A 72,089-nucleotide genomic window follows, 5' to 3' on the forward strand; every position below is an offset into this window, starting at 1 on the left:
TAAATCTAGTTTCTTTATTTTAAATAAATCTTTATTGTTGAAAGTATTACAAGGATTTCTCTTCTTGAACTCTATAGAAATAAATTCACAGATATTTAAAAAACATTTGGATTAATTCTAGTTTAGACCTATTGTGAATTAAGTTGATACGAGCATTCTGGTATCTGTAAATTGGTAAGTATATGTACTCATTTGTGTCTTATATAAACCCCTGAGTGCCCTACCAGGTCATAGGATACAAATGTTCAGGTTTAGTAGGCACAATCAATTTTCCAAAGTGTCTGTACTATGTTATATTATCAGCAGCAGCACCTGAACTTCCTTCTTGTTCCACATTTTTATCAAAACTTGCTATTATCTTTCTGTTAAGTTTTGTTCCACCTTTTGTACATGGAATGGTATCATAACAATTTTTATTTTTATTTTCTCGATGGTACTAAATAGCTAGTATATATTTACATATTGATTATCCATTTGGATATCCTCTTTTTTGAAGTTTCTTTTGTATCGTGCACATTTGAAAAAAATGAATTGTTTGTCTTTTATTACTGATTTGTAGGAATACCTTATGTACTCTGGATATGGTCCCCTTCCATTATTTGCTGATACCTTAAACTTTTTATTTTAAAACATTTTTCTCCCTTAGCTTAGGTAGTCTAAAATTTGAAATGGGTCTATAACAATAATGGTGGCATCTGGAATACATTTTTAGCAATAGGCAAAGCCAAAAGTCAAAGGAATGCAACATGTGGATAAAATATTATAACTTTAGCTATGTGGTTAGGTATTTAAATGCCCTTTAGCAGTTGATGTCTTTCCTTTGATACGCAACTTTAGAATTCTGATGTGCATACTGCACTGATATTTCCAAAATATGAACATGTTTTGATATCTATCATCCAATATGATTATTTTCTAAGACCTCAGTTAGCTTGTGTTATATGTGATGAGAGGAGATCCTTCATTGACTTTAAATTGTATATTATCTTTGTGAATTAAATCTCTTCAATATCTACAAATTACATGGTGTTAAAGAACTATGGGTAAATAATTCAGGGAATAAATATATTTTCTGTTATTAGGGTGAAATGTCAGGTATCAGAGTAAATCCAAACCACTAGATTATGAGGAAATAAAATTCAGATACCCTGCCTAAATCTTCCTTTTGAATATGTAATTGATTCTCAGACTGTCCAAGAAAGAGAGTGGGAAGAAAAAGGGATGGCATTTTATATTAGGAATAACATTTGTTCTATAACTTTGAAAATCTAGTTTTTATTATTTCCTTTTCTTTTGAGATTTTAAAGCTCCGTGTTATAGTACTCATATCTCTTTTTAGCTTTTCAGTTTTTCTACTCACTCTTTCTCTATTTGTGTGTATGAGTATGAATGTATATGTGTGTGCGCACGCATGTGTGCTTATTTACCTACCTGCCTATCTACCTAGGGCCTAGAGGCCATGCACACAAAATAAAGTAAAATATAAAATTAACAAGAATTCAAATAATTACAAGGGTAGTTCTATAATTATAAGGGGTAAGTACCTATCTCAAGAATGATATTTCTCTTCTCTTCTCTTGCATCCCTTTCATTTTTCTGCTTTCACTTTGGTAGATTAGTCATGAGGGCAATCTTACAACTCTTCTTTTTTCAGTCTTAGTATTTTATCTACAGAGGCTGAGCTGTTACATACAGGGCTTTCTCGGTAGCTTCACATCTTACGGATATTATGGGCTCTTTCTTTTCATCATTCTTCATTTCAAAATTCTAAGCAATATTCTTAACCCCATTGTTGATCATCCTAGCTATCCTCTTTGGACAACTCTGCAGCACACCCAACATATAATTCAGTTCTTAGTTTGTGGACTGATTATCTTCTGGTTGTTATTTCCCCCTGAAGAGGAAAGGTATTGTCTCAAGATCATGAATATATTCTTATAACAGAATTTCTCTCACTTAACTGCCATGCTTTTGCAAATATGGAAAGATTGATCTCTTGACTGGTCTGGTAAAATATGAAACTAATTTATTTTTTTCCTTTTTTCAATGTTGTAATATGACTTCCAACAAAATTCCTTTTTTTTTCTTTTCTAGGGTAATGAAAATTGACTTGATAAGATTCGTTAATTTAAAAATGTATAGTCACTCACTAAAGACAATAGTGCTGTACAGAGTATGTCAAAAATAATTTTCAAAAAATTAACTAAGTATAGGGCTTGTTGTATTTTAACTATGGTTTCATGCCTTAATTACTTATTAAAGATGCTAATTATCCATTGTCCCAATTTTCCTGCAAATTGCAACATCCCATCAGCAAAGCTGGCATCTAGAAGTAATAAAAATAATTAAATTATCAATTTATGAAGAACATACAAGTATTATTTTTCCAAATTATGTAAAAATATGACCCATCATATTTTGACTAGCTTTGTACAGTAGGCCCTTGAAAAACATGGAGGTTAGGGGCTCACAGTCAAAACTCCACATATAACTACTAATAGTCTACTGTTGGACCAAAACCTGACTAATACATAAACAGTTGATTAACACATAATTTTGTATTATATGTGCTATATACTGTATTCTTACAATAAAGTGAGGTAGAGAAAAGAAAATGTTTTTAAGAAAATAATAAAAAAATATATTTACAGTACTGTACATATTTATTGGAGGGGGGCACATGTAAGTGGACCTATGCAGTTCAAACCCATTCAAGGGCCATATGCATGTCTCTTTATGTATATACAAATTAAAGTTTATCCCCTAAATTAAGAGATTTAAGAAAATAAAGTCGTAAAGATTTTTTCTTCTTTTTTCATCTTTTTTTTCTTTACATTCTCATCCTCTTCCTCTTTCTCTTGTCAAGGAACCCAAATATGAGAAATTAGTTATTATAATATTTCAATACAATTATCTTACAGGTAATATATTAATTACTTTAGCAATATTCTAGAAATGTTAAGCTATGTTAACTGAATTAATGACTTAAAACAATATATTAACATATTGCCTACATATCTTCCATATTCTGGATTTCAAATATCTGTGTGCTTTGTGATTGGGAAAATATTTCTAAAGAACTTAAAAGTGATTGTTGCCCATGATAAATTTGAGCTTCCAAGTAAAAATTAAAATTTGGAGAAACTTGTTTTGCCAGTGTGCACTTAATAGTTTCTCAATACTTAATGGCTTATCGGATGAGATTGGTGGTGATGTATAAGGAAATTTGTCAACATTCTTCTTTGCAAGAGCTGCATAACTCACTGAACTAATATTTTCCAACTGGCCAATACATCATGTTCCCTCCCCTCCTTTTTTTTATGTACACTCATTCTCTCCTCAAAGAAGAAAAGACAAAAGCCCCATTCAATCGTAGAATTAAGATCAAAGTCCAGGATTGTTGGGTAATTTACAGCAGACTCCACCTGAGGGGATAATGTCCGGTAGTCTCAAAATGAGGCTCACAGATGGCTCTTCTTGAACCAGACAACTTTGAACTGTAACCACAAGTCGTGCTGACTTTAGCCCAAGAGATATATAATAGTGGTACAGGGACAGGAAAATTTCATCAGGTGCTCCCACTGAGAACGGGGGCAATCACAAAAAAAGCCAAAACTGGTTACTGAAAATTCTGAAACTGTTTGGCCAGGTATTTTAAGGGCTTGCTGTGAAATGTCCCTTGTTAAGTTTCTAATTATGTACGCTCAGAGCAGCTTTCTTGTTCATCATTCTGTTTCAGAGATTTTCATCTTGAAGCCACGCATGAAGTGACCATGAAGTGGCATATGCTCCTTGGAGGCTGATCAGCTTACTTCGTCTTCTTTCTGTTCTTAGAAGGCTTGCCTCGTGGTTATTTTAGGATATAATTTCTTATGATCTCAGCTGGTGTCTTTGTTGTCATTATAGTTCTCTAGAAATTTAGTAGATTTATCTATTTAATTTTAAATTCTATAGGCAGTAACTGTAGCCATTACACTTTTCATAGAATAATTCTCTAATCTGTTCTATTTCTTTGTCCACACCTTCAGATTCTCTACTTTTCCATGAAAGATTGTGCCTATCAGGCTTTGAGATGAGCACACTTTTACATTTCACAAACTCCCCTCTCCCCTCAGCCTTTTTGTCCAATTCAAAGCTCCTACTAAGTGCCAACTTAATCCATTCAGATCTTTAATTAGTGTGGTTCTCTTGACAGTTGAGGAAATTGAGAGGTTGAGTAATTTTCCCAAGAGCACACAGTTGTTGATTGATAGATTTGGACATTGAACCCTGGCAGTGGCTGCAGGTGCTGCTGGGGAAACCTGCTCTGCCGCTTTCTTGATGATGGTGATCATTTACTTTTCATAAAGCAGGACAGATGGAAGCTAAGTGGATGTGTTTACACTGAGTATAGCTAAGTATCATAATCCGTCAAGGAAGTTATTCAAAGCCGTTTACTTGAGATTGTTATATTGTGAATTGTTTTAGATAATTTAATAATGCTACTCCTGGAATGTAATGTGTCTTTTTAAGTTTTTTGAGCTCCAAGGGACCTAAACCTGTTTTAAAAATGTTAACCCCGTGTACTCCAGGGTTCTAAAAATTTACTCCAGACAGGAAAATGATTTCCTTTCACCAGATTGCCAGGAAGATCAGAGAATATGTGCTTGGTTAAGGAAAAGCAGAGGTTGTATGGGTATTTACAAGGTGTTATGAAGATGTGTTGAAATATTAACTATTCTTAAGGAGATTCCAGCGCCCTTACACGTGAACTTTTCTATGTAAGGAGTCAAGACTATGTTTCTGTTTTCCACCTGTGTATAACTGAATCCAGTATCACAGAAGAATTCATTTGAAGAACCTATTAACAAAACTTAAAATCCAGGTATAATATAAAGCAAGTGTTTCATTTCTAACATTAAGTACTGTCCTCTCTGGGGATGAATCATCCATACCAGTTTTCATACTATTCCTGGTGCTTCTTGTGTAATCTTCCAGCAAAGAAGCTGAATACACTCACATTTTTCTTTTCAAAAAAATGCACTGATCTTATTTTCTCATTTTCTAGCTTTGTTCTCTTCTAGGGTATAAATAGGACATTTATGATTAGTCTATACTAGTGGGTGAATGAATAATAATGGCTAAATACGTGTTCTCTTCCAAGTGATCTAATTGAATTTTAATAGGGTTTGTTAATTTTCGATGGTTTCTAATGTCACAACTCAAGATATTGAGATAATAGTAGTAATTTCAGACAATCTACAGGCTAATAGCACAAATAACTTAAGAAAATTAGACTGAGGGCTATCCAAATCATCTGATGCAGGGAGACTTCGATTCCACATTTATTGTCATTATTCATTTTAATTAGTAGCTCTCCTAGAAAGTCATTAGCTTCAATATATTTAATAATACACACTATTTTTTAAACAAACAAATGAGACCATTTATTATGAAAGGTTAAAATAAATTTAAAGTCATTAACTTGTGATTTACTTTGTATTTTCTTTAACCATAAGCAAGGATATACAGAAATCATTGAACAATTAACATTTGCTTTTTACCCTTCTTAAGAGTACATGTGCAATATTTAAAACATGCAATAAATAGGTATATGGAGTTAAAAAAACAGGTTTTTGGAGTGTATGTGTATATGTGTATGTGAATGTGTATGAAAGAGGGGAAGAAGAGAGAGGCAGAGACAGAGAAACAGAGATGGGTTAAGTGTTTAAAAGGATGATCATAAAGAAATAACTTAGTCTTTTCTATACATTTTACAGTAGAAGATGCCATTTCCTTTATAAGAACAACTGTGTTTGGAGAGCTCATTATTTTTTTTTCCCTCCCTTAAATGTCATCGGAATGGAAATTGTTGCAGTGAGACTGACTAGTGATGACAACCCTGGTCAAAACTGACCTTTACTTACTTGATTCATGACATCTCAGCAAGGCTTTGTCATCATTAACAGCAATGTATTCAGTGAGATTCTCTAAAGTAGGGCCCCAGAGCTTTATTTTATTGAAATATTATAACAACTAATTTCTCAATCTTGATTTCTTGCCAAGAGAAAGAGTGAATGAAAAAGAAAAAAGAAAAGAAAAAAATCTTTATGACTTGCTTTTCTTGACTCTCTTAACGTAGATCAGAAATATTTGTTTTTGAAATAGTTACTTGGAAAATTAATTCATATAACAAATATTAAGCCTCTATTATGTTTTAAGAATAAAAACACAGCAAAAATGTTTTTATGGTTTTATGTTCAGTAGGTATGGGGACCGACTGTCCAGGTTGGCCCCAAACTAACCTGCTTTTAAAACTGAAAGATATGCATCTTGAGAAATTCCTTAGTTCAAGACAAATGGGAACTATGATTATGTGTACATCTAACTCTAATAGTCAGAGCATAATTGTAGAGAAAAAGTGACTTCAAATAATATGCTTTCTACCATTCTATACTTTTCATTTGTCCAGAACTGGCACCTCATTGGTTAATTTAGGTTACAGACATGTTTGGCTTGGTGTACTATTTATTGTTTTGTAACAAATTGTCCCAACACTTACCATCTTAGAACAGCACACAGTCCTTGTCTCTTATTATTTGGGTTACACACCTGGGCATAACTTAGGGCTTTTGGACGGAAGGCCTTAGTTCCTTCCTTGCAGTTGTTTGGATGCCAGCCTTGGTTCTTTGCCAGTGAGCCCCTCCAAGATGGCAAGTTGCTTTAAAACAGTCAACCAAAGAGTGAGTCTGCTAGCAAACCTGAAGTCAGTATTGTATGTAACCTAAGCACGGGAGTAATTTACTATATTTTATTTATTAAAAACAAATAGGTTCAATCCACACTCAATAGAAGGGAATTACAAAAAGATATAAATGCCAGCGGGTAGGGACCAAAGGAGGCAATCTTACAGTCAGTCTGCCATACTTGACTCTCAAAGTATATAAGATAAATTAATTATATATATAACTATATATTATTATATGGGATAACATTCTATATTAATATAGAATGCTAGCATTACTTCCTTCTAGTCATCATCCTCTCTCCCAAAGTTAACAATTTTTCTAAGTTATACTACTATAGATTACTTTCTCATCTTTTTGGCTTTCATATATGAATGGAACCATACAATAAATACTGTTTTATTTCTGGCTTCTTTTATTCAATATTTTATTTTTGAAATTCATATACATTGAATATATATCATCAGCTTTTTTCCCCATTATAGAGTACTTACTATATTAATATACCATAATTTATTATTGTACTTTACTTTGCTTCAGTAGAAGAATTAATGTTATAATGAATCATTGTGCATAATAACCTTTTATATCTCCATTTCCTTTTCTACAAATTTTTCCCACTTCAATATTTCTTTTCTTCTAGTTTTCCATGTCCTCATGGTACTCTAGAATTGACTCAAAGGAAGAGATTCATATAAACTTATGCCCACAAGGTGTTTCTGTTGTTGGATTTGCCCTCTCTAAAATTAAAAAGAAACTTTAAAAATAATCTCTGCATTTTAAAAGAAGACACCTCTGAGGTGAAAGTGTAATTTGGGTAAAGGGGAATCTATACTAATAAAAGGGTAATATGCTAATTAGATCGGGTTCACTGGGCATCTTCTAGATGTCGACTTCCTTCCGGACAAAGCCGTGGTGGCAGGGGCCAAAGGCAGAGGCTGTTCGGGGCAATCAGGCTGGCAGGGGAGCAAGCAGTTAGGGGCACAATCAGGCTGGCATGGGGAAGCAAGCAGTTAGGGGGTGATGAGGCCAGCAGGGGAGAGTAGTTAGGGGGCGGTCAGGCTGGCAGGGGAGGGCAGCTGGGGGTGATCAAGCTGGCAGGGGAGGGCAGTTAGGGGGCAATCAGGCCAGCAGGGGAGGGCAGTTGGGGCAATCAGGTTGGCAGGGGAGGGCAGCTGGGGGCCATCAGGCCTGTTGGGGGGGGGAGTTGGGGAGCCATCAGGCCCGCAGGGGAGGGCAGTTAGGGGCGATCTGGCTGGCAGGCAGAAGTGGTTAGGGCCAATCTGGCAGGCAGGCAGGTGAGCGGTTAGGAGCCAGGAGTCCCAGATTGGAGAAAAACACCCCCCCCCCCATGCACCAGGCCTCTAGTCTATAATAATAAAAGCATAATATGCTAATTAGACCAGATGTCCTTATGGATGACCTTCCAGACAAAGCTGGGGCTGCGAGGGCCAATAGCAAGCTGCCACAGCTGCAACCGACCCGGCAGGCTGCAGCGGGTGGGCGGCGCCTCCCTCTGCAAGGGAAGCCCAGGTCCAGGGTGCCAGAGGGAAGCTGGTACCAGCAGCTGGAGAAAGGAAGCCTACACCTGCATGAATTTCATGCATCGGGCCTCTAGTATTTAATAAAACACACCTGACAGAACACACTCACTTCATCTCTAATATTATGGTAGGTTGACCTTCATGATTCTTACCATGTATTTAGTTACAGTTGAAAAATAATTTCTTTTGCAGAATACCAATATAGCTACAATTTGAGGTGGTAATGTGATATCCACTATTTTACCATATACTATAAAGTAAGGTGTCTGTTCTCTGAGTGTATTGAGATGATATTAAGATCAAAAAGCAGAAATGCACATGTGCAGCCTTGGAAAGGAGATATTGTGCTTGAACCACAGGCAGTGTAGATGGAAAAAAACAAACTACAAATTCAAGGTAGTTATTTGGAACTTGTTCTAAAAAAATTAAACCCTTTACTAAATTCCTCCAAAGCCTATTAGTAGTTAAAAGTATTACAGGAACTTGGAAATTATTCCACCGGGAATACTTAATGTTTTCTAAGTTCTTCCATTTAGGATTTGTAATTCTGAGCAGGCCTATTTGCACCAAATTCAGCATTTCTTATTCATGTTTGGGGAGCTATATCCACTTTAATCTTAAAACTCATATGTACATGTGTGCTAATTTTCAGAAAAACAATCTGAATATTCAGTTGTGGGTGTGGTAACTTTCATGTTTGCACATTTGGAATTTCTCATGTGTTGAAAGCCTTGCTTACTTTTAGTTTTGGATGAAGATCATATCTTCTGAATAATCTCATTAGCATGATGTGTTGGGGAGTAGAGAGGGGCACTCCCCTAAAGTTATGTACCAGGAGGAAATTTCAACACTTTCACAATCTAGCTTATTTCAAATAAACAAAAAATGGAAGTGGTTTATGCATAATAAATCCCTGCTGTGCTCTGCTGTGTTTTCATGACTAATTTATTCGCTAACCACAGCCTCACAGCTTATGACCTTACAACAGCAGGCATCCTTTATAAAAACATGGGCTTACTGTTAGGGTTGTGCTTTTTCTCATCCACAAACTCCCTGGTGACTTGTTAACTATCCAAACATAAATGTTTTCGAATGACTTATGGAAAATGCAGTTGTAAGATTTTTTTGGAACCTTAAAAGGAATCTTTCTATTACAAAGTCAAAACTAAAATAATAGTAAAGAGTAAGTTGTTATCCTAACAGTAGATTTGTTACATTTAATTTTCCTTCACAGAAATGGCAGTTCTGGTAGGGACTTTGAGGTATTCTTTAGTCATTTCCTCATGATGGAGCAGAATGACAAACTCTCTCAACTGAGATTTCTAAGTGACTTACCTGAAGCTAACAGGTGTATTTGAGATAGATACTTGAACCTGATGTTTGTTCTACCTCATATCTGTTTTATGACTACTATACTTTTAAAAAATATATATATTTGTATTGATTTCAGAGAGGAAAGAGGGAGAAAGAGACATAGAAACATCAATGATGAGAGAGAGTCATTGATTGGCTGCCTCCTGCATGCACCCGATTGGGGATCAAGCCTGCAATCTGGGCATATGTCCTTGACCAGAATCAAACCTGGGACCCTTTAGTCTGTAGGCCAATGCTCTATCCACTGAGCCAAACCGGCTAGGGCAGTGGTTGGCAAACTGCGGCTCGCGAGCCACATGTGGCTCTTTGGCCCCTTGAGTGTGGCTCTCCCTAAGCCTTAGGAGCACCCTAATTAAGTTAATAACAATGTACCTCCCTATATAGTTTAAGTTTAAAAAATTTGGCTCTCAAAAGAAATTTCAATCGTTGTACTGTTGCTATTTGGCTCTGTTGACTAATGAGTTTGCTGACCACTGGGCTAGGACATGACCACTATACTTAAAAATCATATACTGTACTTCTTTATGTCAGAAGCACGTCTAACATTTTCTAGTTGTTGCATTTTCTGTTAGTTCCACTAGATATCATTAATGTGCCTTGAATTTGTCTGGTCTTCTGGTCTTCTAGGGCAGTGGTCGGCAAACTGCGGCCCCTTGAGTGTGGCTCTTCCACAAAATACCACGTGCGGGCGTGCATGTACAGTGCGATTGAAACTTCGTGGCCACACTCAAGGGGCCAAAGAGCCGCATGTGGCTCACGAGCCGCAGTTTGCCGACCACGGTTCTAGGGGAAAATAACAATATTTCAGGTGAAATCTACTTACATAAATAACAATGAGGTTCCCTTTATCGCCATGAATCTTTCCTATTTAGCTTCTCTCATGGAATTATTAACCCAATGACAGAAACAAGGTTAATGTCAAGTTTCAAATAAATCTCTTAAAATTTGTCATTTGTTTTTTATCTTTGAACATTCTCCATGACTTAACCATGAGATCTTTCCATTCTCTAGGACTGAAAGTCTCCTTATGAGTTTGCTGATTGTGCAAGTGGGCAGAATTGTACTAGGGTACTGATTGAATATGCAATGAATAAAATTTATTGTGCCCATTAAATGAAATAAAGAAAGCAAGTGGCTTAGATTTTTGCACTTTCTCATCCATTCTCTCCAGCATTTATAGATAATATATAGAAGCATTTTTCCAACTTCAGGGTTCTTGGGATCTCTTTTGCTAAAACCCTTCTCTGGGAGAATTGCATACCATCCACCTTCAGAAACTACCTCTGTAAGCATGCTATTTGTATTAGTCTTCCCTTCCTTATGCCTTGCTACTAATTTGCACAGAGTCAGACAGCAGTTTATCCAAGATAGTATTTATATTTACATATATATTTTTTCAGGTATATAAGATTATAATACATAGTGATCACCACTGTAAGTCTAGTAACCATCCACTGCAATTGAATCAGTTACAATTGATTCCTTTATTGTAGTCACTTTATAACATTTAATCTTTATTATTCACATCCATGTTTAGTGGTAGATAAAATAATCTCTAATAAAGATGGAAAATTGAATCAAGATCAGTTAATGCACCCAAGGCTGTAGAAGTATTAAACTGTGAAACAGTGTGGAAATGGGTGTCAGAGAAATCTTTCAAGTCTACGTTAATACACAAAACCCAAAGTATCCTCTTAACTACTTAGGTCAGCGATTTTGAATCTCTTTCATCTCATGGTGCACATAAACTAATTATTAATATTCTGTAGTACACTAAAAATATACATTTTCTGCCAGTATCACAAAAATAAGCATAATTTTCATTCATTCACACTGACAGCTATAGTTGTGTTGGCTGTTGTCATCTTTTTATTTGACAATTTAAGGGAAAAGAGGTCAGTACCCCTAAGTAGTCAGGTATTGCATGTTTTAAGAATTCTTGTGGCACATTGGTTGAAAATCGCTGACTTAAGCAGGCATAGAGCCTTTCTTCCAGAGTGGAAAACAAAAGAGCACAGTAACTTCAATTGATATATTATTTTAGTTTGTTGGAAGATGAATAGCTACAGGTTTAACATAATTAAATTTTAGACATTGTCCCTATATTACTTTTACCAATTGCTATATAAATCATGTAATCTCGGCAGTCTTCCATTTCTGTTATGACTTACAACTTTATTTAGTGAAAACAGTTCTAGACTTATAATCAGAGAACCTGGGCTCAGTCCCAGTTCTACAATTTGCTGGTTTTGTGATCTTGGACAAATGTTTTATATTATCTGTCTCATTTCCTTATTAGTGAAATGGAAAAATTAAAATTTGCCTGTTTCAAAGTTTATTATGGGAATCAAAAACTGTGAAAGTCCTTAGAAAGTTAGATAGCTCTATTATTAACCTATAAAATATTATAATTTTACATTGGATCTTTTATTGGAACTTTTAAAAAAATCTGTGGGTCTATATTAGCTTCTGATATTTCCATCTTCTAGTACATGTGCAGCATGCAGCTCTGGCCTGATTTCCTTCTCCAAGATTAGCAGTTCTTTGTTACTTACTTTACAAAGGTTAAAGATCTCAGAACAACCTTTTTGATTTAATGAGGTTTGGCTCCCAATTCTGTCTCAGAAAAAAGAATTTTCCATTAGGAAATGACTCCCAAACTCATTTCATTTCCTTCAGGATTCACCTACCTCTTATTCTGTTATCTCTGTCCTCTAAAAGAACTGAGTCCCAGTCCAAGCTATTTGCTGTTGGAGTTAGGTGGCTTTATTTAGTGTGTTGCTTTAGCCCTTCAGACCACATATTCCAAGCTTTTAAATGTAATCACGAATAAAAGCAATTCTCACATTGTGTCAACACATATTTGGGGTATCATGATTAGCTGTAAAGTAGGAGCAAATAATTTATTACTAACCAGAATCTACTAATTTGGGAAATTACTTCTGTGGTTTTTTTTAAAATATATTTTATTGATTTTTTACAGAGAGGAAGGGCGAGAGATAGAGAGTTAGAAACATCGATGAGAGAGAAACATTGATCAGCTGCCTCCTGCACATCTCCTACTGGGGATGTGCCCGCAACCCAGGTACACGCCTTTGACCGGAATCGAACCCGGGACCTTTCAGTCCGCAGGCTGATGCTCTATCCACTGAGCCAAACCGGTTTCGGCATACTTCTGTTTTTTAAATAAATTACAAATTTCTTATTTCTTCCCCTGAGTGAAAGTGGTTCACAAATGTGATGTATAAATTATTTCATCTACATTATATTCATTGTGATTGGAAAATATTGAAAATCACTGATTTAAAACAAGTAACTTCTAAATTCTACTAAAATTTTTATGATTTATACTTTAAATTTTTCAATTACAAATTTTTAAATGTTTATTTCTGATGCACCCCAGAGCAGTAAGGTGTAAGTGAGATCTGAATGTTGGTTGTGATAAAGTGTGGATTAGGAGAAGAGAGAAATAGTACCAACTTGTTCTATGCAGGCTGGGCAAACACCAGTTATTATCAGTCATGAGAGCATGAATGAGAAGAGCTTGGCAAACAGGAATCTACAGGGCACATGGTTTTCTGTTGTATAAAAGACATCAACAACCCTTGTCTTTAGTTTCCCTCCTACTGTGCCTCGTAGATCTATTGTAATTAGGCTTTCACTCTCCTCCAGCTCTTTACCCAAACTGATCATGATGAACAAACTAATGATTTCTATGTTGATAAATCCAGTGGTCACTTATCTGTTCTCATAATATTTGATTTATAAACAGAATTTTATAAAATGCTTGAAAATTTTTATTTACTTGGCTTTGGTACACAGCACTAACCTGGTTTTCTTCCATTTCCCTTTCTTCAGACTTTTCCTTTTCACCTCTTCTTTCCAGTCACCAAACATTTATATCACAGAATTCAGTCCTTGAAACAACTCTTTCCCATCATTAATCACATATAACTCATCACACCTAGTCTCATGTCTTTAAGTCTTATATATAGGCTTATAAATCTCACATATTTCCTGCTTAATCTCCCTTATGCATCCGGGCTCAGCTATCCAACTGCCAACTTTACATCTTCATGTAAATGTCTGATAGATATCTCAAACTTATCACATCCAAAAACAAATATCTAGTCATTCTTCCCAAACTTGCTCCTCCTAAATTTTTTCTTCATCTCAATAAATGATAACTCTATTCTCTTGATTGCTTAAACCAAAAACATTCATATTATTCTTTACTTTCTCTTTCTGACATCAGACTTTGTATTTGAAATCATAGAAGTTTGGAGATAATGAATAGCATCTTCATACTCTTGCAAACTAAGAATTATATATCTGGTAAGGGAATCATATATCAGACAGGTTATTTTTTTCCTGTAAATACGACAGGAATTTTTTTTTAAGTTCATAAACTATGTGTTCCATTTGAAAATCATTTAAAAAATTACTCTAAAAAACTACAGGATTGTACATGGGGAAGAGATTAAGAGAGAAATCTCAACTGTGAAGTTTATATATCTATCTACACTTACAAATTCTCTCTCTCTCTCTCTCTCTCTCTCTCTCTATATATATATATATATATATATATATGTAAATATCTATCTATCTATCTATCTATCTATCTATCTATCTATATGCTCAAGAAATGCCCATTAATCAGGAAATAGCAGGAATTGCCTCAGAAACATTTTTAACTAATATAACAAACAAAAGCTGGACTTTGTTGCACATTCTACATTCTACAACTTTCTCTAACCTCCTAATTCACGTTTTACAGACATGTCTGCAACCAGGGCATGTGCCCTGTTTGGGAATCTAACTGTGACCTCCTGGTTCATAGGTTGAAATTCAATCAGTGAGCCATGCTGATTGATTCTTAACATCATAATTTTCTCGGCAAATATCTTATATATAAACTATATATGAATTTTATGAATGTACTCTCTCTGAAACTATCCATAGCCAAATCATCAGGTCTAAATATTTGACTTGCTTTAAGCTCATTTTATAAAAACTATTTTTGTTTGATTTTTCTCATTCATCAAGACAGCATGTATTTTATAAGCTGTGAGCCTTTTGTGTAACCCAGTGTTATAAATGAAATTTCTACCTTGTACCAGGACAAGTAGATGCTGAATACCAAGATAAACACAAAAAAAAAATGCAGGACTTAGAACTGCATATTCTATATCTGGGAACTTGAATCCTAGACAACTTAGTAAAATCAGTTATGTGAAAGCTGGATGAGGGCATGTAGAAGATAATGAATTTCCTGAAAATGTATTTCTATGAGCTGCAAATCCTCCCCACCCAAAGGGAGTAATTGCCAGCTTTGTCATATGAAGCCTAGTGGGAGGTGGTGGTGCTTTGAGTAGTTCACTTAAGAACATGGTATATAGTCATTATAATCTGGGGAATATCTGACCCAAGAATTCTTGAGGATAAAGAGAGTGAATCACTTCTATGGTTTTTGGCCAGGATAGTTGCTGCAGGGTTGGAATTAGATAGTACTCTGAGTTTGTTGGAGCAAAGGATGTGTGATTCCTGTAAACGAGAAGTGAGCCATGCACTTAGGCCAGTGACAGTGTGGAATCTTCTTGGGTCCTGGCCAACAGAATAGCTCACATACAAGGGTAGGGACCTAAGCAACAAGCAGCCAGAGGATACAAGGGCTTCCTAGGGGCTTCTGAAGGATTTATAAACATCTTTCTGAAATAGAGATTCATCTGTTGGAATTTAGGGAACTGCATACAGGTGAAAGAACACCAGGAGAATTTCAGAAGAACTTTTAAAGTGCCCAACTAGAAAAAGAAATGATTTTAAACATTTGCCAGCCTGACACTAGTTTATAATAGAACTAAGAGTGTTCAGTTGAAGTGAAACTATCTTATTCCCATTATCCTCCTCTCTCCTGTACTTGGAGGGACGCAGAGCAGGAAGACTTAAAGCCTAGCACGACTCCTTCCCACTGTCAGAGAATACCCAACTGCTGGCAAGGTGGAAAAGAATTCTCATAATGAAGATTTATGGATTAAGTGACAGACTAGATGTTTTCAATTTTTGATTTGACCTGCTCTGCATCACTAAAAGTGAATATAGGACCCTTGATTCCAAGAAGAAATTAATGGAAAGGTCACACGACCTGCACATATTTCACCCAATGCTATCAGGAAAAGATTTATCAATTAAATAAATTTTGAAAGCAAAATGGAAGATATTTTGATTATAATATACATCCTATATGTTATGTTTCTATGAGATTTATGCAGAAGTATATACTTCCTGACATGTATGTATATATTTCTTTCTAATTTTGACCTGGATTGGATGAGAATCTGACAATAGGCTCTAGAATAACATAAAGTCAACAGCTAAAACCTGAAAGATGATACTTTAACTCTCGATATTTCCTATTATTTATATGCTTATTTTTACAATCTTACAAAATTCTAGTTAAATGTTGAAGGTCCAGTCCTAGCTCCTAGTATGTTTTGTATTTACCTGTGTGGTTTTTTTTTTTTAGGTTAGAAAAGCATTGTTTTTATGTTTGATTTTTGCAACTAGAGAATAAAGTGCTCTAGGGATGACTGCTACTGTATTTAGTAGGTAGTAGTAAATAATAATTGCATGGAATATTTAAAGACTGTGAATTTGGAGGTTATCATCATTATTTGGTGCATTTTTAAAAACTATTTGTTCATATTTATTTTAACATATTTTAAGACACTAATGATTAGTGACTAATCTATCACCTTTTACGTACTTTTATTGTAATGTATTAAAGTAAGTTTGTATATAGCTAGCAAATATTCATAGATCTACTTTTTTCTTTTTTTATTGATTAAAGTATTACATACGTGTCCTTATCCCCTCATTGCTCCCCCACCCCACTCCCATTCATGCCCTCATCCCCCTGGTGTCTGTGTCCATTAGTTATGCTTATATGCATACATACAAGTCCTTTGGCTGATCTCTCCCCTACCTTCCCTCTGAGGTAAGCCCCACCCTCCCGTACCTTCCCTCTGAGGTTTGAGCTACTGATCAGTGCTTCTCTGCTCTGGATCTGTTGTTGTTCATTATAATCCACAAATGAGTGAGATCATGTGATATTTATCTTTCTCTGACTGACTTATTTTGCTTAGCATAATGCTCTCCAGTTCCATCCATACTGTTGCAAATGGTAAAAGTTCTTTCTTTTTTATAGCAGCGTAGTATTCCATTGTGTAGATGTACCACCATTTTTTAATCCACTCATCTGCTGATGGGCACTTAGGCTGTTTCCAAATCTTTGCTTTTGTAAATTGTGCTGCTATGAACATAGGCGTGCATATATCCTTCCTGATTGGTGTTTCTAGTTTCTTGGGGTATATTCCTAGAAGTGGGATCACTGGGTCAAATGGGAGTTCCCCTTTTAGTTTTTTGAGGAAACTCCATACTGTTCTCCACAGTGGCTGCACCAGTCTGCATTCCCACCAGCAGTGCAGGATGGTTCCTTTTTCTCCACATCCTCGCCAGCACTTTGTCATTTGTTGATTTGTTGTTGATAGCCATTCTGACAGGTGTGAGATGGTACCACATTGTCGTTTTGATTTGCATCTCTCGGATGATTTGTGACTTTGAGCATGTTTTCATATGTCTCTTGGCCTTCCTTATGTCCTCTTTTGAAAAGTATCTATTTAGGTCCGTTGCCCATTTTTTGATTCGTTGTTTATCTTCCTTTTGTTGTTGTATGAGTTCCCTGTAAATGTTGGAGATTAAACCCTATTGGTGATAACATTGGCAAATATGTTCTCCCATGCAGTGGGCTTTCTTGTTGTTTTGTGGATGGTTTCTTTTGCTGTGCAGAAGCTTTTTATTTTGATGTAGTCCCATTTGTTTATTTTCTCTTTAATTTCCATTGCCTAGACTCCAGTGGTCGGCAGACTCATTAGTCAACAGAGCCAAATATCAACAGTACAACGATTGAAATTTCTTTTGAGAGCCAGATTTTTTAAACTTAAAACTATATAGGTAGGTACATTGTTATTAACTTAATTAGGGTACTCCTAAGGCTTAGGAAGAGACACACTCAAGGGGCCAAAGAGCCACATGTGGCTCGCGAGCCGCAGTTTGCCGACCACTGCGGCTTAGGCGCTGTATCAGTGATAATTGCTTTGGCATATGTCTGAGATTTTGCTGCCTGTGGATTCCTCTAATATTTTTATGGTTTCCTGTCTTACATTTTAGTCCTTTAGCCATTTTAAGTTTGTTTTTGTGTATGTTGTAAGTTGGTGATCTAATTTCATTTTTTTGCATGTTATCTGTCCAATTTTCCCAACACCATTTATTGAAGAGACTGTCTTGACTCCATTGTATGCTCTTGCCTCCTTTGTGAAATGTTAATTGAGCATAGTGGTTTGGGTTGATTTCTGAGTTCTGTATTCTGTTCCATTTGTCTATATGTCTGTTCTTGTGCCAGTACCAGGCAGTTTTGAGAACAGTGGCTTTGTAATACAGCTTGATATCTGGTATTGAGATCCCTCCTACTTTGTTCTTCTTTCTCAGGATTGCTGCAGCTATTCAGGGACTTTTTTTTTATTCCAGATGTATTTTTGGAGAGTTCTTTCTAGGTCTGTGAAATATGCCATTGGTATTTTAATGGGGAGTGCATAGATTGCTTTGGGTGGTATGGACATTTTAATAATGTTGATTCTACCAATCCATAAACACAGTATATTCTTCCATCTGTTTATGTCTTCCTCTGCCTCTTTTTTCAACGTCCTGTAGTTTTCTGAGGAAAGGTCTTTTACCTCCTGAGTAAGTTTATTCCTAGGTATCTTAATTTTTTTGGTGCAATGAGATTGTTTTTTAAATCTCTCTTTCTGTAAGTTCCATAGCTCTACTTTTTATGGAGTCGTCCTTAAATGCTCTTATGGCAAAGTAGAAGAGCATTGTAAAAATTAAACAAATATGGATATGAGCTTAGATTTTTGCCACTAAATGGCTGTTTGACTTAAAACTTCAGTTTATTCATCAGTAAAATAATTAGAAAAAGATATCAATCCTTTAGGGTTGCATACAAAGATTTAAAAACACTTTCTTATACTTAAAATTTATCTCTAATACCTCTTCATCACGTAAGAAGCAAAGTAACAGAAATTACTATTCTAAAAGAAGTACATTATAAGTTGGGATTCCTTCCTGTGTTACATAGATACTATCATAGGTGTCTTGGCTTTGAAAAGACATGCTGAATATATAAAAAGGCTGTTTTGAAAGGGTTATGTAGTATGACATAATAGCAATAGAAAAGGGTTACCTGGCATGACATAAAAAGAAAAAAGAAAATTTGTTGAGATATAAAATAAAGTAGAATTATATTGGTGAAAATACATCTTAACAGAAGAGCATACCAATCAATGTTTTTAATTATATGAAATTCTTCCATCTGGTACAATTCTAGCAAGAAAATAAATACTAAGGTGGAGTGCTTAATCTCATTTTACAGGGCTAATAATAATAATGAAGTAGAGTGAAAGAAACTATTCTTGTGTACTCACTTCTTTTGCAACAGCATACAGCTGGACTCTATCTTTTATTGTGTATATTATTTAAGAATTGTATTTCTTCACGCTTTGATCATGTAGTTTTCTTACATCTGGTTCTATTTAGCACATGCTACAGAAAATGTATAAAATGTTAGGTGGACATGTATATCAATCTATAATAAAAAGAGTGTGGATTGTCTACAAAATATACATATATATATTTATGTACAATTTAATTGCTATTTCTATTGTCTTAATACACATCTATCAGTATGTTTTAAAATGGTTAAAAGTAAACTAGTTAAACTTGTAAGATATTACTTGAATTCCAATCTCACTTTGGTTATTGCTACTAATTTACTATCATATATATTTAAGCTACTATCTATAATAATAAAATTGTAATATGCTAATTAGACGGGACAGCCATATGACCTTCAGGACATCATTCTGGACTAAGCCCTGATGTCAGGGACCAAGGCAGAGGCGGATAAGGGCAATCAGGCAGGCAGGCAAGTGGTTGGGGCAATCAGGCAGGCAGGCGAGCAGTTAGGGGCATCCAGGTAGGCAGGCAGAGTGGTTAGGGGCAATGAGGCAGGCAGGCAGAGGAAGTTAGGGGTGATCAGGCAGGCAGGCAGAGGCAGTTAGGGGTGATCAGCAGGCATGCAGAGTGGTTAGGGGCAATTAGGCAGAGGGGTTAGGGGTGACCAGGCAGGCAGACAGAGTGGTTAGGGGCAATCAGGCAGGCAGGCAAGTGGTTAGGGGCAGTGAGGCAGGCAGGCAGGTGAGCAGTTAGGAGCCAGTGGTCCTGGATTGCAAGAGGGATATCCGACTGCCAGTTTAGGCCCGATCCCACAGGGCCTAAACCGGCAGTTGGATATCCTCCGAGGGGTCCTGGATTATAAGAGGGTGCAGGCCAGGCTGAGGGACCCCCCACCCCCATGCACGAATTTTGTGCACCAGACCTCTAGTTATATATAACTGAAATATGTATATACCTTTTCTGTAACTTAGTATTGATAGAGAAGCAGTGTAATTATAGGTCAAGACTTCAGTTTCTGCTCTACTCTGTGACCCTCTGCAAGTAACAAAACCTGTCTTTGACCCAGTTAATTTAACTAAAAATGGGTTTAAGTGTAGTATTTACCTCACAGGATGATTGTAAGGATTTAAAGAGATAAAAGGATTTAAAGAGATAAAAAGAATAATTTTTTAAAATTGAGCCAAATCTTGGGGCAATGCTAATCTATTGGATAATCATTGGGCAATTGCCAATGAGAAGAAGTCCTTCTTCAGTGGCTAGAGAACAAGTAACACACTCTGGAGATGAATGGTGCTCACTGGCTGATGAATGCGTAGTGTACAGGTTCTAGGAAAAATTCTCAAGGCTTCCTGTTTGGGGAAAATAAATTTGCTTGGATCAAGATTAGAGAGTCTCTCAATATTGACTTTAGTTCTAAACATAAGATATATTCCGGTCTGGATTTCTAGTACTATATAACCCTACCCCTTCCCTCTCATTATTTATTTATAACCTTGAGTCTGGAAGTTTCTTCTAAGCAAGATACAAAAATCTCAGAAAACATTTTGGAAAATATTGATTAATTGACCTGAAATGCAAATAAACTGAAAGGCCACTGAATAGCAAAAACCAAACCAAACAAACTAACAGTGAAACAAAGCAAAACAGAAACTACATAAAGCTAAAGAATGACAAGAAACTCAGTTAATAGTTCATACACCAAACATTTTATATAAGTTGATATGACAAAAGCAAATACTCCAGTAGCATAAATGGATAATGCAATGATCAGGCACTTTATAGAAAAAGAAATCCCAGAGGCTAATACATATATAAAGAAAAATAATAAAGTCTACGGATAACTTAATACCAATTGCAATAGTTTATAGGAAAAAAATGCCATGAAAACACCTTGTTTTTCTTCTTCATTTTCAAAATTATTTTGGTTGCTTTGATTAGACATTCTGTGCTAATTTTTTGTGCCCCTAGCTCATTTGAACACAGCTTAACTTAAAAAAATGTTAATCTAAAGATAGGATCTCACTTTTAATTAAATTAGTAAAACCACTTTTTTTTTTTCCTATTCCAGTAGGAAATAGCTATTGCCAAAGTGAGGAAGTGGATACTATTTCATCTTGTTGTAAAAAGGTTTGCAGAGAAATTGGTTTCTTAATAAGCTTGTGGTTTCAAATATATCAGTGTTCATCTATGCCATCTTTCCAGTTCCACAGTGGTTCTATTCCATTCAAGAAATTTGAAATGTGTAATTGGAAATCCTTAATAAAATTTGCATTTAATTTTTAAAAAATGCAAGTAGGCTTTATCTACCAGCTTAGCAAATATGCTGAAAGTTTTTATAAGTGATAGCAAAACCAGGGAAAAAATAGTCAGTCAGTCTTGTACTACTGTGGGAATGTGAGTTGGGTGTAATATTTCTGCATGAATCTTGAAAATATGTATTGAATTTTATTGAACATGTATGTTTGGTTACAGCAATATTACATCTGGGAATTTTCCCACTGAGCATATTCCCAACATATATGCAATATTGTTTGTTATAGCAAAATGCTACAAAAGTCAACCAAAATGTTCAACAATATGATATTGGTTAAGTAAATATATTGCATTCTCACGATTAAATATTTGCTGCTATTTAAAAGAGGGAGCAAGATTTGTATTACTGAGATGGAAGTTTTTGAAATCTATATTAAACTTAGAAAAAAATAATGTACAGGCTATTATGAATAGTCATTAAGCAAAGTAATGACTATTCATAATATCCTACACATTATAATACATTCCAAGAGCTTTATCTACATCTTAAACCTTCTGTAGTCTAATCCAATCTGTTATCCCTGGCCTTCAATTATCTGTTCTGTCATTTGTCGTCATGGGTCTGATTTAATATAAGAATTTGGTAATAGGACTCATTTCTGTTCTTTATATTAAATTTCTAATTTTAAGCCTCATAAATATTTTTTATTAAGCCACATGTAAACAAAATAATTTACCATTGCATACATATGTAACACCTTTGTTCTTTTTTTCATTTGTTGCTAAAGTCTCTGGTAAATAACCAAGTAATTAATTCAAATTATTAATAAAAAGGTGTGGTTTCCTATTCTACCCACCAAACATGATCCATCAACATTCATAAATAACAGTTTCATCACTACTAACCTGAAAAGTATAGTTCTTTATTCCCCAACATTTTATAACTTAAAAAAATGTACACTTTTCTCCGTTTCTGTGGGTCAGGAATCTGGGAGTGGCTTAGTTGGATGGTTCTAGTTCAGGGTTTCTCACTGAGGTTGCATCAGCTATTAGCTGAAGCTGCCTTTATCTCAAAACTCAATTAGGGCTTGAGAAACTGCTTTCAAGCTCATTCATGTGGTTGCTGGCCAGTCTCAGGTTCTCCTGGCTGTTGGGTGGAGGTCTCCACTTCTCCCTACATCCTAGTGTCTCTAAATGTTTTCTCCATCTTTGCAGAATTTAACCTATTGTAAAAAAAAAAAAAAGTTTAATGGACTCCCTGTAATTTTACTTTTTCCCCCCAACTTACAAAAGGGCATCTTGATGTTACTATTGTTTTAACTGTACAGACCTCCCCATGTCTATTTTTCTTCCTTAGTAGCTGTTTAGTAAAAAAAAATCCAGAGAGAATATTGGCAAGGGACATATTAGCAATTACCATAGGAAGCTTTGAAAGTAGGATGTCTCAAATACTCAGATATTGGCCAGGACATAAAAGTAGGAAATCTAATGACATAAAATATCAGGAAAACCAGCAGTAAAAGAGGGAGAATAAAGTTTTATTTCAGGAGGATTACAGCACTGAGAAATGGTCTTGAATCAAGGGAAATCTGAGTCTTTAGTTAAATTGAAAGGAAGACTTTTCATACTAAGTTACTCAGGTTGGGAGTTGGATTGGGAGTACCCCAGGACTGGTTACTGAATCTTCAAAAAGGCCTATTCAAAGCAACAAAATAGGAACATGTTCATTGTCTTGATCAGGTGCTTGGACAATCTAGTGCAGTGTCAGCCAAGTGCTGAGTTAGAGTTCATGTAAATATTTATATTATATATGTAAGTATAGAAGGTAAAATGTGTACTATACTGAGAGCATGAAGGACTAGTTTATATGATACATTAAAACCATAAAATTATGTATATTATTTTGGTAGCATTTAGAGACTTTCCTGAATGTTTTTCTGATCCATGTCAAAGGCTGTGGTTGTCATTCCTGTGACAATCAGAGCCTCTTCACAGCTACTTGCAGTGAGCAATGGGTGTCTACAAGGTCCTCTGCATTCTCCCATGGAATGTTAAATTCATTAACAGAAAATATTCACATATCACACTCCCCTTCTGATAGTATATGGAATTGCCTTTTATCTACCCAGCTGTGCTGACAGGCAGCAGCCTCTTGTATATTCTTCATTGCATTCCAACTTCAATATTACCTTTGGCCTGAGTCACATTCTGGTGTGTATGATTTTTCTAACACCAACTGCAGGTGGTATGCTGGATCAAACACATACTGACTTATAGGAGCTGATTGTTAAATTTTCATGAAATTTACCAAATGGTAGTTAAATAATTGGTAGCTTGAAATTGGCCACAGTGAGATATTAATGACCATCCTACCCCAGTCTCCACTTCAGCCTTTGAATCCCAGGAGTATCCTGCCATCTAACCAGATTTCTCAGCTGGTTTCTGCAAAAAAACCTTCATTTAGGGAAACTGAATTACAGGCCTCCTTTCCCACCTTTTTGGGGAAAGTGCTTTTGTTTTACCTGTGCTTTGCTTGAAATTACCACACCATCTGTCTGAACTTTTATACTTTCTCTCTTGTACATCACATGTAGCTGCAATTGGGATAGATTTCTTGTGTCCTCGTTTAGTTCTGGATCCTGATTGTTACCTTTCCTGAGTTATGATTTCTTCCTTTTTCCTTATTTTCATATATGTTCTACCCCTTCCTACTGTATCACCACCATTGAGGTGAGAGGTGAGCATCAGAGGATGCTCCTGGTGACTGGCACTGACAGAGGTAAACCCTTTGTCCGCACAGAGAGATGGGTGGGAATTTGACTCCCTCTTTGATGCTCCACTGGATCTTATTTTCTACCGTGGCTTTTGTGACCTGTGAAAATGAAACAGTTGAGCTCATTGCACATTCAGCAATCCAGTCTTTACTGGATTTGAATTACATGGATCATTAGTTGGGAATGTAAAAAAAGTTTCCTTGGCATTATAACAAAGCATCTATTTGAAAAGTCATTTCGTCAACATGGCTCCATGATGTCACATACTAGGAAATCGACTTAGTTTTGAAAAGAACCTGAATCAGCCATTTGTTCTCAATTTAGATAGATAGAGTGATGATTGCCAACTGAATTTTTAACTGAAAACACTGAATTCCTACACTTATTTGCCTGTAATATATTTCTCTAGCAGAATTTAATGTCACCCATAAGCACATATAGTTTTAAATATATTTTATTACAAATTTAACCAGAAAATTTCTAATTTATGAATATTATAAAATGATTCAAATAATACAGAATTATACAGATATACTAAATACCTACTCAGCTCTTTTTTTATTATAATCTATTCCTAAAAAGCTTTTTGTCAAAAATTTAATATCCATCTTCTTATCTAAATATATTTTTATTTCATAAAATCAAATGCCTTTTAGAAATAAAACTTTCTCATTTATGTTACTTTATTATCATTTCATTTAAAATTTTATATTGTTTAAATTTTTATTTTATTACATATATCTCTATTATTGGATTCTTAGCATATTATTTTAAAAATATGGGTATACCACAACTTATTTAAAAACTTATATTGTGATGGATACTTAGGTCATTTTAATTTTTTGTCATTATAAAAAATTTGCAGTTTAAAATATTAAACGTAAATATTTAGGTATACACTTTTGAAGAATGAATTTTTAGAAGTGGGGTTACTAGATCAAAATGAATATGCATGTTAAATTCTGAAAGATATTTTCAAAATGTCCACTGAAATGTCCTCCTGTGAAACATACAAAAATATATGTTTCAAATACAAAATCCCCTGATGGGCTAAGTACATTTAGTTAAGGTTAATTTCCACTTAAGTTTGAGGCATTTAAGCTTTAATAGAAGGATACCTTATTTCTGGAAGTATATATGCAGTCCTACCAACTATGTAGTCATGGCAGATCATTCACAATTTCTTAGATACACGTTCTCTGACTTAAAGACAGTTTCCGTAATTCTATTTTTGCAGTTATGTTTTGATGGTTAGATAACATATATGCTCAAATTGACTATATCAATTTGTTTTCTTTAGAATGGAAATTTGTGCCTCATTTCAATGTAAGTTCTGTGTGTCCTTGTATTATTTTTTATCAAGTCAATCTACAAAGCGAGCATTCTAAGAATTATCTAGAACTTTAATTGATTCAGTTGTCAATTAACAGCACTGTATTATCTGGTTCTTTTGTGAAATGTCCACAGTCTTGAGTCATTTACTGAAGAGTGGTTTATGTGTTCTGTAAAATGCTCTTATTTTCAAGACTTATTTAGAAAATAAAATATGAAGAAAAGCATAGCCTGTAAGGCCATTTACCCCCAAATGTACTACAACATTACTACTGAACAAACCTCAAATTAGTAGATTTTATGTTTAAGAGTGCCTAAATTTTTAGTGGTTTGTCAAAATCAATAATCAAGAATTACAAAATAGTCCAGCCAGTGTTGCTCAGTGGTAAAGTGTCAACCTATGAACCAGGAAGTCACTGTTCAATTCCTGGTCAGGGCACATGCCTGGGTTTCGGGCTCAATCCCCAGTGTGGGACATGTAGGAGGCAGCCAATCATTGATTCTCTGTCATCATTGATATTTTTATCTCTCTCCCTCTCCCTTCCTCTCTGAAATCAATAAAAATATATTTAAAAAAAAGAATTACAAAATAAAACCCATGTCAAAGGCACAAAAGAAAACATTGTAGAGGAAAGGGAGTCCATATTGTCAAGCCCCTGAGTATTAGAAAGGACTGCTTATGAATGATCCTTTTTTAATTTAGGGTTTATTTTAAACTAGTGGCCCGGTGCATGAAATTCGTGCGGGGGGGGGGGGGTTATCCCTCAGCCCGGCCTGCACTGTCTCCAATCTGGGACCCCTGGAAGGATGTCCTACTGCTGGCTTACAGGGATCGGGCCTAAACCGGCAGTTGGATATCCCTCTCACAATCCGGGACTGCTGGCTCCTAACTGCTCACCTGCCTGCCTGCCTGATTGCCCCTAACCACTCTGCCTGCCGGCCTGCTCGCCTCCAACTGCCCCTTGCCTCCGGCCTGCTCACCTCCAAATACCCCCCCCTGCCAGCCTGATCACCCGCAACTGCCCCCCCTGCCGGCCTGCTCACCCCCAACTGCCCCCCCCTCCCCGCTGGCCTGCTCATCCCCACCTTCCCTCCCCACTGGCCTACTCGGCCCCAACTGCCCCTCCTGCTGGCCTGATCAAACACAAGACCCCTCTCCCCCACCCCGCCACCAGCCTGATCACCCATAACTGCCGTCCCATCCTGGCCTAATCACCCACAACTACCCTCCCCTCTTGGCCTCTAACTGCCTCTACCTTGGCCCCACCACCATGGCTTTGTGGCGTTCCATAAGAACGTCCGGAAGGTCTCCTGGAAGGTCTCCCAGTCTAATTAGCATATTACCCTTTTATTAGTATAGAGGCTTGGTGTATGGGTGGGGGCCAGCTGGTTTTCCCTGAAGGGTGTCCTGGATCAGGGTGGGGGTTCCCTTGGGGCGTGGGGCTGCCTGGGTGAGGGGCCTGTGGTGGTTTGCAGGCTGGCCATGGCCCCTTGGGGTGAGGGTCCCCACTGGGGGGGGAGGGCATGGCCAACCTGGGTGAGGGGCTGAGGGCCATTTTCAGGCTGGCCATGCCCCCCAGAGACCCAAGCCCCCAGCCCCTCCTTGAGCGGAGGCCAGGGCCAGCTGGAAGCCTGGGTTGTGGCCACCCAGGGCCCCAATAACTCCTTGAGCAATGGGCAGGGTGGGCGGGAACCTTGGCTTCCTCCGTTGCCAGGGGCAACCCAAGTCTCCAGCTACGTGGCTGTCACCATCTTTGTTGGGTTAATTTTCATACTCGCCCTGATTGGCTGGTGGGCATAGTGGAGGGATAGTCAATTTGCATGTTTCTCTTTTATTAGTGTAGATTTATCTTTATTGTTGAAAGTATTACAGATGCCCCCTTTTTCTCCACCCATTGACCCCCCTCGACCCCCATACCTTCACTGCACTATAGTTTGTCCATCGATTATGGGCATGTAAATTCTTTGGTTAATCTCTTCCTGTTCCCCTCCCCCCTTTTCTCTGAGATTCATAAGTCTGTTCCATGCTTCCATGTCTCTGGATCTATTTTGTTCAACAGTTTCTTTTGTTCATTAGATTTCACATATAAGTGAGATCATGCCATATTTGTTTTTTTTTTCTGACTGGCTTATTTTACTTAGCGTAATATTCTCCAGGTCCATTAATTTAAATTCATAATTGAGCTTATGTGGATTAGTGATTAATTAATGATAATGTTAACTCTTTAAGGGTATTTCTCTAGAGAGATCTATTCACTATAGCTACTTATAGCCACCAAGAAATTCAATATTTTCAAAGATATAGGTTTGTATAATATAATGATCTTCTAATTCTTGTCAAGGCATCTTTCAGTATCACAGTATACTTTCAGGGGTTAATAATACCATAGCATGAAGACATCCATAAAACATGTTGGGGTTTTTTTGTTGTTGTTTTTTTAAATAATTCTTTTTGTTTGGTATTAGAATCAAGACACATGAGGATGCCATTTAGATCTAGTTACTTTTGTTAAAACTTGTCTAACTTTGAAAATTTTGAAGTTATTAATCATTCTTATAATTAAAATCTGTTTTTTGCTCTGTTTCAATGAATGATTGATACAAATAATTGTCTTCATCTTGTAATAACTAAGTTTTATATCATCACAGCTAAAGAGCATTTGTTTTAGAGTTGTATTTGATAATTAAATACTTTTCCCTTCAGCAAATTAAAATGTTTAGGTGAATATATAATTAGTGACTTTAGAAGTCATATTCATATCACAATAGGATACAACCTATTAAAAATTAGATTCATCAAAATACAAATTAATCAGATAATTAGTTATTACTAAATAATTATTTAAACTTAATGAAATACTAATATGTATTTGATAAGTATGGATGTGAAGAGATATAAAATGTATTAACTGATCACAATGCTTTATAATTAGAATTGGGGAAATCTTAAAACAATTAACAAAAAAATAATGCATATTTCAGGATCTTCATATAGTTCTTGAGAATCCAGAGGAATAGAAAACACCACATATTGTGGTAGAGAAAAGATGCTTCATATAAAAACAGGGAACAAAAATTATTTTTACGTTGAATGTGGATGAGATAATAAACATTTAAAACGGAAATGATAAGAGTAGCAGTAAAAGATGTGAAACCATCATGTTTGCAAGTGACAGCAAATCTGGTTTCCTTCTAAAGTCTGATTTAGTTAGAGAGGTTTTGGAGCCTGGAATGACAGACTAACATTAAACTTAAGTTTATAGACTTTAGAGAGTCAGTAGCTGATTAGGCAAATAATGCAATCAAAATAAACTGTAATAGATTGGATTCCCTTAAGGATTTGGGCTATGTAAAGAATTGGATAGAATGGACTTAGAAGTGGAAAGACCAGTTATATGTGGAGAATTATGCTAAGCATAATACTCTAAATACATATAAAAAGTTCTAAATTAAAAAAAATTATTTCAGCGCAATGTAAAAAGAGAAGCATTGGATTAGAATATGATACTTTTATGACCTATAAATTGTTCATATCATATCTGTACCTAACTTTCATACTATTCTTATATTTTCACAAAATGCTAATTTGAAACCATTCTTTGTTATTTTTTACAAAAAATTTACTGGTATGTGAATGAAATGTAAAACGTGTTCATGGGATGGGTTATGAATAATTTTCATAGCCTGCTAGTCTTTATTTTTCTGGATTTTTTTTTTATTATTTAAAGAATTCAGTTTAACTTACTGTTTGGAATTGCAATACTAAATTGTCTTCAGGCCATTTCACGTGCAACTTTGGGGACTTCTTTTAAAAAAAAAAGTAAGATAAATATTTCAATACCTTTGTAGGCTGATGGGAATGTACTACTGTGTAAAGAAAAATTAACATTTCAGGAGAAAGAAGACACCTATAAGACTAATACCTTTAGGTAGTCAGGAAAGGAGTGGTTGCCCTTAAATGGTTTTTAACAATCATCAAAGTAATGTGAAGGTGGGGAGAAATATTTAGCAATTCTCTCTGATTAGTTCTGAGGCTATTTCTTTGGCTTTGAGCAAGGAGAGGGGAAAAATTAACAGATGTTTGAGAGGGAAGGAGAAATTGTAAAATAAATCACAGAGTCAGAGAGCGAATTGATTAAGGAAATTTAGTTGGGTTGCTTGTAGCAGTAAAAGCAAAATTGATGTTAGGTAGTCATGATTTTAACATCAGTATGATGCTATGAAGAAAAATTTTTGTAACGAAGTTGAGGAGGCACATGAGAAAGTTATTAGGAAAATGGGCTGTGGAACCTAATCCATGTCTGATGGTCTTAAGAACAAGACAGGAGTGAGAACCAGTGAAAAATCTATAGATCCTGTGAGAGTCAGGACAATTTTTAGCAAAATCAATCTATGATTATGAAAGTGAATACCGGAAGAGGATTGGGGATGATGTTATTAACAAGGAGGCACTCAAGAAATGGTGATAGGACAAGATTGGAAGTACCATTTCCACATATATTCAAATCATTAAGAGCATATACAGGACTGATTAAGAAAGATGAAAAACAAAATCTATATATATAAAAAGCCAGTGACCAGAACGCCATAACAACCAGAATGACCAGTTGCTATGACGCCCACTGCGGCCAACGAACCGGCCCAATTGGAGGATGGGGTCAGCTAGGCAACTTCCTGTGGCCTCTCCCCCTGGCTGGCCCTTCCCCTGATCAGCCCTCAGCCCCTCCCCTCATCTGGCCCCGCCCCTGATTGACCCCCTTACCACAATAGGGGGCAGGGCTAGAAGGCCAACTTCCTGCAGCACCTCCCCCAGGCCAGCCCTGCCTCCAGTGGGCCCCCAAAACCCCGATCGGCCCACAGCCCCTCCCCCCAGCCAGCCCCACCCCTGATTGCCCCCACCACAATGGGGGGTGTGTCCGGCCAGCCAAACTCTTGCCTTCTCCCGGCCTGCCCCACCCCCGATGGGCCCCCACCAATCCAATTGACCCATGGCTCCTCCCCCCTGCCAGCTCCACCCCTTATTGGCCCCCCCACTCTGATCAGGGCCACCCAGCCAACCACCCATGGCCCCTCCCCCAGGCCACTGGCCCCTGATTGGCCCCCTCTCCCTATTCGGGGGTGGGGCCAGCCGGTCCATTGCTCACATCCCCTCCCCACGGCTGGCCCCACCCATGATCAGTCCCCACCACACCGATCAGCCCACAGCCCCTCCCCTCAGCCAGCTCTGCCCCTACTGCTCCCACACACACCAATCAGGGGTGGGGCTGGCTGGCCAACCTCCCATAGCCCCTCCCCAAGGCCAGCCCCACCACCAATCTGCCCCTCCACCCCAATAGGGGGCAGTGCCCGCCAGCCAACCTCCCACTGTCTCCTCCTCCCGACAGGCCTGGCCCCGATCTGCCAATTGGCCCCGAGCATGAATTCATGCACTGGGCCTCTAGTTATTGTTATAAAGATGTGAATGTTGGTAGGGGCTTCTCAGGAGAACAAAGGGCTCTGAGAGTCCCTGCTCAGTCACTCTCTGATGGCACCAAGTGAGGTGAAAGGTGGGTGACACTCAGCATCTAGATAGAACAACTCATATTATAATGAGTTAATAATATGATTATAAATATTAGATTATTGATTGATCTATATTCCATTTTTTGCTCTTTAATTTTATTTCCCAAAAAGTTATCAATAAAAATTTCTCATCAAATTTGCTTTATAAATTTTTATATATTTCTAATTAAACAGGGAAAAAGTTTTAAACATTTTCAAACAACCTAAAATAAAATCACTTTTCATTTTCTATTGATTGCACAAATGATGCCAAACTTCAGGCAGTCAGTACCAGTACATGTACAAATGAGCCTCACAATAGCCAGTGTTCTGTTACTATGATGCTGTCTTGGTGCTGTAGTCTTAGTAACATATAAAATGTTAGTATTTTAAAGATCATATGAATCCTGGTTTCATTATGTTCTTGCAGATGAAGAGTTGGAAGGAATACTCTCATATAATGTCATATTTTTAGTTTGCCATGGCTTTCAAGACCAGGAGATATATATATATATATATAATTTGTTTCACACTACCTTGAAGTTATCTCACTTTGCTTTCTTTGTGGCATTTCATTTAAAGTTTCATAAAGTTCCACCATTTTTACTTTCTGTGAAGGTTATAATTACACTAGTTTTTTTTTATCTTATTTATAAAAATCTTGGCAATTTCTAATGTTGCTCAAAATTTGTCATAACTCCCAATTGGTTAAAGAAAATGAAAATTAACTGTTCGGTGGTGCTTCTCCTTTCCTAATAAATAATATTCTAAGGGCAGATATATGGCATTAGTGTAATGTGACATAACTTCTTGCTTGCTTTTGTGCTCTTACTTTGAATAAAAGCATCAACAAATATATTTATCAAGCACGTTTCATTGATCTCTAAGATTATGGACAGTTTTCCAGATAGGGTTCATTTAGAGAATCTTCTTCAGAGTGAGTTTTTTTTCTCCCATCTATTAATGATGTAAATTTGTAGAAAGGTAACCAGGAGTGGAATAGAGCATATAATAGAATAAGATTCTCAAAAGCAATGTTATACAGCAATTCAAAGGCAATAAAAAAAGTAATTATGTTTTTATCTGAAGTAGAAAAGGAAGTTAAATTATGTTTCATTTTAAGTTGCTGTGACAAGGCTGTCATTTGAAAATACAGTGTGGATTAGTATAATTATTGTATCATAAATGAAATAATATTTATTCTGAACATTTGCATTATTTTTAGGTAATTTATGTAGAGTATTAAAATTCTCTATTATATCTCCCACTCCCACACACATTCAAACAAACACATAACACAGATATCACACAGCAACAGCTGCGATATTTTCTTCCAGACTGATGTTTAGAAATAATTGACACAGATGCCAATTTTACATTTATACTCATGTACTTTAATTCCTAGAATAGAAATATGAATGCATTATTTAGATGGCTTCCAAATTTGCATATGTTCTGTGTGATTTGGAATTTATTATTCTGTATTACATTAAAGGAACTATAATTGACATACTTACTTTGCAAAATATCAAGTTCTTTGATAACTTGTCAGTGTTACTCACTTTTAAAATTGGTCTTAGTCATTTAATGGGGGATTAAGTCACAGTTTTTTAGAGTATGTACATATTCTACTTAAGTAAATTAATTTAATGTTAGCAATTTGCAAAAAACCCCCACTGAATTTCATTAAAATGATTATATTCCAGTCTTAAATGCTGTCCAACCTTATTTGGTGGTAAAATAATTCTAGAAAGATATACCTAATGAGCTATCTTTTTTTCCTTTTATGTGCCTGTGTGGTGTGTATGTGTGTGTGTTGGAAAGTGTGTGTGTTTGTATGCATGTGCTCTCTAACAACAAATAATAAAAGAAAACCCTCAATAAAGATATTTGGTCTATTTAGTTAAAGGGTAGATAATTTATAAAATGTTGAGAAATGTATCTGAATGTTTTCAAATTTTCCTTAATTCTTACAGTTATAGTTTGTGGAGGTAGGCCAAAAGCTCGTGTAGAAGGGAGTATTCATTTGGCTATAAAGCATGAAGAGGTACAATTAATCTTAGTCAGCTATAAAGTCTGACTAATACATTCTAAGCTGATCGCAGTCATATTCTAGCACCACAAACTCATATTTCTTTTTCTTCAGAATAATATTTTATAACAAATTGAACCATGAAGGGTGGGATAATTAAGAAGAGACTTTTGACATCACCTTCTGCCTAATAATGCCTTAGAGATACATTTTTAGCAAAACCCCACCTAAATGGGTACATTTTAAACAATATTTGGCTAAATTATTGCAAATGTGGTGAAATGTATTACTGGCATATTACATTTTGCTTTTTCTGAGCTGTGTGCTCCTCTCCCTAATCTCATGCAATTAAGTCACATTCCTGAGGCTTCTGAAGATAGTTTAAAAATTGGGACAAATATTAACCTTTATTTAGTTCTTATGGCCATTCTAATAGTTATGGAGAGGAACAGGTCTGGCTTTATTTACAGATACCTAGGAGGCTCATGAATTTGTAGGGTATAATTAAAGAAAAAAGCCACTCACATTGCTTCATTTCTTTATGCCTAGCACACATGCACACTTCTAGTGGATTGTGATTTGTATATCATGTAGAAACAACCTACATTAGAAATCTTATTATACTTGATTTAGCGTTGAGTATTAAATTTACCAAATAAATCAAGTTTTTCTTATTCAATAACCAATCTTTAATTTTATTTTCCAGAGAAAGGGATATCTATCACTGTACAAATATTTTACCCACACAAGCTAGACAGGCCTATAACTTAATCTTAACTCAGCTACAAACTTTTTAGAGACTAAATTTTTTTATTTCTATTTTTTATAGGCCTGACGGATTGTTGTGATTGTTAAATAAAACAATGTACATGGAAGGCTGATTTGGCAATGGCATAGAATGAAATGCCAATGAATAAACAACAGCTCTTTTCTTGAGAAATAATTTTGCTATCATAACTTATTATTAGAATGACATGTAGATACTATAAGCAATTTGCGAACAGGACCATATCATTGCAAGTTGAAATATTTAAGTAAATATTTACATGATATTTATTAGCATTTATAAGATTCTCCTATTTGAGGGATAGTGAATTTCTTTTATAGGACAAGTAAAATTTCTGCTTGATATGATAATTATTAATTGGATTTACTGTAAAAAGATAATCAAGCTAATTAAGCTACCTTTGTGACGGACATTCCACAGTGAAAAATGGGGAATAAACAAATTATGAGTATGTCGAAAGATAGAAGCTGTTTACAGAATGATATCCCAAAGTCTCAGATTGTTTACATATCCTAGTCTGACTTGAAAATGATCTGTAGATTTTATAGACATACAGAATATTCCTACTGTGATTAAAACTAGACAGGACAACTTGGTCTAATTTAAGTGATCCCTCTATATTTGGATCTTTGTCAGGTTGAATGGATGACACAAAACAATCATATGATTGACACTAGAAGATGCTTCAAAATTTACAGAAATATCTGGTTCACATCAATGGTCATTCAATGCCAGTATGCATAGCCTGTCTACAGGAAGCTGATTAAATAACTGAAGTATAATGAACATGTTTTCTGATATTGATACAGATTAAATTTTTCTTGTGATAAATTTTATATTATCTATATATATAAAAGGCTAAGTGACTGTCCCACTGTCCACCTGTCCGACTGGCTGGTAGGTATGATGTGCACCAGGGGGCAGAGGCTCAACATAGGAGCTGCCGAGCTGGGGTAACTTGGCAGCTGTGGTTCTCGGGTGCCGCACCTTGGAACCAGAGAGGAGGGAGACCAATTCCTCGCTGGGCCACGCGATTCCACCTTCGGCTGTGGGTTATGTTGTTGCTGGGGCACTGTCGGCTCTGAATCTGGTTTACTGCACACTTGCATTTGCATTCCACACCCCGTACTACAGCAACTTTGCAGAGTGCCCTCTCGCACTCTGGAACCCCTCAGGGGATGTCAGAGAGCTGGTTTCAGCCCGATCCCCACAGGCCAGGCTGAGGGACCCCACCTGCTGGAGGGACCCCGATCACTCTGCAGATGCTCTTCTAGCCAAAGTGCTGCTCCAGGCGCGGCCGGCTGCGGTGGGACCGTGGGAGGTTGGCTCCAGGGCTTGTCCAGCCCTTCTTGCCCAGTCCTGCCCTGCCAGCCACCTTCTAATTAATTTCCTTTTAATGTGCACAAATCCATACACCAGGTCACTAGTATTTTTATAAACTCAGGAATATAAATTAGCTTTACTGAAAATAAACCACAACAACAAAAAATCTGGAATACTTTCTATTTTCATGCAGCATAGGAAGCCTAAAAATATTTGTTACATTTTAAAGACTATGTAAGAAACATAATTCTCTACAGTGATATGTTAACCCTTTGCGGTCGTATTAAATTTGGACATGGGTGTCGTACTGGTCGGAATTAATTTCCATTGAAAGAGCAGTGATACATAACATGCAAGATTATGAAGAATAAACAAGATTTATTAATTTTTTTTGGAACTACGTCACTACTAGTAGAATCACTACAAACGTTATCACTTTCTACATCAGAGTCAGTATTCAAGGTGCCAAAATAAAACTCTTCATCGTTACTTACAGATTCGCAGTACGCTTCTTTCGGTAACTTTCTTTTTGCCATTTTGGAGTATTATTTTGAAATATCTTAACAAGCGAGAATGCCTAATTACAGTTAAACGTAATTTGTAAAGCTTTATTTGAAATTCTGCGAAGTATCTCCGAAGCTTGTCGATTTCTTCACTCTCAAAAGGCGACTGACTCGCCACGGTGTTTTGCATGGCGAGTGTGGAACGACCGCGTTTGTTTATATTGAGTTTCGATATCTCCGATTTGTCGGGGCAATGTTTTGGTTCGTGACAAGGTCGCTTAGACACTTAAGAGCTTTCAGAGAAATTATGAACTGATACATGAATGAATAGAATTAAGATTCATACGGTTCCTTGCTGTGGTGGCTGAGAGCAGACATACAACCGGAACGGTAAAAAAGCTTTGGTGGCTGAGAGTAGACAAACGACCGCAAAGGGTTAAGCCTGAAAGTCAATTTGTCTTGCCTCAAAAATAGAATGTAGCACTGATTATGGGAATGTGAAAAGAATATCTGCTAAGAAAACCAGCTACACTCAATAAAATCTTGAAAAGTGACATAACCCCACTTACTTCATCCAAGTCACTAGTTTGGACCAGCCTTCTAGGTGTAATATCTGTATTCTATCCATAGAGTTGACTTGAACCTTTGAGATTGGCTTGTGCTCTTGAGATTTGTAAGTGATATGTGGAAAAACACTTCTCAAATTTCCAATTATTATTTACATTGAGGAATTACATTGAGAACTAATTATATCATTCTATAATATTAAGGTGTAATATTGCTCTTACACTGAGAAGGCTTGAATACTTCTCAGTTTAAATCTCTGCCTAGATTTTTGGAAACTTTGTATGTACTAGCAATATATGGTCTTAAAGAGTAATCCTCTACCTCCCAGGAAGTCAGTGATAGATACCCAAAACAAGCAGAAGTGTATGTCTCCTGGAATCTCGAACAACACCCTAGAACAAGCATGTCAAACTCAAAGGCTAACGGGTCAAATAACGAGGTATGCGGCCCATGGGCTGCTAGTTTGACACGCTTGCCCTAGAGCCTTCAGAATATATGAAGTGAGAGTTGACTGTGAAGAAAGGGCATGCTTCTGTACTCTCCCTCCAACTTCCAGTGGTTAATTATTGGAACTAACACACATAGCTGGTGTCAAAATAATTAAATAGAATCTTGAGTTTGTTTACAAATTACTAATCATTACATTGAGCATAGTTTACAATGATTGAAATATATTTATTATTCATCTTCAAATATTTTCTGAAAATTTTTAGAAGACCACTGAGAAAACATTTTTACTAAATTCAGGGTAGCAGGCTATACTCAAAGGGAGTTAACTTCTGAGCCATAATTCATCAGTTTATATCTTAAATCCATAGAAAATAGTTTACTTAAAAATAAATATCCATCCCATGGGTAACAGATTTTTCTGATGAACCAGTTAGTTCATCAGAAATATGAAAATTTAAGAGTGAAGGCAGTAATAGTATACTATATCCTTTATATCTTTCATTAAAATATATTACAAATTTTGATCATTTCCTTTTGCTCAATGTTAAATTTATATAACATATTCTTTATTCAAAGTTTTTATATCAAAACTTATATAATGTGGAAAAAATGACCCATAAGTGGTAAATGAATGTCCCTCAGCCCAGATATATTATAAAGATCACTTTCGAAGTCTGAATTTAATTTTCTTTATGAAAGGCCATTATTTTTATACTGTTAGTGTACTATAAGCTCTCATTTAAGCAGAGGTAATTTTAGTAAATAAAAATAAGCTTTGCATATTAATATAGATATCTATTTAGTCAATTAAATCAGAAATTGTCAAAATTTGAGATTCTTCAACATTGTAGGCTTTCATCATATAACCTCTACCCTTCTGAATTGTTTCACTGCAGTTGCTTACTTTGACTTAGAGAATAATAACTTGTTCACAGTTCTTATTCCTAGTTCAGTCCACTTGATACCCATTTCTTCTCTTGCTAATTGCAATTTGTATTTGGAGCCAACAGACTTAGTAATTTCTTCATTTAGTTTACAAATATATTCAAAACTAATAAACCTAAATAACCAACAGTAAAGTAGGTATTAATTGTTGTGCTGCCAAACTGTTATCTAAACTTGAAAATTTTTAGATTGGAAGGGAGGCAGAATAATGAATACTTCTGAATATCAGGAGTAAAATGGGATTCCCCCCCCCCCCCAGGCAAACTGCCATGAATAGTCACTCTAATTATTTAGATCCAATAAAGTGTAAAAGAATAAAGCATATTTGAAATACTAAATTGGGAAATTAAATAATCACAAAAAGTAAAAGATATTGTATAGAGGTGTGTTTGAGGGCTAAATGAATGTTGCATTCTATATGTGTTCTCACAGGAAATAAATACGAGCATTTGTGTTTTCAGATTTTTAATGTCAAAGAATAAAATGTTAGAAATTTTGGTTGTTTTGGTAGATGGTGAATATGTATAAGTAATGAAAAGAAAAGTGAGGTTTTGTAGGTTAAAAAAAGAAAATATGTTATCAACATTAATTTTTAAGTCACTGACATCAGTATGTGCATGGCAGGCACTTTGCTATATACTGTGGATGCAAAGATTGCATTTCATTCATTGTTCTTGAAAGGCTCACTCTAGTAAAAATACAAATAAAACCAAGCAAATGGTTAAATAAATAATAAGTTCAATAATACACATTAACAAAGCTCTGAAAGAACACACGTGAAGGGAGAAATGTGTCTTTGGAAGCTGGGGAGATGTTTCACAGCTATTTGTATTGAAAGCTGCGGCTAGATAAAGAATGGGGGAGGAAAGAATGTGTGGTTGCTTCATCCCAGAAAATGAACAGACTATTCCAAGGCAAGAAAAAAAGGCCTTTAGTTATGACTGCAGTATAGAGTACATGTTTGAAGATAGCATAAGGGTGGATAAAGCTACAAAGGTCTTATGATAAAAGGTTGTATATCCAGAATTTGATATTTTACTAAATTTGATACTTTACTGACTGGGATATAATATATTTTTATAGAGTCAGAGATGTTACTGAGTGTTGTAGGGGTTTTTTTTGTTTGTTTATTTGTTTTTTAGCAGAGTTATATTTGAACTTCAGAAAAATTTCTCTGGCCCTGATCATGTGAATGGATTGGGGAGGAATTATACCTAGAGTAGGAGGACAGATCAATTTTTCAATAAATCAAGCAAAAAAAAATAAGGATTTGAATTAAGCCAAAATCAAGAAATATGCAGGAAAGGAGCGAGAGATTATGAGATGCTAAGATTGTTAAGTGAGCTGAATTGGTAAAATGACTTCCCAGAGAGGTAGTGAACATGGAGATCTTAGGCTGTGGTTGCGTTTTTCAAAGGAGAAATATGGAAAGAGGATCAAGTTGAGAGGCAGATGGTGAATTCAGTTTTAAAATTCTTAAGGTTGAATTTGAAGAATGTATAAAATATTTAGGTGGAGATATTCAGTAGAAAATTAGAAATCTAGAACTCAGGAAGCTTATTAGGATAAACTATTAATTAAAAAATTATGCTGTTGATGGAACTGGAGAGCATTATGCTAAGTGAAATAAGCCAGTCAGAGAAAGATAAATACCACATGATCTCACTCATTTGCGGATTATAGAGAACAACATAGACTGATGAACAGGGACAGATCCAAAGACAGAGAAACAGTGATCAGACTATCAATCCCCAGAGGGAAAGTAAGGGAGGGTGGGGGTAAGGGGAAGAGATCAACCAAAGGACTTGTATGCATGCATATAAGCCAAACCAATGGACATGGACAACAGGGGGATGAGAGCATGAGTTGGGGGGGGGGGGATGGGGGTTAATGGGGGGGCGGATAAGGACACATTTGTAATACCTTAACTAATAAAGAATTTTAAAAAAAATTATGCTATATATAAATTTACCTCACAGATCTTTTTCAATATTATCCATCACCAGCCAGGACTCTCTCCACTGTGATGATTTTTTCAGTTAAAATTTGTTTTGTTTTATTGACTTGATTCTAATCTCGATCTTTTGATTTTTCAAGACTTCAATATTATAACTAGTTATAAACACTAACTCTAGACTACTCTTATGAATTTCTTTTTGGGAAAAAAGAAACACCCTACTGCAAGAAATAAAAGGGAAATATTTTGCTATCAGTACAACCAGTTTTTCATGATTAAAGATTTAAATTTGGGTCAATAAACATTTATGGGATATTTTTATACATTAGGTACAGTGTTGGAGATAAAGATAATGTATATTGCTGGTCCTCAAAGTGTACACATTTTAATAGAGATTTAAAAGTAGGCTCCAGAATTGAAATTTAGATTTATCAATGTAAAAAATAAGTATGAAAGTATCCAAGTAAAGCACAAAGAATAATTGATCAACTCTATCTGTGGATAGAGTTCAGTTAAAAATGGTATTGACACACTATGATCCTCATTATTTTATGCATTTCTAATTATCATATTTAAACATTTAAAAAACACAACTAGAGAAAAAAAACATATTTTGTAGAAATGTTCCATAAATTTGTATTAAAACCATTGGCAAACCACTAGGAAAAGTAAAACTTAACGGTTATCAACAAATAATATTGATCCTTATAATTTTGTTATAGAACATGAAAAATACATTCATTGAAATACACATCTTAGATTATTTTCGAATATCAGGTTAAATTTTATCAGCATTCTCTTTCTTCACTAAATGGAATACTAACACACATGATAGCCATATGGCTTTTCTCTCTCATCTCAAGAATAATGGTGCATGTGGGCTTTCATTATAAAAATAAAAAGAATTGGCTACAGAGTAAATGATTTTTCAGAACCACACCTAACTGTGATATAATACAATAAGAGTTAAGGAGAAAGCAGCCAAGTATTTATTTTTTATATAAATACTAAAAAAATAAAAAAAAATTATTTCAAAGAATGATTCAATTTTACATATAAACATTCCTTTTGAAATCTAAAATAACAGGATGTGGCATACTTTTTAGTATTTGAAAATTAATTATAAAATAGTTTTTGTGGAAACGTACGTAAAAATATGAACATGTCCAGCTGGCGTGGCTCAGTGATATAGTATCAACCTATGATCATGGTTCTCAGTCAGGGCACATGCCTGGGTTGTGAGCTCGATCCCCAGTAGGGGGTATGCAGGAGGCAGCCAATCAATAATTCTCATCATTGATGTTTCTATCTCTCTCTCCCTCTCCCTTCTTCTCTGAAATCAATATATATATATATATATATATATATATATATATATATATATAATTAATATTATTTTTGGTTCTATAAAATCCAGGAAATTTTTTTGTCTTGGTTCTACTAGAAAACTATCAAATACTGACATTGGATACACTGTGCCTTTAATTTAATTCTCTGTACAACCATCTATTATAGCTATAAGAAGTATCATTTGTATATCATTATATCATTAATTATATATAGGGTGACACCAAAACACAGTGCTATCATAATTCACATTAGAAGTGTCATAGTTCAAATATGATTCTACATATAGTTCTTTTAAGGAAAATACTCAATTATTAAAATTATTAGTTGTAAGTTTAAATGTTATTTAAGGTATTTGATTTTATATTTGTACTGAGAATACTGTTTAATAAAACTTCTATTTTAATGTTTTTTATAAAGTCCTTCTATATTCTCTTAAAACCCCAAAAGAATCTCACGCATTTATTCTACATCTATTACATAAATAAATGTAATGTTACACACTAGAATCATTAAAATTTTTTTTTTCAAGTATGTTTTTTATTGATTTTTTTAGAGAGAGAGAGGAAGTAGGAGGGATAGAGAGATAGAAACATTGATGAGAGAGAAATATCAGTGATCCCCTGCCTCCTGCACATCCCCACAGGGGATCAAGCCCGCAACCAAGACTGCCCTGACTGGGAATCAAACTGGCAGCCTCTTGGTTCCTGGGTCAATGCTCAACTGCTGAGCTACACTAGCCGGGCTAGAATCAAATCTTAAGAGATATAATAATTGCTGCATTTGACTAGTCACCATCCCAGAAAACAAACAAAAAATAATTTTGCCTTCATATTGATGGTATAATTATTACAACTTTCATACCATTAAAACAGCTTCAATAACTCTATATAGTTATTACTGGGTACGGGGTCTCTGGCAATTGATTAAATGATTTTGTAAAGAGATAACATCAACTTCGAAAAAATTATAGTCACAATTTTTTGTTAGTATATCAGAAACTCTGCCCCTAATCCAGTTTATGTGCATCAAATTTAATGTAGGAGAGGACCATTTAATTTTATAAAAGAACACATTCAAGAAGACAGAACTATTGCCAAAGCACATTGTGTCTTGCGTGTTTTTTTCATGCCATGAAGTCTCTAAAATAAGGATATTAATAGCATCTACTTCATAGGGTTGCTGCGAACAGTGCCTGTTTCATAGGTAGATATATGTAATAACTATTATAATCATTGCCCCCTTTCTTCCTGTTTTTCCTCTGATAGTTCCTAGAAGCTCCAAATTTTTTCCCCTTTATTATGCAAAGCAATTAAATCCCTGAAACTCATACATCCAGTTGTGTATCTCTTATATGTTCCTGTAATGTTCTGAATATATTCTGATATAATACTTACACTCTACTGAGATTACTTAATTAATTACTAGGCCCACAAGAACATAAAATATGACTGTCTTATTTATAGTTGTGTGTCAAGCAGTTAGCACTGATCTACTCTTCAGTAAATAGGTAGAGAAAAGAGAGAGGAAAGCTACTCCTCACTAACCTCCCTGCCGGCCTGGTCACCCTTTATGTCCTCACCCACTCCAACCCCTCCCCCGCGCTGCCAGCCTGGTCACCCCACGCAGCCTGCTGTTCAGTTGTTTGGTCATCCCTCACTAACTCCCCTGCCAGCCTGGTCACCTCTTACTGCCCCCCTGCCAACCTGGTTGCCCCCAACTGCCCCCCTCTGCCGACCTGGTCGCCCCTCACCCCTCCCGCCCCCCACTGGCAGAGCGGGCAGTTGGGAGTGATTAGGCTGGCGGGGGGGGGGCAGTGAGGGGTGACTAGGCTGGCAGGGGGGCAGTTGGGGAGACCAGGCTGGCAGGGGAGGCAGTTAGGAGGGACCAGGTCAGCAGAGGGGGGCAGTTGGGGCAACCAGGTCAGCAGGGGGGCCAGTTAGGGGCGATCAGGCCAGCACACAGAGGCAGTGAGGGGGAATCAGGCCAGCGGTGGGGGGGGGGGGAATTTAGGGGCAACCAGGCAGGCAGGCAGGTGAGCAATTAGGAACCAGCAGTCCAGGATTGTGAGAGGGATGTCCGACTGCCAGTTTAGGCCCGATCCCTGTGATTGGGCCTAAACCGGCAGTCAGACATCCCCTGAGGGTTCCAGGATTGGAGAGGGTGCAGGCTGGGCTGAGGGGACCCCCCTTTCCTGTGCACGAATTTCATGCCCTGGGCCTCTAGTAATTTAATAAACTTATGTAGTATAATTGAAACCAAAATGCAATTTCTTAGTAAAATATATGAGAACTGAAAAAAAGTTTGACATTAAGGAAATCAAAATGGTATTTCCCTGTTTAGAATATCTGACAACAGATTTAAATACATATATGTGCATACGTGCCCATGTGTGTGTATGTGTGTGTAAAAGAAATAGGTCATATGTGGGTAGAAAGATAGGACTCAGAGTTTAATTCCAGAATACAATATCCAGGCTGGATAGTTTAAGCAGGAAGATTATTAGAGATAATTAAATAATAAATTATAAAATCATTGGGAGGTTTGAACAAATATACCCTCCCTACCAGAATCAGGAGATTGATACAGTCACTTTCCATAGTCAGAAATTAGCTGTTACTGCTACCATTTACATAGTTTCACCTCACTTATTATAAACCACACTGGTAAATGGATGTCCAGGCCTTGCCTATTGACACTCCCAAAATTTAAGATTGGATACTGAAACCACTATTCATTTGCTTCAGAAAGCTACAAACCTCCTTACGTAGTTGCATCGGAAATGGTAATTGCATCAGAAGTTTGGTCTCTGCCCACATTCACTTTCCAATATCACCCATGGACAATCATACTGCTTGAATTTAAATCCCATTTGGAACCCCAGTTCCAAAGAGATCTGGGAAGTGCAGTCTATCATTTTCTAAAATCTAAATGCAAGAGGTACCAGAAGGAGAGTAGAATACTTATTGAGTACCAATCTACCATATCCATACAGGATGCCATCATATTTTATACAAACCTAAAAGCATATGTTTATATCAAATAACTGCAGCCACCAGAGTACAAAACAATGACTTTAAATAAAGCCATCTTAAGTAATTTAAATTGTAATATTAAATTTGTTAATAGGCTGTGACAAATGCTGAAAATAAACACAAATTGGGAATCTAAAGCTTCAAGAACTGCTTAGGTTTATTCATAGATAAATTATCCTATATAATAAAACCATACTATGCAAATCGACCAAATGGCAGAATGACCGGTCACTATGATGCACACTGACCACCAGGGGGCAGATGCTCAATGCAGGAGCTGCCCCCTGGTGGTCATTGTGCTCCCAAAGGGGGAGTGCCACTCATCCAGAAGCCGTGCTCACGGCTGGCAAGCACATTGGAGGTGACGGGAGCCTTTCCCACCTCCGCAGCAGCACTAAGGACCCCTCTACGCAGACATTCCCCAAGGGGTCTCAAACTGTGAGAGGGTGCAGGCCGGGCTGAGGGATCCCCACAACTGCAGTGCACAAATGTCGTGCACCAGGCCTCTGGTAGGCTTATAAATAGAAACAGAGGATCTGTTTGGTTATATATTCTAGAATAGGTAATGACAATACCTGAGTTAATAATCTTTTGGGATTAATGTCCAGCATGGACTCTCTCAATTTTGGTTGCCAGTATAATCACTTAAAAATATTTAAGGAATATACTAATGTCCACACTACTTCCTTGACTAATTCCATCAGAGTTTCTGGGTTCCCAAAGATCCATGGTTGAATCTAATATGCATTCAGTTTGAGCATCGCTGATTTAGCATGAAAAATCAGTCCTAAAAACACATGTCTACTAAATAAAAACTTGAAGATTGTTGAACTCATGGGACTTATCCAGAATAGTATTTATTACAGTTATTAAATATATATATATTTAATATATATATATATACACACACACACATATAGATAGATATAGATATAGATAATGATTGTTTTAGGTACATTTTCAATAGAAAATACTTTACTTGTGATATTGATCACATTTAAAATTTGTCTTGGACAACTTTATTCATTTAGAAAGGAGAAAAGATAATCTGATTATCTACCAGTAATACATTTCTTAAAGGTAAGAAAAGGACAAATTAGATAATGAATGGGAGATTATGTAGAATTTTATGATCACAGCTGGATCAGTTTGGGGTTAAATGCAGAGATGGAAATTCTTATTTCGCATCTCTTTTGGCAAAAGGCAATATATTTTGGAAAAACCTTTCCTCAAAATAATTTCTGTGATCTAAGTAAGAAAGATTTTTTATGTTATTATTAAAATATGATCTGTTAAAAACAGGATATATATATGTATATATATATATTTATGTAAGTTATATATTCTCTCTGTTATCTTTTGATTATAGTATATCAAATATAAATATATATTCTAGAATAGGCTATGACATAATACCTAAGGAAATTGTTAACATTTTGTGAAAGTTAATATGAATTCTTCTAACATTCAACAGTGCATTGCACACTGTAAACACATAATAGTTTTTTAAGTGCATTCATATTGGAATTATCCAGCAAGAAAAAAGATAATCACTACCAGGAGAGGAAAAGCATATTACTCATCTTCATAAAATTATCTTTACATAAACCAAAAGGTATTTGTGCATAGTAGTTTTTCAGGATGGAGTTGCAATCCTTTATCATTTATCAAATGCCCCACTTGGATTTTGCAGATATTGATCTTTCAGTTATCTTATTTAATAAGGCTTTCAAAATTTATGAGTAAAAATGACAAAAGAGAGAAGATTAAAAACTATAAAATTAAGGGAATGGTACAATGCCAATAGATGAAAGAAAGAAATGTTAATGTAATGGATCTCAATAATCTCTTCAATGGTTTATAATTTCAAAGAAAACAAAAGTATTCATCCTTCTCATGCTTTTCTTTGAGTGACTTATTCATGTTTTCAGCCATTTTTATATGTATTAACCTGAAATTTTCAACAGCCCACTTTAAAAAGTACCTACACTTCTCTGTAGCTTGATCTATTAAACAGAAATCCCCACTCTAAAAACAGATTAAGCTTTCATATTCACAAATAAGTCTATTTGAACTTTGATGGTTTATCAGTTTATGTTGCTGTGTTCTTATTTCCACTGAAAAATGTTTACAATATGGAGGTATTTAGACCATTTGATTACACTTTCCCTTGCTTAGACTGCTCTATGTAAGCAGAGTATCTGAAATGGGACTAAATTTCTCCAGAAGATATTGTGGATTGGATTTCTCAATTCAACTCCATTCTAGCATGCTTCTAAATATGGGCAATGCTTAAAAACAAAATAAGCTTAAATAAATCTTAGAGATTCCTCTGCAGCTGCTTTTTTAAAAGGATCTTCCAGGAAGAAAGTTTAGTAGAAAGTTAGAAGAGATGGAAGAACGTGAGCTACAGGAAGAGACTGGTATTTTGTATAAGCATGAAACAGGAGGCGTTTTGTTCTGTGGCAGCTCAAACACAGATCCTGATATCTGCCTCCTATTGTCTTAGGTGCAAAATGTCATTGCCATTGTCCATACTGTTACCACAAGAGCAGTCTTGCGGCTATTTCCCTTGACGGCCTTTGTTCTGGGTTGTATCTAGCCACCTTCCCATCTCTAACTGCTCTAAGGATTCTATAAGCAACAAAATATCCTCATATATCTTTGCTTAAAATTGTCAGACTTGGTTTTGTCATCCTCACCTTAAGAACCTAAATCAAAGAGTCTGCTAAAGATGTTTGGGTAACCAGTCCTACTTAATTACTTTAGGAAATTGGAAAGATGCCAGGAATATTGCTCTGAAACATTGTCTAGAATGAGTTAGTTGCATCATCCCTGGAGATGTGTCCAGCAGAATCCTCTCCCACTGACTCCAGAGTCTTACAGGATTATCTCTCTTTTAGTGATCTCACCCACTAAAAAGCTTCTTTGGCTTTGTGGCCAGCCTTAGCTAAATATAGGCATGTAGATTTTTGTCAACAGTCTTTTAACGGAGAATAAATGGCAGTTGAAGTCACCTGCTCTCAAGTCTGTTCAGACAAAGGGTGGACTCACCCACAGAATTATTTATTAAATTTAGTGCCAATCACAAACCAAGCTTCTCTTTAATTTTTTTTATTTCTTTTTTAATTTAGAGAGTTTCTTTTAAAAACCTTTTTTCTTTATTTTATACCAGCACAACCTACATGGTTGCTTTTTCAATTTTTTTATTTATTTATTGATTTTAGAGACAGAGGAAGGGAGAGAGAGACAAAAGACTAATTTTTTGTCCCACTTATTTATGCATTCATTGGTTGATTCTTGTATGTGCTCTGACCAGGTCTCAAACCTGCAATCTTGGGATATCGGGATAATGCTCCAACCACCTGAGCTGCCTGGCCAGGGACCAAGCTTCTGATTCCAATTTGTATTAGTTCCATATGTGGGCTTAGGTGCCTAGAGAAATCTCCTTTCTTTGGGACTTGTTTTCTGTAAGCAAGTGCCTTCTCATAGTGATATTATTTTCTCTTTTTGGTCACCCAGGCACTTTTCTACTTTTATACATGCATATTGTATAAACAAGATGATAGAATATAGAAAAAATTTTTGAAACTATACATAATTGTTACTTCAGTTAACACTGTTTAGCTTTTAACTACCAATGTATTCTAAAATGATTGGCAAATTATTTACAATACTAGAGGCCCAATGCACAAAATTTGTGCATGGGCACGGTCCTTAGGTCTGGCCTATGATCAGGGCCATCTTCCCCAGCTACAGAGAGCTGGCCCTGCCCCCGCCGCCACCCACCCCTGGCTCCCCATTCTCTATCAGGCATTTGGAGCCTGCTGGCCAGGGGGAGGGACTCAGAGGTCAGCCGTTCCCACCAGCTCGCCGGCTTTGTCCCCGTTGTGGTCGCCCTCTGTGTGTGGGGCGACTGGCAGGGCAGGGGCCTTGGCCTGGTGCTGCCTGTATCCCCCACCACCCACCCCTGGTTTCCCATTTGCCATCGGGCAATGGGAGCCTGCCGGACAGGGAAAGGGACTGAGAGGTGGTCAGTGCTCCTTATAGTGACTGGTCGAGCGGTCTTTCTGGTCATTCTGCTGTTAGGGTCAATTTGCATATTACCCTTTTATTAGGATAAGCATGATTTTTATGAATGCTTGGCTACTCTTGATAAGAGACATCACATACCCACTTCATCCTATATATTCAGCAATGTTCTCTTCTCTCCCTAAACCAGATTTCCAAATAGCAAACAAGCCTGGTTATTAGTAGACATAATCTATCAAATCAACCTGATCTTATTATAACTATAAGTTTATTTTTGCTAATAGTAGTAAATAAATAAAAGAATTGGCCTTGGACAAGATAATTTATCACTATAAAATTAAAGGGAAGGCTAAAACTATCCTAAAAATAACACAACATACATCTATAGAGAATTTAAAGGATATAGAGACTAGTGGGATGCCACAGTTTTCCTATCCCAGCTTTACCATATCCACTATCCTGGTACATATCATCTTCTCCACACCTTTAGCTAATATATGTTCGTAAGGCAAGTCCTCTTTTGAAAGTTTGAGCTTTATTCTTCTATCTGTATCAAACACATTGAAGAGGACAGAATACTGAATATTACTTGGTGAATCTGTAACTCATTAGAAGGTACTGTCCCAAACTTGATGCCTTATAACCCTGGAGAGATGTGTCTACTAATGATGTTGGGTTGGAAAATCCTCCCTGGATGAATAAGGTTAAAAATAATCAGCATGATTGTGACACTCTAGCCCAGTTTCACTGAGGGTCTTGTATGACAGACTCCAATTCAGTTAAAATTTAAAACCACGGCTTAATGAATTTGTGTCTTAATACTCAGAAAGAATATGACCCACACAATAGTATTTCCTGTATATTCACGAGAAAATCATTTACATTATTTTATGTGAAATTAAGAAAATATTAAGACTTATTATTTTGGAAGAATGTATTCCTAATTGAATTACAAGGCTGTTACTTTTATGATGGCTGGATAAAAGGTAACTTCCACATGGCATTATCTAATCTCATAAGTGCTAGAGAACAGAATGTATCAAAAAAGGCCAGCATATAGTTTTTCCTCACTTCCAAATCTTATTAAAACACATCTAATTGGAGTAATCCACGTCCCTGAAATCCTAGTTAGATAATGGGAGATGACGTTTTCAGTTTGGCAGCATCTTAGAGATGTAACATGGAGATTGATCAAATCAATGCACAATTTTTACCAAAGTATTATTTTATATCTTTTGGCCCAGGCTACCTCCTAAATTACATGTGTACTGCTAGATATAATGGTCATTGAGGTTATCAGTGAAGCTTAGAAGTCGGAAACTAAATAGTTTGCATGCTAGAAACACCTTCCTAGTGCCAAGTTCACACAAAGGAACTCCCTTTCTCCTAAGCAATGATGATATAGTACATTTTTTTATAGAAGAAAAATATAGGAGTCCTGAAATGTTGCATTAGAATTAAGTATACTTGTGAGACTAGGTGAATAGCAATAGTATTAAGGTAGAGGTCTGAAAATGTATGTTTTTATTGTTGACACTATTATGGATGTCCCCCATTTCCACACTCTTAAGCCCTCTCCATCCCACCCTCCTTCACCACATTGTTGTCTGTGTACATGGGCTATGCATATATGTTCTTTGGCTTATCTTTTTAATGTTCTAATTTAACCTTTTTCTTGTTTTTATACCAATAGGTTGTTTGAAGTAACGACATAGGAAAAGCCTAAGAGTGCATACCCTGTTGAGACTATAATCAGGAGCCTATAATTCAAGACTCTCAGTTTAATTTATTTAACAATAGAACAAAAACCTCTTAGCATATGAATGTTAAGATGTAATCAGACCTCAAACTCTTCGATATGCTCCCAAGCATTTATATTAATCAGAGAGCTTGTTTATGTTTCAGAGTAAATATCTTTCAGTAGCTCACTAGAAGTAATTTATAGTGTTATACAGAATTCAATCATATTATTTAACAGGAATAAACTCTCAGTACCAAAGTTCTTATTGACTAGGCACGATAAACTGGTAAGTCATAAGTAGTCCATCAACAAGATTGTGTTTTATTGCTGTAAATACACTCAGGGATGTTCTCACCATGAAAGAAAACAGAAAGCAATAAAGTACTACAAAAATCCATAAGCAATAAAATTCTAACAAGATTTGGGACAAATAGAAACACTAACATTGAACCACAGAGTTCCCTGGAATATAGAACAGATTGTAAACTGATTTTGAAGACAAAAATCTTAAATATTCTTAATTTAAAGAAAAGACCTACATCAGCAATTGAAGCACATAATTTAGAGATGACTAAATAAAGGTACATCTATATGTTAGTAAGACATGCAAAGTGTTAAGACTGTATTTGTAAGCTATTTTGAATGTGCCTATTTTGAATGTTTGGGTATAAATGTGAAATAATAGTAGTATATAAAACCACATACTAGTATAAAGTGCTAAATAAAAATAATATTCTAGTATTCTACTCCTATCATATAGTGAGCCAAGTAAGATAATTTTTTCCTTTACCAATATTTTATCATACATACATGTCATTAAGATATTGAATCACACATCAATCTTCATTGATTTGCTAATATTTAATCACAAGATATATACTATTCATCTCAATATTGTGATTTGATATTATTAAAATAGAAAAATGACTTATTTTTTCATTTCTAAGACACTTTTGAGGTAAAGCCAAAATGAGGAAGGCTTGAAAGAACAGATATAATGATTACCCTTAGGATAAAATGCCTGCTGAGAGCTCAGGAACACCCTGGGTTAGAGGAAACTCCAGTGAACAGATTCTTTTCTAAGAAACTAAAGGGAGATATAATTAGTGGTGTGAAATGCCAAGGTACAGTTTACCAAAGAACCTGACTGAGGACATAGGACTTTTTATAGTTAGGCAAGAAGCTGCTTAATAATTCCTGTGAGCAACATTTATGACATGAGTTATAAAATATATGCCCTGATGGAATTGTATTCTATTTATGTGGCATCACTCTTACCAACTCATGAAAGATCCTCTTCAATTAGAATGGAGAAAAGCATTGAGATCCTCAACTGCCTCAGTTCACAAGGCATTTATTTTGACAAATAATTGTCTTGGGTAATCTAACCTTATTTACAGATTAGGAACACTTAGAAATATTATAGGACTCACCTAAATATATACAGTTAGGATTATGTGTTAGGGGTAGATACCGGTCTTACTCCCTTCTAATTTAGCTCTTTCTATTACATTGTAATTGAGAGCAGGACTGCAGAGCTTAGAAAACATATTTGGGAGAAAAAAATCTCCTCTGTCTCCATTCCATTTCCTAACTAAAACAATTCACTGTCAGTTCACTAATGTAAATTCATTGGTAAATTTTCTGTCTTCTCATTTTTTATTTGTTTTACAAATTATTGAGTAGAATCAAAGGAATCTTTATCAAATATGTGAAAAGTATCTCATTATTACACAATGAAAATATATGTGCTCGCCATCCATTTTAAGAAAACCCTTCAAATCAAAGCATTACATGGGGATTTTTGCTCTACTTCTTTTTTCTGTACTTTCTGGACATCATTTAGGAATTATTTTAAAATGTTGAAATTGGTTCATTTAAAATTGAAATTGTTTCAAAAGATTGCAAAAGTCTTATTTAGAGAGGCATTTTAATATTTCCACATAATTGGTCTATGAAATTGAGTTTGGTGCCATGTGAAATGAGGCTGAGAGGAACAACAACAAAACCTCAGGGGGTGCCTGGAGGGAAACCTGCAGAAATTCGACTCTTGCATAAAGGGAAGCACATGAGCTAAGCCACATCATTCCCCTGGCCTTTTGCATGGAATCACTTTTGAGAGGACAGCATAGGAAGAGAGGGGAGAGGGGAGCCAAACAGTACTTGGTGGTCTTGCTGAGCTGGGGAGTCAGAGAGACCAAGAAATCACTGCTACTGAGCTGGCTAAAATTTGCTTGGCAAGGTAACAAAGAGAAGGAAGCTGGGCATGGATGAAGCTCCAAAATTCTGCATAAAAGTCCCCTTGAATATTTTGGTGAATAGCAGATTGTATATGTATGGGGAGAGACTTCACAAGGCCAGACAAAACAAGTACTGGGAAAAAGTTATCAAAAAAACAACTATATGTAACTGTAAGCTGAACAAATACCTGAGGTCACATAAGTTTGGATATGTTGAATACTAACTTTCTAGAGTAGAGAGACCTTATTAAAAATTCAGATCATCAAGCAGTGATCTCTAAAGTTTGCGCCTAAGAACTAGGGCTAATCTGTCCTAAAGTATAAGCTATTAAGACCATAATAACCAAAGTGAAAAATAAACCTCAAAGGGATTAAACTGATTCACAAGTGAATTAACTGCTTTCCAGAGAAAAAACTCAGCTTTCAATTGAGGAAGACAACAAACCCCAAATATTTCATAATGTAGCATGTATAATTCTGTCCAACTGCATAAAATCAAAAATTGCTAGACATGCAAAGAAGTAGTAAATGTATATATAATCAGGAAATAAAAAACAATACATTAAAATAAAACCAGAAATAACAAGCATGGTGGAATAGGAGGTAGAAATTTTATAGTTATAAAAAATATGTGTATAGATAAATACAAACGTTATTATAAACATATTCAATTATTTGAAACAAAGTGAGACTATAACAAGCAAAAACTAGAAAAAGATCAGTAGAAAAATGGAAGCTATATATTTACTAAAATAAGAATTCCAAAACTAAAATATGCTTCATGTCACCCAGCCAGTTTGGCTCAGTGGATAAATCATAGGCTTATAGACTGAAGGGTCCCAGGTTTGATTCTGGTCAAGGGCAAATACCTCGGTTGTAGGCCTGATCCCCAGTCCTGGTTGGGACATGCAGGAGGCAAACAATGGATGTGTCTCTCTCACATTGGTCGGTCTCTCTCTCTCTCTCTCTCTCTCTCTCTCTGTTTCTCTCTCTCTCTCCTTTCTCCCTCTCCTTTCCACTCTAAAAAAAAATCAATGGAAAAATATCTTCATGTGAGGATTAACAACAAAACGAAAAGAATGAAGCACATTTGATGGAAAAGTATGAGTTGAGTTGGTAATGGTAACTGTGGGTTAAGTAGTAGTCAAAGGCAGTTGCTGCAAGGACACTACATGAGAGCTTACTTTTCCTCAGAATGGAAATCCATGTTATAAAGTTTCTCAGTTTCATATTTACACTGAGTCTTAAGCAGATTATTGTATATTTGTATATTTTCCTGTCCCATATACACTCTTCAGCTTTGTCAAATATAAATGAAGACTTCTTGTCTTTCAGGCACTCGACCTGCTGCTGAGCTCAGTTGGGCTACTAGTGTTTCATACCTCACCCCATTTCCCTAACAGTCAGCTTCTGATCTAATTCTGTGATGAAATGCTCTGCAGATAGATATGTGCCAAGGTGACTATACTTCTATGCACTTAATGAGAATCTTTGCTTACCAATATATTTATGAGGTTTCAGGAATATGACTGGTATATTTATGAGGTACAATTTTTAAATTAAAGCAAAAAAGACAAGTACCTGAACATGTATGCTAATCTTTTCCTGTATAAACTACCAGCCTTTATTATAAATGGCCATGGGTCTTAGACCACCCAGAAAAAGCACCGTGATGAAGTTTGGCTCAGATCAACTTTACGTATGTCTTCAGATTTTGCCTTTTCACACCACACTGATTTTGAGTTGGTTTGCTCTTCATTTCTCTTCTTACTTTCTTGTTTGCTTTTTGAGGCTTGAGGCTTTTTTCAAGATATAGTATGAACTTTCTAGGCCATCTATCTTGATAATTTGAAACTTTAATGCAGATTCAAATTCCTTTTTGGACAAGCTCATTTTATAGTAAAACCCAATAATGTGTATTTTATTGTTTATTGAGAATATCCTGGGAACTTAGTAATATAATATAACCACACTTGTACATTATTTGGAACTATTTTATGCTTTTTCTACCATGTTATAAACTGAATTTTAGTGAATGGTTACAGCAACTGTCATCTAGTTAAAACAATAAAGCCCTCTTTTTTTTTGCTTGTTCACTAGCAAATTATGGCAACTGATCTGTTATTTGTCTCCAAATACAGTTATATGCGTATGACTTCAATATATGCATTTGGGAGGGACACAATCCGGGATATCATACCCTCCTTCGTTCTTATAATGTTTGCTGTCTAGGTAGACACTTTATATCCCTGATCCTAACCTCCTCATGTCTTTATGTTTCATTTCTGTTCCCTAAAAGTAAATATTTCCAAGTGTTTCTCTCATCTTTCCTTTCTCCTGTATGTTCTCTTTCACTCTTATGTTCTCACTTTTGTCAATCTTATGCTTGTCACGCTTTCTATGATAATCCCATTAATATTAACACAAATTGTTTCTAGTTACAATCTTTCACAAGGTTCAGATTCACAACTATTAATATGGAATATCTTACCCATGCTTTTCTCTTTTATGACAAGTTTAAACTGTCCAGAGCCAAACATATCATTTCCCATTTCAAACTTTCTCATCATGACGTCTGTATTTCTCAATACAAGCATACTCTAAATTAAATCCTGAGTCATCATTTCAAAAATAATGAACATTTAATTCTATGAAAAAATACTTTAAGTTTTGCAATAGCATTTGTACTATAGACAGAAGATATTACAATTCATTTTGTAATAAATGAGTTTTTATGTAAATCATCGAGCCAAATTAACAAAATATACTTAAAAGGGAGCTTACATTATAAATTATCAGAGGTTAAATATAAAAACTGAGAAGCATATTTACTATGGCCAGACCAATAGATAATTTTCAGCAAACACAGACTGATAATATATGGTCATTGGCACACTCTCAGAGTTCCATGCAGAGTTCTGGATCAGTGCATCCAGATACAGTTCATGATTTGGAAATTGGTGGTGGTATGAAACAATTTTGGTAAAATACATGTTATTATTAGTGTTCCATGCCCCTCCCAAATGTTATAATGTTAGCTTGGGACTAAAAAGACCAATGATGAATTGTACCAGGGCTTTAATAAATAATCTAAGCTTCATATTTTTTTTCTTGAGAAGTGAGCTTCCTAATAATAATTTAAATGGCAAATGATTTTGTACATTTGTAAATTTAAATAAAAAATCAAAAATATTTATATTTAAAGTAGTAAAGTATTTATATTACTGATAGTCCATCTTATGCTAATAGGTAGAGGTAATTATATTTTAGAGGTATTAAATAGAAAGCAACCCACACATGATTCTTATTGTTCATATTTTCTTTGTGAAAAAACTATTAATCTTTTTGTATGTCAATACAGTAAAACTTGAAAAGAAATAACATAGAGTATTTATGGATATATTACCTACTTTTTGTGTAAATAAGCCATAGTATTATTATCTATCAAGTATGTAAAAAGACATTGGACATGGTGCAATATACATTAAAGCATGAGAAACTAAGTCATTTATTGTTTTTTAGTACTTTGTGTATTTAGATCATAGAATTGACAAACCAATAAAACAAAAAGATGAGCCCTGGCTGGTGTGGCTCAGTTGGGTGGAGAGTCATCCATACACCAAAAAGTGGAAGGTTCAATTCCTGGTCAGGGCACATACCCAGGTTGCAGCTTCGATCCCCGGTCAGGAGGAAACCGTGATGTCTAGATCTCTCTCTCTCTCTCTCTCTCTCTCTCTCTCTCTCTCTCTCTCTCTCTCAAAAATCAATAAAGAAAAAAGAAGAAACTTAGCTTGGCTGGTGTGGCTCAGGAGGTGACGGTTCGATTCATAGTCAGGGCACATGCTCAAGCTATGGGCTCGATCCCCAGTGTGGGGCGTGCAGGAGGCAGTTGATGAATGATTATCTCTCATCATTGATGTTTCCATCTCTCCTTCTCAATTCCTCTCTGATATCATTAAAAATATATCTTTTTTAAAAAAGAAAAGAAAACAGAAGATGCTTTTATATTTTGTTTCATTTAGGGAGAAAAGTTGACTTGAAAGGTAAATTATTGAATTTCCATTTTTCACCTTTATTTGCACTACATAATTTTATCTATACTACTTAAAAGGAAGACTTTTGAGGTGGTTTAAGATATAAAACATTTATACTCTCTTACCTCTCTTTTATTTTAACACTTTCTCTCTCCTCTTCTTTTATTCTTCTTTCTATATTTGTTCTTTCCACTCATCTTTCATATATTTGTGTGTCATGTGCTTATTATAAGTAAATCACTGTTTTTTTTTGTCTGACTTCAAAGTGCTTTATCTAATGAGAGAAATTACAAGTGAGCATAAGATAACATTACTATGATTTAAGTGCTATAATTGAGTATGCACAACAAAAACTGATGGCACATTCTGGAGAAGAGTTTTGAAGATAGTGAACAGAGCCTTCACAGAGGACCAAATGCTGCTTGATATGGTTCAAAAGAAGGAATGACAGTTCACCAAGCAAAGAACAAGAGGCCATTTCCAGTAAATGAAACATGTAGAAGTGCTAAGTAGAATAAATAGATAATGCACTTTGCTAAGACAACATTTTTTAAGAGGGATTGTCACTTCCTTGTTTGTGACTCAGAGCACTAGAATAATTAATGAAAAATATACCTGGAGTAAACTTGGAGTTAATAAATTCTTTAGTTAAGGATTTTTAAAGACTAACAACAATAAATAAAAACTACTAAAAATTAATGTCCCTGTTCAAAAGAATTATAATTAAATATGGTTATACAAAAGTTTACTAACATAGTTATATTAAACAACTATAAAACATGTACAATGGTCTTCCAATTTTTTCTCTACTAGGAATAATGAAAACAGGTTGCCAAGTCCAAATATACTAATTTCAATTTCTCATCTACTAATTTCTCATACTGTCTTATTTCTGTGTTGCGCTCCACTTTCCTCATTCTCACTTCTTTCTCTGTCTATTCAGTTCTGTGCTGGAATAATCAATTTATCCTGTCAGACCTGATTCCTAATTTTAGAAAACTTGTGTTTATGGGATGTTATTAAATATTTGATTTTTATATACAGAAACATCACCTAATACAATTAAAACATGCTTTTTTTTTAATACATTCTGTTAAATGTTGCCACCTATTATTTATTCCACTAGAAATTGTTTCTGTCATTTTATATGGACCCATAGTTATGTCTCCTTTGAACATTGTCTGTTACCTGATTTCCTTTTTTGTCTGCTTTATGCTTTGCTAAATTGGGGGAGGGCTGTTTTGTGAGATAAAACAGTAATTTTCAGATTATTGACCTGAAAACAGATATCCAACTGCAAGGATGTATGGATGTCATTGCATTGCCCATTAATAGTCCCTCTTTCTGCAGAAGTTTGAAATTTGATTGTTCAACCTTCTGCATCTACTATGAGTAAAGTGACTGACTCCACCACCAATGAAAGCATAAAGCAGCGTGGTTCATTCAGGAAATAGAGGGAACTTATTTATGACTAGACATCTTTGTAGGGAAACAGTAGGAGAAAATATTAGATAGGAATGTACAGGCTTCATGATGGTCAACTATGAAATATCTGCTAAACATTTTAGCTTTATCTACAGAACTACAGAAAGATTTTCAGCATAAGAACAACATATTCAGATTTTCCATTTAGTTATGTCATTCTAGTAGGGAAGTAATTAAAGACTGGTCACATTTGCAGAAAGACTAGTAGAAGTTAGTTAGAACTTACTCTAAGAGTGACTTCTTGAGAAGAGATACATTACATTTTGATGAGGCATTCTTAACACAGTGCATTTGATGATGGGGTCATTTGGACTAGGCTCGCATATAATTTATGACAGAGAGAGAGAGAGAGAGAGAGAGAGAGAGAGAGAGAGAGAGAGAGGGGCACTTACACCCCTTTTCCCATCTTGTTTCATCTCATTGATCAGGAATGCTTTTTATGACCATATCAAAAAGCCCTCAAACTTACCACATTCATTTAATATTTATGTTTCATATCAATATCTACACTAATAAAAGACAAACATGCAAATTGACGGTAACTTCGCTATGCCTTAAGCCACGCCCACCAGCCAATCAGAGCGACTATATGCAAATTAACCCAACCAAGATGGCGGCCGGCAGCCACGGAGTTGGAGCAAGCAGGAGGCTTGGTTGCCCCACTGATGGAGGAAGTCCAGCTTCCCGCGGCGCTCTGAGCTCCACTCAAAGCAACAAAGTTTCAATTATAGAAGATAAATAAACCCCAGATACCTGCTTTCAGCCGGCCGTGGCCATGGAGCTGGAGCCTTGGGTTGCCCCTGGTGATGGAGGAAACCAAGCTTCCCTCCTGCCTTCCCTGGCTGGCTCTGACCTCCTCTCAAGGCTTCAAAGTTTCAATTATAGAAGGTAAATAAATCCCAGAATAAAAAAAAGAAGAAAAAAAGGAGAGGCTGGGAGCTTCTGTCACAAAGGGGCTTGGCCAGCCTGAAAACAGCCCTCAGCCCCTCACCCAGACTGGCCAGGCACCCCAGTGGGGATCCCCCACCCTAAAGAGGGTGTGGCCAGCCTGAAAACAGCCATCAGCCCCTCACCCAGGCTAGCCAAAACCTCCATGGGGTGAGGGTCCCCACTGGGGGGTTCTTGACCAGCCTGCAAACAGCCATCAGCCCCTCACCCAGGCTGGCCAGGCACCCCAGTGGGGACCCTCACCCTGAAGGGGGTGTGACCAGCTGCAAACAACCATCAGCCCCTCACCCAGGCTGGCCAGGCACTCTAGTGGGGACCCCCACTCTGAAGGGGGTGTGACCAGCCTGCAAACACCCATCAGCCCCTCACCCAGGCTGGCCAGGTACCCCAGCGGGACTCCCACCCTGATCCGGGACACCCTTCAGGGCAAACCGGCTGACCCCCACCCGTGCACCAGGCCTCTATCCTATATAATAAAAGGGTAATATGCAAATTGACCCTATCAGCAGAATGACTGGGAATGACTGGTCACTATGACACACACTGATCACCAGGGAGCAGCGCTCAATGCAGGAGCTGCCCTCTGGTGGTCAGGGCGCTCTCACATCGGGGGAGCTCTGCTCAGCCACAAGCCAGGCTGATGGCTGCCAGCATAGCGGTGGTGGCGGGAGCCTCTCCTGCCTCCGCAGCAGCACTAAGGATGTCTGACTGCAGCTTAGGTCTGCTCCCTGCTGGAAAATGGACATCCCCCAAGGGCTGCCGGACTGCCAGAGTGATGTCTGACTGCCAGCTTGGGCCTGTTCCCCCAGGGAGCAGGCCTAAGCCAGCAGGTGGACATCCTCTGAGGGGTCCCAGACTTCAAGAGGGCATAGGCTGGGCTGAGGGACCTCCTCCAAGTGCACAATTTTTTGTGCACCAGGCCTCTAGTATAAGAAATAAAAACTTGTTTTTTTTATTGCTACATAACTTGAATGTTTTAGGTTTTAAATAAATTCTGAACAGTTGAAACACATTTAAATATATTTGACTCAAGCGGATGATTGAGAGCATAAAATCATAGTCAAAGCTCTTTACTAAATGGCCATAGCAAATTAGCAGCCAAATGGTATTGATTCATAGGAAGACTTAGAATCAAGGTAGTGAATTTAGGGCTAGAAAAGAAGGCAAAGATAAGGGAGGCATTGTTTAGTTCAGACAATAAAGTGATAAATTTGATGTAGAAATGAGAAGGGTAAAATTGAAAAGTCCAAATAACTTCTAAGTTTCTGATTTTGTAATTAAATGGTTTAGTACCTTTTATTATAAAAGCATTTATTAAGCATCTACTGTGTCCCAGATGTTGGTGATAGTACAGTAAACTAGACAGGCCAATCCCTATCTACTTAAAAATTTTATTCTACTCATGTAGACCAATAATAATCATATAAGCAAATAAATAGGCTTTATAAATTTAAATTTGGCAAAGAGCCGAAGTAAAAGGAATGTAGGAAAGAGTTGTTTTCAGAAGAGAAAGAGGATGGCTCACTGAAAACATGACATCTGAGCCTAGACTTGGGAGAAGTGAGGATATGAATGAATGGTATCTCTATTACCTTTGACCTAATTGTATTCATATCCTGGGTTTGGGGGCTGATTCCAATTTGTGTGTCTGTCTGAATATTACTTTTCTTCTTTTTTTTTTTTTCCACAATGCAATTGGGGAGTACTTTTCATCACTCACTAAGCCAAGTTTTGAGACCAGTGCAGCTGGCAGGCAGTCCTATGTTTTCTGTTACAATATTTCTGGTAACTTTCTTTTCCAAACTTTGCATGCTGTTCTAGGCACATTTTATCTGAATCATGATCCCTAGAGATAGAAAATTATTAATTGTATTCCAAGAATGTGAGTCCTTGAAATAAGGAATCAGGGTATCATTCATTTCTCATCTCTTCAAATCACCACCATACAGGTACAAGTTTAATTTTAGTCTTACATTAAGACCACAGCACATACCAGTTTCTTCCTAAGAAGTTCAGATTTTCAAAAATATCTAATAAAATCTCTGAACTTTTTAAATGGCTTTGGCTATGAGTAAGGAAATATTTTTGCTCCTACTTGATGATTTAAGTGGGATAAAAAGTGAGTACAGCTAAATCTAAGTTTGTGTGTACAGTGGGTATGTCGTTATTGATGGGGTAAGTATGTATAGTAAACATAGATATTATATTTATATATTGTATATATGAAGATTCACTTAGGTAGATAGATAGATAGAAAGGGATGTTTGTTTGTTTGTTTTCTGTTACCCACACCCCACCCTCAGGCTCTGGCCAGTCTGTCCCATGTATCCATGCTCTGATTCCATTCTGTTCAGCAGTTCATTTTGTTCATTAGGTACAGATCTTTTTTAGGTTTATCAAGTGCATTTATGAAAAGTTCATTCTTTCGTATTTGTTGAAGTTTATAAGTGAGTTACTTAAAGTTAGAAGGTTTTTTTATTGGTTCTGAATTCCTACTAAAGTTTAAGTTATAAAACTATCTAATGTGACTAGACTCATTAATCACATTAGATATTTGCCATTTGATGTTGGCAAAGCAAAATTAAAAATCATTCATATTATGTGAATTATATTATTTTCATTCTGTTATTCTGTTATTTCTTTTTCCCTATCCTCTTTTCTGTGATATGCTTAAAATAACATTCACGGGGTCCTAGGTTAATAATACTCTCAAGACAAGTACTTGACATATGCCCGAAGCATTTTCATTTCAGACATAGAAGCTACTTTACAAATAATTTAATTAATATGATACAGTACTATGCAAGGACAAGTCTGCCGCTCAGCCTGATTTAGCTAATTTATTTGCACTCTATAAATTTTAAATAATAAATAATGTGCTAATCAACTTTATTTCAATGGTGTGCAAACCAGAAGCAAAACAACATTTTGCCAAGGAAAGCTTTCATCACTTTCTCTGTTATTACACAGCATAAGAAATTTATTTTATAATAATTCAAAATCTATACTCACATGCAAACATGTTTCAAGCACACACACTTCTGCATATGTATATAAACTCACACATACATATTTTAAAATATATAGATGGAAGTAAAAGTTTGATGAAATGAAATTCTCTTACAGCAGTTTGTTATTTGCCATATACTCTAATATGTGTTTATTTTTAAATTCTATTTATTTATTTATTTATTTATTTATTAAAATATATTTTATTGATTTTTTACAGAGAAGAAGGGAGAGGGATAGAGAGTTAGAAACATCAATGAGAGATCGATCAGCTGCCTCCTGCACGCCCCCCAGTGGGGATGTGCCCGCAACCAAGGTACATGCTCTTGACCGGAATCGAACCTGGGACTCTTGAGTCCACAGGCCAATGCTCTATCCACTGAGCCAAACCGGTTCGCCTTAAATTCAATTATTTAAACAAAACAAAAACTAAAGCAGTTCATCAGATCTCCTAAACCCCCATCTCTGGCAACCACCAATATGCTCCCTGTATGTATCTATGAGTCTTTATTTCTCTCTTTTTTTTTTTCTAAAATATATTTTATTGATTTTTCACAGAGAGGAAGAGAGAGGGATAGAGAGTTAGAAACATCGATGAGAGAGAAACATCGATCAGCTGCCTCTTGCACACCTCCTACTGGGGAGGTGCCCGCAACCAAGGTACATGCCCTTGGCCGGAATCGAACCTGGGACCTTTCAATCCGCAGGCCGACGCTCTATCCACTGAGCCAAACCGGTCAGGGCAATATTTCTCTTTTTAAATTCCACATATAAGAAAGATTATATGGTTTGTATGGCATTTGTCTTTAATTTATTTCATTCAGCTTAATTGTTTTGAATGTTTAGTTTTACAATGTTGGTAATGATGATTAAATTAATTTCACAAATTGCTAATGGGTTATAACCCAGAATTAGTAAAATAAAGTGTATATTAGATTATTTATGTGAAAATAAAGGAATAAATAATGAATTAAAGAGAAGAAAAGGGAGGGGTAAAAAGGAAAGAACGAAGAGGAAAAGAAGGGAGAAAGAAAAAACATCTCTATGAATACAAATACATGCTCTATATGCTAATGAAGATAGAAAAAATATGGAGAAATATACATCAAGTTATTAGCCTTGATTACTTGATCAGGGTAGAAATTAAAAAGAGGGGATGTCTGAGGTCTCAATATAAACATTTTCACAACTCTATTCACTGACTTGTTATAATGAGCGTTTATTAATTTGTAGTTAAATCCAATAATGGTATGCATGTGTACAGGTATACATGTATTATTTTACATATATACAGTACATTTGTATATACACACATGGAAATGTGCAAAAGCACAATATTTAGGTGTATATGCAGATAGAGATTTAGAGACTGAGAGAGGAATTCTCTTCATTGAATTTCATATATTGTCATAAATTTTTCAAAAACAAATGACAACCAAGGACTTGACTTTTACAAAGTTTAATAAGTATCTTTTGAAACCACATAACAACAACCAACTCCATAACAAAAAGTGTTAGAGGTCCCATGCAAAAATGAAAGAATCCAAGATGGATAAAGGTGATCATGGAGCATTTTGCTCAACATGTGTATCTCACTGATGGGAATATACACGAAGAGGGTTTGCACAATTTGCCCAAGGTCATCGCTTCGTGTCAGAAAGGGACCTAGAGAAAGATTTACTAATTCTCATCTCAAAGGTTTTATACTCCACCAGTGAAAAATGATTAAGATGTATTTGAATTATATAGTAGGTCATTTTCTAATTGCACTATTGCCATCTCTGGAGCCTTTTTAATTTTATTTCAGAATTACAACTCTCAATTATTTGTAAGGCTATGTCAGAGCATGTGGAATGTGGAATTGAAAGTGACTGGTCTGTATACCAAGAGTGACCGCAGTATAGTTCTGAGAATTTTCAAATTTACACAAATACTTTTAGATTAAGTTATTAAATTAAGGAGCTTCTTTAAATCACCATTGTGGAATCATTTATTTCAATGTCAAAACACTTTCAATTCTTGATTTGAATGCTCTCTTTAATGGGTGGTAAATTTTCCAAGAGAGATTGGTTAAAGCGTTATTAAAAATATTTGTATGCGGTTAGATATTTTAAAATATATATTCTTTAGTTATTTAAGAATACATTTATATTTTCAAAAGCACTTTAATCAGATATATAAGCCCTGCATGATTGAGAAAGAGAGAAAATAGGTGAGTTGTGAATTAACACTTATTTCTTCCTTGAGATGTCATGAAACCACTGTAGTAGACACAAATTCTGATCAACTCAGACAGCTTCTTATTTTCTAATTTCTCTAATCTAATTTGTTCTTTATTCTTGGTAAAGTCAGAGTTCAAGGTGAATGCTCCTGCCTGTTTAAATTATATGTGTTCAAGCATAAAATTGGTATGGGGGAAAAATCATTTTCATGTTACTTTTAAATTGTGTTATATTTTCCTTTAGCAGTGTGTTCTTTAATACACTTTAATATTTAATAGTGTGTTCTGCTTTAATACTTTGTGTAATATCAGTCAGATATAGGTACTTCATAAATATTTGTTACATGAATGAATTAATGATTATTACCTGTTTTCCTAAATTGATTTATTTAATAAATTATGTTCTAAATTTTGCTATGTAAAAATTACTCTTGATGTTCTCAGGACTATATACTATATATTCATAAGGAGTATTAAGAAAGAAACTATATATACTAAGAAAACTAAATATAAAGGTAAAATCTAGATTTATAAGTGCAATTCCAGGTATATGATTATAAGGAATAATTTAAAAGAGCCATTGAAAATGTTTACCTGTGGGTTTTCTTACCGGATAATTAAATTCCCTGGTCCCTCCTGGGAGTGAGGTGGAGGTTCTTAGGGGCCCTGCTGAAAGAAGCATTTTCTGAAGCCCCCACAAGAGGATGGAAAGTGGAAGATTTTATTTGCGTGAAGTTACACGCCTTAGGTTGTAATGTTGAATTTCCCCCAAGCCAGTCCTGAAAGAGGGGCTAGCTGGGAATACAGCAAAGCTAGAAACGAAGCCAGTATCCAGAGTTCCCATTCCATGTTGCAGCTGGGTGTGTTTCAGCATGCAGGCCTGATTAAAGTCCATCAGTCCATATGTGGAGCCCAACATGGCCATGTGCCGTGTGAGCAGAGGGAAGCATGCTCCTGCAATAGGAATCACAGGAGTCAGGTGCCCTGGAGCCTAAAGAGAGTGGCTCCTTTGTGTACCTGGAAGTTTATATATTTAAATTTTGCAGGCTTGCAGTGGTCATGCCCATCCTGGCCAATTACCTGTTTCCAGGTGTGGTTGATGGGCAAGCATTTTCTCAAGTCACTCAGACCAGTAGGGCATTCATCTATACTGCCTTTGTCCAGTCCCTTGAATCTATGGGGAACAGACTTGAGAGTTTTAAATGAAGCCTTTTTGCAAAGCTGCATCAATGGCCTATCTGTATTAAATAATAACTAAGTTATTACAACAAGCATCAGTTGGACTACCTGTTTGCATATTACCTTGGGATCATATAATGATAATAGTTACAATTTGAATTCTGATCATGTGCTTTGCATATGTTTTCCTAATCCTTAGATAAAACTGTAAGGTTTTTTGTTTGTTTGTTTTTAGCAGCTTAATAGGCGGAAGCTTGTGCAAGTTAAGCAGATAGCTAGTGTGTGGCAGGCCTGGAAAGCAGAGGCTAAGGCTGTGTGATTCCAAAGCTTGTGTTGCTCTTACACTTTGCTTCCTGTTCATATCTTTCAGATGCATTCACTCTTCATTCCTCTCAGAATTTTTCAGTAAATCATAGGAAAATAAAGTGGTAGTATGTTTACAAAGAAAAGAAAAAAAAATGTACATGTAGTAGTCTCTGGCTGATTCTATTTTCAGAGGAATTACTACAAGATAACTTGGTACAAAACTTACTTTCTGAGAAGAAAAACTTTGGTGATCCCTTAATTATGCAATTTTAAAGGACATGCTCCATTATCATTGAAGAATCATGTTATTATTTCAGTATTTTGTTTTGTGTAAGGCCAAAATTTGGGCTATACGCTAGATAGACAAAAAATAGTCTTGATATGCATTTTTCACATCCACTGGTCTGGTAGAATTTTGAGAAAGCTGGAAAAGTAGTGAGAAATTTTGCACAGGGGCCAGAAGGACTTCAGTAGAAAGGAGATGTGCATGTATCTCCACCTTTTCTCTTTGAATTTTCACTTGATTATTTTATTTCTACTGTGCTGAATTGGTGCTGCCTAATCACACAGGAAGAAAAGGAAGACCCCACGGGGCATCTCTCTTTGAGGGAAGGACACTGAATCACTTATCAGGGTTTTTAGGGTCTGAGCATAGACTGGTGTAAGGCAGAGCTAGCTCTGATCACTTTAAGGAGCTTATGTGGGACTATCTTCCTGTCATGCTACCTGGCTCTAATCATGTGATGGTGCTGTGAAGAAAAGGCTATTTGTGTAATCAGAAATTAGGAACCCAGGTGCACTTGGGCCTGAGAACAACCATAGCTGATTGTAACACTAGCGAAAACTGTGCCTGCCCCTCTTCTGCCCTTCCAAGCGCAAATGAACTCCCCTGGACTGTGCTAGCTGTGGAGAGGAAATGATCGATGCCAACCTTCTAAGAGCAAAGAAGCCTGCAGGAGTCACTGGAAGTGAACTGGACCACATTCCATCAGGGTTTCTGGAAGGAGAGCTCAGCTACTGAAGTGTGTTCTAGGTGAGGAGAGTCAACCTTGAACTGCTGTGCTCCCTGTGTTGTTGATCTTGGGGTACCTCCATTACCCCACTGCTTCCTTGGTGGACAAAAGCAGGTACCAGACTGAGAGATTTTGTCCTAGGAATTGCATGCTCTTGTTGTGCTACCTAATTTGATTTAGCCTAGGAAATACAAATTCAGATATTGCAAAAAGCAGACTTTCCTCTGAGTAGAACCTGGTTATTTTGCTGTGTTGCATCTTAGGTTTGTGGTGATTTCTCTAACACATTTAAACTTTCTAAATTTAGAAAGTATAAATATGTAATGATAGACTTACTGAATAAAATTGAGAAAGGTTAAATTGAAGAAAGATAAGACATGTAGGTCACTTATCTTTTCAAAAAATCTATTTCAGAACAAGAAGAGAGAAATGAGATTCCATACTTTTTAAAATGTAAATCACCCAGTGAACAGACCCATTAATGTACAAAGATTTGCTTTTTTCAAATTGAAAATAGCTTTATAATTTTAATGCATATTCAATTTTTAAATCAAAACACAAATATATAATTTTATTGCAACTATTTGAAATGTTTATTTTAAAAAGGAATAGTATACAGAACCACAGGAAGGCTGGCTGAGTGGAAATTCTACAACTATAAGGAAAGAGAAAAGCACACTGAGACTCAGAGGAGCTGCGGAAGTAAAGTGCAGAGGTACGGAGGCACACGTGGAAAGGGCTGGCAATTGAGGACACGGTTGTCTTTTTCAATCGGGAGGGAGTCTCAAGCTCCCGACTGCTCTGAACTCCAGTTCCGGGCGAGTCTCTGGGGACCCAGACTCATATGGAAAGAAACTGGACTGTCTGGCATTGGTCAGAACTCGAGGGCGGCTTTCTCTCAGAGTTGCTTGCGGTGATTACTGGGACACTGAGACTCGGGGCCTCTTAGGGTAGGACTGAGGATCAGCCATAGCTGTTTGCTCCGCCCTGTTGATCCCCTGAGACCCTGCCCCACCCAAGCTGGCCCTTTGCAATCTGAAAATTACCTATCAAACTGCAGCTGGGTCAGAGAGACCCAAAACTTCCAAAAGAAGGCCAAAGGCCCCACAGCAGCTTGCATTGCTTCACAGCTGGGCCTCATCTGGGAACCTCCAATCCTCACACGAAGAAGAGGAATCTGCAGATCTCTCCATAGCACCTGCTGGGTAGCCTCAGGCAGAGGCTAAATTAGCACCTCCTTAGAGACCCAAGAGCCAGTGTACCCAGTGGTCAGAGTGGGGCCATCCAGATTACAACTCCTCAGATCCATAAGGCACACCCTCAGGGGGAAGACTCAGTGAGCACCAAAGCCCAACTGAAGCAAGTCTTGCCCCAGAAGGGTGTCTCCAGCACAGAAGTTCTCCCACTGGAGACACAACTGATTCTTACAGCCAGTTGGCCTGGAGGTCAATTCCTCCCAGTGATACCTAAAACAATCAAGGCTTCACTACAACAAGACTGTGCACAAAGACCACAAAGGGGTGCACCAAGAGTGTCCACCTCAGGTAATTGGGGAGGCTGAGCCACTGGGCCCTATAGGACACCTAGCACAGAAAGCCACTCTGTCAACACAGGGAAGCATAAAAAATGTGGAAACAAAGAAACAGGTATCAAATGACAGAAATGGAGGACAGCAAACTACTGGATATAGAGTTCAAAACCACACTTATAAGGTTTTTCAAGAATTTTCTAGAAACCGCCGATAAATTTAGTGAGACCCTCAAGAAATCTAGTGAGACTCTCGAGGTTATGAAAAACGACCAACTAGAAATTAAGCATACACTGACTGAAATAAAGAATATTATGCAGAGTTCCAACAGCAGACTAGAGGATCGCAAGAATCAAGTCAAAGATTTGAAATACGAAGAAGCAAAAAACACCCAACTGGAAAAACAAAAAGAAAACATAATCCAAAAATATGAAGATAGTGTAAGGAGCCTCTGGGACAGCTTCAAGCGTACCAACATCTGAATTATAGGGGTGCCAGAAGAAGAGAGAGAGCAAGATATTGAAAACCTATTTGAAGAAATAATGACAGAAAACTTCCCCTACCTGGTGCAAGAAATAGACTTACAAGTCCAGGAAGCGCAGAGAACCCCAAACAAAAGGAATCCAAAGAGGACCACACCAAGACACATCATAATTAAAATACCAAGAGCAAAAGACAAAGAGAGAATCTTAAAAGCAGCAAGAGAAAGAAGTCAATTACCTACAAGGGAGTACCCATACAACTGTCAGCCGATTTCTCAACAGAAATTATGCAGGCCAGAAGGGAGTGGCAAGAAATATTCAAAGTGATGAATACCAAGAACCTACAACCAAGATTACTTTACCCAGCAAAGCTATCATTCAGAATTGAAGGTCAGATAAAGAGCTTCGCAGATAAGAAAAAGCTAAAGGTGTTCATCACCAAAGCAGTATTATATGAAATGCTGAAAGGTATCCTTTAAGAAGAGGAAGAAGAAGAAGAAGGTAAAGATACAAATTATGAACAACAAATACACATCTATCAACAAGTGAATCTAAAAATCAAGTGAATAAATAATCTGATGAACAGAATAAACTGGTGATTATAATAGAATCAGGGTCATAGAAAGGGAGTGGACTGACTGTTCTTGGGGGGTGGGGGAAAAGGGGTGTGGGTGGTGCGGGAAGAGACTGTACAAAATTGTACACCTATGGATGAGGACAGTGCAGGGGCCGGGGGGTGAGGGCAGAGGGTGGGGTGGGAACAGGTGGAGGGAGTTATGGGGGGGAAAAAGAGGAACAACTGTAATAATCTGAGCAATAAAGATTTAATTTTAAAAAATGAATAGTACAAAAGTCTATAATATAAAAACTGCAGTTTTGCCTTCACCCTTCTTCTTGCTCTTTTGTGTGATTCAGTCTGACCTGTTTTTGTGCTTCATATTTTCTTCTTAAATAGAAACTGTTAAAAGATTGGTCTAGTCTGGCCAGCATGGCTCAGTGGTTGAGCATAGACCTATGGACCAGGAGGTCGATTCCCAGTCAGGGCACATGCCTGGGTTGGGGGCTCAATCCCCAGTGGGGTCATGCAGAGGGCAGCTGATCAGTGATTCTTCTTCATCATTGAAGTTTCTATCCATTTCTACCTTTCCCTTCCTCTCTGAAATCAGTTTTAAAAAGAGAGAGATTGTTCTACAACTTGCATTTTGCATTTTGAAAGCATACTACTTTTCACATGCATGCATATGCTTTTACCCATTTCTTAATAACTCAAATTCTTTAAAGTTAATTCATTTTATCCATGACTATATTTCTCACACCAAACAATGTGAAGTGATTTTAATGTTTCTTTGATCTCCTATGAATTATATTCCAGATAATTACTTTAGAATTATTTTTACATTTATTCTCCCTTGTAACTTTTTTATAACTTCTCATAATTTGTTGGGCATATGGAAAGTGCTCCATAAACATTTACTGTTTTACACTGCATGCTATTAAAGCTAAACTAGAGCCAGTTTTTTGTACAGTTAAGAGCACTGGCTGTGGTGTTAGAAGCGTTTGGGTTCAGGCCCTGGTGCTAATGATTTTCTAGCTATTTGATCTTGGACTAATCGAATGTCACAATTTTCTCATCTGTATAAAATGTTATCTACTCTGACTAGACAAGTTTTTCCCTTCTCCACATTTTTTTGGCCGTTTACTCTCTGAGCATTACCTTATTTCTTAACACTTCTGTCTCTTCTTTCTCTGGGATAGCCATGGGAGCTGGTGAAAAGCATCCATTATTCCAGTTGTGTTTGAAACCCTAACTAAAGTTGTTCATGAAAGAGCTTTAGAAGAGTTTTGAACTCCTTCCATCACTTTCAGGGTCAAATGAAGAGCTGCCTTAGGTATGAGCTTGAACTTGAAGTGCTGGGGCTTTCATGCTCTAAGGAGGGAAATATGATCAGTGACAGATGAAAGGCAGAAGGAGCTGACAGATAAATGTCTTTCCCTTCCTCCACCCAGACTATTTAGAAGCCCTTCATCGAGGCTGGCATGACCTATCTGGATGGTTTCCCCCATGTCTGAGCAGTCATCTGGTTTTCTTGTGAAGCCTTAACCAGCTCAGCAATAACAACCACCAACTTATATTTACTCTCCCTCCTTTCTTGTCTTACTTTCATTTTAACTTCACTCTTGCTGCTGTGGAATTGCACCTTCCATTATGGCCTTTGCACATAAGATTTGCTTCAGACCATTTTTTAGGGGACCCAGGCTATGTCATGTCCAAACTGAGCTAATGTGAAAACTAGTACTTAAAAAATGTTTGTAATGTAGAAATCCTCTACTTTAAAAAATACATTATGAAAAAATGAAAATTATATTTTAATATGATATATAAATGGTGAGCATATGGTGTGGATACTAAATATATTTCATTTTGCTATAAGATTAAATTGGAAATACATATTTTTTACAAATTATCTTTAGTCTTTATAAAGAGAATATATTAATAATAAATCTATTAACTTTTAGGTCCAGTAACTCAAACACATTTTAATTGTTGTCATAATAGATTCTTAAAGACTTTTATTCACTATTATAATGAACCTTTACTTTCTTCTCTCAGTATATTTTATTTTCCCCTAAATTTCTATTATATATCCAGATGTAAATATATATTAAAATACCAACATATTAAATTCCCTAGTACATGCTATTATATTCCCCAGGGAACCATCATTGTCTAGCTGGAAAAAAAGAACTGAACTAAAAACTCAAAATTTTTAACTCAACTCATCATTTTAGCACTTGATAGTTCTGTGGCTTCGGACAAGGCACCTTCCTCTTTGGGAATCAGATCCATGACATGAGCTACACTAGATGGCTTCAAAGGGCCTTCCAGCACTAATACAATGAGTTTATTTGCAAAGTGATTTTCTGTACACACACACACACACACACACACACACACACACACACACACCTTATATACATACAATTCCAATATATTTCTTCCACCTCCACTTTAATTTATTCAAGTTGGCAGTTACTCTGTCACAGATTTTTTATTGTTCTTTCACTAGGAATTTATTCATTCTGTTATTCATCAAATATGTGTCAAGTAAATACAATGTTACGACATTGAAAGGTGTTGGGAATACTTAGCCTTCATGGCTGAGGCTCTGTACTTTGTTTCTTGAATTAGTACTCCTCATGTTTGCTTGGGGTTTTTGATGGTGATATTCAGATGTGTTCCTCGCTGCAGATCTCTGGAACCACTGACCTCTGAACAACCCTTGTTCTTAGACTGGGATGCATCTAGTCTCTCCTTGTTACCGGTACTAAAACAGAGGCCTGACATCCTTGGCTGAGTTCCAGACAGTCGAAGCAGCTCGAAGAAATATGATTTGTAACCACTGTGGCTGTTCCCTGCTGCCTGGAGTGTCCTACTCATCACCTTCAGGTATTGCTGATTTTCTAAGTCTTGGTGGTTTTTTACAATATGGCTGAGGTGATTTTTCAAGTATAACTTTCATTAAGAGTTATTACATAGGAAAAAATGCTTATGTTGCAAGGTTTATAGTGTCAGCAATTTGTCTTTTTAATATTCACGCCCACAGCTATTTTCTCAAGGTGTGTCAGAGACAGATAGATGACTGGGTCAGGAGATGTTTTCTGCAATTAGCACATGCTGACTCCTGACACAGAGTGTTGTTCTGACAAGAAGAGAATGATAATTTCTATAATCAGGGATGCTCACAGAATTGGTATCTAAATCAGACAGAGGGTCAAGAAAGACCTTAGCACTTTAAAAAACTGAAAATAAT

This window comes from Myotis nattereri (genome assembly GCF_964212035.1).
Source record: "Myotis nattereri genome assembly, chromosome: 11".
Taxonomy (NCBI): domain Eukaryota; kingdom Metazoa; phylum Chordata; class Mammalia; order Chiroptera; family Vespertilionidae; genus Myotis; species Myotis nattereri.